This window comes from Anolis carolinensis, chromosome 1 (genome assembly GCF_035594765.1).
Source record: "Anolis carolinensis isolate JA03-04 chromosome 1, rAnoCar3.1.pri, whole genome shotgun sequence".
NCBI lineage: Eukaryota > Metazoa > Chordata > Lepidosauria > Squamata > Dactyloidae > Anolis > Anolis carolinensis.
In genome coordinates, this window is record NC_085841.1 from 157,416,722 (window position 1) to 157,488,810 (window position 72,089).

The window sequence follows — 72,089 nt, forward strand, 5'->3', positions numbered from 1 at the left end:
GGGTAAAGGTAAAGGTTTTCCCCTGACATTAAGTCTAGTCATGTCCGACTCTGGGAGTTGGTGCTCATTTCCATTTCTAAGCCAAAGAGCAGGCATTGTCCATAGACACCTCCAAGGTCATGTGGTGTTCGGCATAACTGCATGGACCGCTGTTACCTTCCCACCGAAGCAGTACCTATTGATCTTCTCCCATTTGCTAAGTTGGCAGAAGCTGGGGCTAACAGCGGGAGTTCACCCCACTCCCCGGATTTGAACTGCTGACCTTTTGGTCAGCAAGTTCAGCAGCTCAGCAATCTGCTGGACCACCGGGTGCTCCATGCTCATGTGAGAGGACAGGAATTCAAGGGAGCACCCTCCGTGCCTCGTGTGCCTCCCTGCTTCATGCTCTTATCTGCTTTGAGAGATTGCTGCCCCTGCATTCCTCTTGTTCACTTTGAGGAACTTTGGGTTAGTTGGTTTTGAGTGGTTTTTATTCCTGTTATGTTTGGCTTCATGAAAAGAGAGAGGGAGAGGGAGCAAAAGAGTGGATTGAGTACACTATGAAGGAAATGATGCTTCTGCCTCTTCACTTTGAGCTTTTTGTCTCAAATGTGGTTCCATGCCACAGCTTTGTGCTTCAACCATTTTAAAGTTGATCTTTCTTCGTTTATTGTTGCATGATAATGTGCAGGTTTTGCCTTGTTCTTACACCTGCCAACACACATTTTGTTGCCTCAAATGTGGTTCCTTGCCACAACTTGTGCTTCAACCATTTTAAAGTTGATCTTTCTTCGTTTATTGTTGCATGATAATGTGCAGGTTTTGCCTTGTTCTTACACCTGCCAACACACATTTTGTTGCCTCAAATGTGGTTCCTTGCCACAACTTGTGCTTCAACCATTTTAAAGTTGTTCTTTCTTTGTTTATTGTTTCATGTGTATGTGCCTTGCTTTTACACTGGCCAACACACATTTTGTTGCTTCAATTTGATATTTATAAAGTACATTTTTAGATTTAAAAACATGTACAAAAATTGGGGGGGGGGTCAGGGGGCTGGAATGGATTCATAACAATTCAATGGAAAAATTGCTTTTGAGATAAGAGCAATTTGAGTTAAGAGCTCAGTAACTGAACGAATTAAACTCTTAACTCAAGGTATCACTGTACTTTCAAATTCCTTGCATAATACTTACACCTTGATTTATCAGTAGGTAGCCTCCCTGCTGTAAATGATCCCCTTGCCCGCCCACCCCCACACTCACTCAGATGTCCATCAACCTACTCTCCCACATGCCCATCCACCCAACTGAGCCGCTCGCCCACACGCACGCACGCACGCGCACACACACACACACACACACACACAAAACACTCAGACACTCATCCATCTACTGCCCATCACCTTCCAGTAACCTCATCACACTAGTGCTTGGATCCACTTTAAACCCACTTTAGGGAGAAAGCTTTAAACAGCTCTGCCAGACAGGTCCTGGGTCTCACCAAACTACAAACCCCAGAATTCTACAGGAGGCAGAAACTGGATTTAAAGTGGATTCATGCTCTAGTGTGGTGAGGCAGCAAGAAAACCACTTTGAAACAAAGGGGAGGGAGGAAATGCAACTATTATGTGATAAAATACTGTATGTCTCAGGCTTGTTTAACTTATTGGTAAGTCTAAATCTGGTTCTGTGCTAATCTGATGTCATAGGGTGCTGGGATTTGTAGTTTGCATCCAGTCCAACACCTTTCTTCCTTTTTGTCATGGAGGAAGACCCCACCCAAACCCCTCAGACAGATGGCATCTTGTTTAGTTGTGTTATAGTCACAATGCATTGTTGTGAGTTTTGTGGGTCCGGATTGTGGTTTTGTGATGTGGTTGTGTTGTTACAACCGAGAGGGAAGGCTTTTGCATTGTGTTGCCAAATTTCGTATTTCTGGGACGTTTAGTTGTGTTGTTATAGTCATGATGCGTTGTTGTGAGTTTTGTGGGTCCGGATTGTGGTTTTGTGGTGTGGTTGTGTTGTTAGAACCAGGAGGCAAGACTTTTGCATTGTGTTGTCAAGTTTCGTATTTCTGGGTTATTTAGTTGTGTGCCAAGTTTTGTATTTCTGGGGCGCTTCGTTGTGTCGTTATAGTCACGATGGGTTGTTGTGAGTTTTGTGGGTCCAGTTTGTGGTTTTGTGGTGTGGTTGTGTAGTTACAACCGAGAGGAAAGGCTTTTGCGTTGTGTTGCCAAGTTTCGTATTTCTCGGGCATTTAGTTTTGTTGTTATAGTCGCTATGCATTATTGTGAGTTTTGTGGGTCCGGATTGTGGTTTTGTGATGTGGTTGTGTTGTTACAACTGGGAGGCAAGGCTTTTGCATTGTGTTGTCAAGTTTTGTATTTCTCGGGCGTTTAGCTGTGTTGTTATAGTCACGATGCGTTGTTGTGAGTTTTGTGGGTCCGGATTGTGGTTTTGTGGTGTGGTTGTGTTGTTACAACCAGAGGGAAAGCTTTTGCGTTGTGTTGCCAAGTTTCGTATTTCTGGGACGTTTAGTTTTGTTGTTATAACAACTTTATCCTTTTATATATATATAGATTTTTTTGGATCTTGACTGCACATAAAGTATGTTGTTCTGATGTGCGATTCCCAGTGCATTGTCCGTTTAATATATGGGCCAAGAAACAAATCTCTCACCTTCTGATACAATTTACAGTCAAATAATATATGTGCTAAATCCTCAAATTCAGGTGATCCACAGATACAGAATTGTTCATTATAAGGGATGTTGTTGAATCTCCCATATCTAACCATTGTATCAAACTGATCAAATCTAGCTCAAGTAAATACCTCCCTAAAGTGTTTTGGCATTTGGATTTTTAAATAGTTGGCAATTTGGAAGGTACATTTATATTGGCTCAGCCATTTTAGGTTGGCAACCCCACCGAGAGTAGCTATATCTTTTTGTGCTTCTATGTCCAAAATTCTTTGTCTGGCACTCTTTTTTACTTGATCATTTAAGGCGGAGGAGACAGGAAGGCTGCAGCTTCTTATATAATTTGTCAATTGCGTAATCCATGAGGTCTGTAGTTGGGATTTTATCTGTTCTAATAAGCACAATTTTGGGAGTCTGTTGGGCTCCATTACATTGATTTTACACCAGTAGTTATACGCCCTGTATTTAGACTGTACATGGATTGTCTAAATTTCCAGTTCAGCTCTCACTGCAGCTGCTGAGGTTCTTTTATCCACACCCAAAATGCTTCTCAAGTGCTGAGATTGAACTTGTTCTATTACTGAGATGGAGCTTAAACCCCATACTGATGTCATTAAGAGAAAAAAGGAGTAAATCATGAAATACATGAAAGCAAACAATGTTTATACTATGTTTTCCTTTCAGCTGCATTTCACAGATAATAGCTGAGATCCTCTATCAGAGGCTACTATGCATAACATATAGTTATTTCTCAGACATAATAAACAACCCTTCCACTGATTGTAGTGATGTGCAGCAGGGCATCACTATAGTGTCATGTCGCAAAACAGGATCCTTTGTGCAATGGGAACCATACTGCAATGGCCCCCCTGGTGACACAGCCATGCTGCTGGCTCTGCTTGCACATTAGCCATGATGGCTATAACCCACCCACAATGGCTTCTTCCATGAGAATGTAAGCATTGCACAAGAGTACAATTCTACTGTACATGATTGTAAGTCAGTTTACAGTGTTGTAACTTCTAGGGCTTTACAGGTCATAGCCAGCATTTTGAATCGTATCTGGAAGCAGACTGGCAGCCAGCAGAGCTGCTTCAACAGAGGGGTTGTTCACTCCCTGTAGCCAGGCACAGTTAGCAACCTGGCTGCAGCTCTTTGAACCAGCTGAAGTTTCCGAGCCCTCTTCAGAGGCAGCCTAATGTAGACTGCGTTACAGTAATCCAGACAGGATATAACTAAGGCATGTACCACTGTGGCCAAATCTGGCTTCTCAAGGAACGGGCGCAGTTGGCGCACAAGTTTTAATTGTGCAAAGGCCCTCCCGGCCACTGCCGGTCCCTGTGCCTCCAGGTTCAGCTCCGAGTCCAGGAGGACCCCCAAACTGCGAACCGGTGTCTTCAGGGGGAGTGTAACCCCATCCAGCACCGGCTGGATCCCTATTCCCTGATCTACCTTCCGACTAACCAGGAGTACGTCTGTCTTGTCTGGATTAAGTTTCAATTTGTTTGCTCTCATCCAGGCCATTACTGATGACAAACAGATCATTACTGGTTTAGGGTCAGGATAGCTTCCTTGGCATTAGGTGAAAAGGAGTAATAGAGCTGGGCAGGCATGTAGCTGGGGGGGGGGGGCGCTTGAGGGGCTTCAGCCCCCCCCCCCAAATTCTCAGGGTGGTCCATGGGAAGGCCTTACATTTATTATTTAGACTGTTTTGTTTATTCATTTCATGATCTTATCACCTTGCTCAATATATCCATCTTGATTACCATTAAGTGTCATCTGCACCGTACTCCAGAACTTTGGATGACCGTTCTCATAATAAACAACACTTCTAGTGTGTATGTTAAACAGCATGGGGGACAAAACAGAAGCCAGAAGAACCTCACAGGTCAACAGCCAGGGGTTTGAACAGGAATCCCCCAGCATAAACCTTTGGTAACAGCCCTCCAGGAAGGACCGGAGCCACTGTTGTAAACTCCCAGTCTCATCCCAGCGAGATGACCCAGAAAGATACCATGGTCAATGGTATCGAAAGCCTCTGAGAGATCCAGAACCAACTGGGACACACTCCCCCTGTCTTGCTCTATGCGTAGGTCATCCACCAAGGCGACCAACGCTGTCTCTGTTCCGTAGCCAGGCCTAAAACCAGACTGAAACACGCAGAAGCTAAATAATGATTGAATGGCGGGTATACATTCATGTCTTCCTTCTTACAAGCTGATTTTTTCCCCTCCATCATGAATAGGAACAACAAAACAAACTTTTGCTTTCTAAGGTTGTTATTTGCCAGGGGTGGGGAGGAAGGGATTTATTTTTTCCACCCCATGCCTGCCCTGTGGTCCAAGTCCATGAATTGGTGGGTTTGAGAGAGTGTTGCTGTAAGTGACCCAATTAAAATAACATCTCGATAGGCATGTAGATCATGTGAGTGTCTTGTGGGTCAAAGTCTTTGTGCTGAAAACTCTTATAAGAAAATTAAGCTTCACAAGTATCTACCATATGGCCATACTCACACTTGTTTCAGCACAAGACACAGCTGATATCTAACTCCAGGCAGTTTGGCTTAATTCTTTTCACCAAATAATGGAAGGCTCTGACCATTTATACAAAGGCAGCTTTGACATAACAACATGGTAATTTAGGAATACAACATTATGTATCAAATAAGTTTCAAAGAGACCATTTGTTAATTTTGCAGGATTCAAATTTATTTGGATCAAGGCAGAAATTCCTCAAGGCAAGGGCATGACCTCTCAAGGGGATTTCTAAAAATAATTAAGTTGTATTTGTGTCTGTGTTCTGTCTGTGCTTTTATAAGGCTATTATTAATGAAATTATTAACTAAAGAAAATTTAGTATTTTAGATTTTCCTTGGATCATTGGAGCAAAAAGGAAAATCTTATTAATGAAACAAAATTCATTAAAAATTCGCTGGCCAAGAAAAATTTAGGGACTTCAAGTGTTAGCCTTGTTTCTGGGTATATTTGACCTGCTGATTCCAAAAATGGCACCAGTTTCCCCCTATCAGCTCTAGTTTTTGAGATACAGAACACATGGCATCGACCACTCTTTACTATGCTTGCCCATAAAAAATCTGAATATTTTAAAGTAGTGTTTAATATCTTTTAAGCATGAAAGAAATATATTAAAACTTAAACGAGAAGTGCATTATATGAAAATTTACTAATTCCATACCAAAAATCCAACCATATCTAAGAAACTTGAGCTGATGTGGTCTATCCAATGCAATTTTCTGAATCAGTGTCCAAAATAATCATAGGAACAGGTCTAAAAACCAAGATATTAAGAATTTTTGTTGATGTTGTTGAGCTATACATTGCACTGCTTAGTTTGTACTGTTAAATTACACTGGCTAAAATATAACTATTAGGCTTGAGCGATCCACGAAAAAATTGATTCTAAACTCGTTTCAAAAGTAGAGGGGGGTAGCGTTTCGTTTCTGAACTCATTTCCGAATTTGGCCCCCCAAAAAATTCGAAATTAACGAAAATTCGTTATTTTCAAAATTAATTCGTTAATGGCGGACGCGCATGCGCAGTGGCCCAAAAACAGCCCAAGAGGGGGGGGAGTTAGGGGGCTCTCCTGCACTCATTTTTTCAGCTATACTGATCACATTTGGTACAGTGGGAGAACACAATCCACCCTGCTTGTTCGCTAAATTGCAGAGCGTTTGCCCTTTCCTAAGATTTATTGCGCAATTTTATAGTTCATATAAAAAAACTTTATTTACCAATTGCAAAAAATCTGTTCCTGCTTTTAAATGTTCAATAGGGGTTCCTTCACTGTGAAAGTCCTTCTTCTACTTGTGTAACATTGTTTCAGTGCCCGTAAATCTGTCAAAATGTTAGGGCATTGGGGGCCATTGGCCAAGAGACACATTGTGCTGCCTGTGCCTGCCACCCAAGGGGAAGGGCGTGTTGCCTTCGCGGCAGCTATTGAAATGGGGTCCCAAGCCCCACTGACCAGGGGGGCTGGCCACCGTTGGCCGGCCCCACGCCAACACCCCACCACCCAAGGGGAAGGGCGTGTTGCCTTCGCAGCAGCTAGTGAAATGGGGTCCCAAGCTCCACTGACCAGGGGGGCCGGCCACCGTTGGCCGGCACCACGCCACCACCCCACCACCCAAGGGGAAGGGCGTGTTGCCTTCGCGGCAGTTATTGAAATGGGGTCCCAAGCTCCACTGACCAGGGGGGCCGGCCACCGTTGGCCGGCCCCACGCCAACACCCCACCACCCAAGGGGAAGGGCGTGTTGCCTTCGCGGCAGCTAGTGAAATGGGGTCCCAAGCTCCACTGACCAGGGGGGCCGGCCACCGTTGGCCGGCCCCACGCCAACACCCCACCACCCAAGGGGAAGGGCGTGTAACAAGGTTAACTAGTTGGGCCTTCCATACGGTAAAGTCTTTTGGGCAGACGTACTTTAGCCGTGGATCACACAAGGCTGCCAGCATATGGACCTTGCTGGAAAGAAGTGGCTCTAGGCGTTTCCGTACAGCAAAGGACAACCTCCTCACCACCTCCTGGGCCGGCGGTGTCAGCGGTCCAGCCAGGGAGTCCAGTATTCATCCGGCCCCAAGCCTTTCTAGGTGCCTCCTTAGCCTCAAGACCATGGGCACTGCCTGGCTAAGAAGGGCTTTTGATTCCGAAAGGGTTTCTGTGGCATGTTTGAATGGCTTTAGGACGTCTACCAGCTGGGAGATGGTGTCCCACTCTTGCTTAGTTGGAACAAGCTTGCTAACAGGCGCAACCAATGTAAGGGAGATGCCGTGTACCGCCTTCTGCTGCTCGACCATGCGTTCGAGCATCTTATAGGTTGAATTCCACCAGGTAGAGACGTCCTGGAGCAGCTTGTGCTGCGGGAGGCCTTCAAGGCTCTGCCTGTCTCTCAGCTGCCGGGCTGCCTTGATGCTCCTGTGGAAGTAGCCCGCGATCTTTCTACAGCGCTCGATCAGCAGGGAGATGTTTGTGGTGCTGGCCGGCTGCTCTTCCGGGCTCTTTAAACCTTCCTTGACGGTATTGTGAAGCAAGTGGGCCATGCAAAAAACCCTGCACTTTCAACCGCTTTGATCATATTTTTACCAGCGTCAGTCACCATGAAGCCCCTCCTCATTTCTTCCAGACTGCACCGCATCCACTCCCCCATCATGTTTTCCAGATAGCTGCAGATTGTCTCTGTCTTGTGATCACGATCAACTACCTCCAAAGCGAGGAGTGCCCAACGATGGGATGTATCCATACTGCCTTCCTTCTCCCACCAATGTGCCGTGAGAGAGAGGTAGGAATGGCCTCCTCCCAAGCTTGACCAAATGTCAGAGGTAAAATGGATGTGTCCTCCCATGGCACTACGCAACATCTGGATAATGCGTTCCTTGCAGCCCTCGTACAATCCGGGAATAACTTTTCTGGAAAAGGTGTGACGTGAGGGGATTTTGTAGCGGGGGCACAGGCGTTTCATAAGGCGGACGAAGCCTTCTTGTTCAACCAGGCGGAAGGGATGGTGATCAAGGGCCATCATCTCTCCCACACTTTGGGTTATCTGCTGGGGTGTGGGTAATGTTTCCCCCGTTCTCTTCCTGGCTAAAGGAATGCCCCAATCCTCCAAGTTGGACTGTGTCTGCCTTTCACCATCTTCACCAGGAGAACTTTGTGTGCTAATGCTGCCACTGGAAGGGCTTGCAGCTCCCCCGCCTACCAATATCAAGGGATGGTGTCGCTTCATGTGAGAACTCAACCCCGAGGTCGCAAGATGTCTCAGGTCTCTGCCTCTGCTGATATTTGCCCCACAGTGTCTACAAACTGCCAAAGTGGCACGCTGAGTGTGGACATGGAAATGGTCCCAAATATATGACCTTGGCCTCCCCACAGCCACTGTGCCGACGCCCACGGAGATAGGAGTCGTGGGCACCCTTTCAGCAGCATGAGAAAGTCTATGATTTGATGGTACAACCTCCTCTACCTCCTCCTCACTGTCAGTAGCGGGTGGAGGGGTGGGGTTATCAAGATCCTCACTATCCACCACCTGTAGTTCCAGGACGGCAACACCTGTATGTTCCATTGATCGTCCAGTTGTCTCAGCTACAACCGACAACTGGCTCCGGGTGGAGGGCTGTGAACTTTCAGCAGTCGAACATCCAGCTTCTTCATCAAGTCCACCCACTCCCATCGTTCCGCGTTCAAGACGGATGGGACCCACCCTAATTTTTTTTGCCCCCCACAGTGTCCGGGCTGTTGCTTGACCACTAGCAGGACTTGCTCCACCAGACCCGCGTTCAGCTGAACGCTTCATGATAACGGGAGTGTTTTCAGGTAACAGAAGGGAGGAAGGTATTGTGTTACTGGGGGGAAAGATGTGTTGTTTCTTGATTGGCAATGTGTTCTGGGTCTAACTGCCGCAAACCCTTCTATTACAGTTGTTCTTATTGTTATACGTTAAAAAGGGGATACCTGTATTTTCCAGACCTTGATAGGGTTAATATAGGAGAAAGATTTGCAGCAAGCCCTACTTTGGCAAACCCTTTTGCCAAACTTTGCTTTTGATTCACTGCGGCCCTGGCACAGACAAAAAGCCCTGCTTGAGCAGCTGAGAAGGAAAGGAGGCAAAATCAGGCTACCCTTTTTTCCCAAAAAGGAGGTGTTGTTCTACAAAGGACGATGGGACGTGCAACCCTTTTGCCAAACTTTGCTTTTGATTCACTGCAGCCCTGGCACAGACAAAAAGCCCTGCTTGAGCAGCTGAGAAGGAAAGGAGGCAAAATCAGGCTCCCTTTTTTCCCAAAAAGGAGGTGTTGTTCTACAAAGGATGATGGGACGTGCAACCCTTTTGCCAAACTTTGCTTTTGATTCACTGCGGCCCTGGCACAGACAAAAAGCCCTGCTTGAGCAGCTGAGAAGGAAAGGAGGCAAAATCAGGCTACCCTTTTTTCCCAAAACCCTTTTGCCAGACTTTGCTACTACCGTTGAAAAAAGAAAAGTATCCTAATCAAAACTAAAGCCCACCCCGCCCACAACAGGCAAAATGGCGCAGCAGAAAAATTGCAGGCCGGGTGGGAAAATGGCAAACGCCAATCTTGTGGGGAAAAAAGCCCACAGGCCCTTTGGAAGAAAAGAAAAACAGAAACACTCAACAGTTTCCAACCCCACCCCACCCCACCTCACCCACCCAACCTTTTCTCCCGGTCTTCTAATCTGTAGCCTAGCTCTAGCTCAGCCAAGGAAGCTGTGACGCAGCAATCTTGCCTGCCTGTGTCTGCGGAATCTCGCTCCCAACCCACCCTCTCTCTGCAGATCCCGAAATGAGCCACGAGGCTCCCGTGCACCGTCTTTTCATTCAGGACGTACTACCAGCCCCTCCCCCGGGTTAAACGTGCTCTCTGATTGGCCACAAGGTGGAAACAACAGCTAGGTTGCCCCAGTGCACTTAAACAAGTTTGGGTGATTTGCAAAAGCTTTTTTTCCCAACAAAAAAAACGACGACATAAGAAAAACGGCCAGTCGCGGTTCGAAACCGCGATATCCAGACGTGTGGACAATCAAGGTCGTATATTGCTTCACAAGTAACGAAAGTAACGAATTAATAACGGGTAACGGGGAAATCGAATTATTTGAGCAAGCCTAATAACTATCATCCGGAAAACACAATTCACGTATGGGGAAAGACATCTCACAATTAAGTTCCAAATGATCTGTTCATAAACAGTTTTCTAATTTTTTGTATTTTAATGTATTTGAAGATAAGAAAAGAAAATGAAGAAAATGACTTTGAAAATACAAGAGATAATTCTTTGTTAACTGATAATGAGAAAATACAGAAAGCATTTCACTGATTCTATTTCTTGTTGTATAAGCAACAAAAAATCCCATGGATCTTGGAAGACAGATTTCAGGACTTTATCCATCAAGATAAATATGGATTTTTACCTAAAACATTACCAATGTATTAAACATATAGTAATACAACCAATAGATACAACCAAAAGAAGACTGTATTTATTTGGCGGGGGGGGGGGGGGGCAGATTTACAATGGACTTTTATCAAAATTTGAAAGAGAGGTCATTTGAAGATAACTTTATGATGTGTTTTATTGATTTATTATACACAAAACTACAAATAATAATTAATAGAGAGTGAGCCAATGCATGTGAGATACAAAAAGGAATAAAACAAGGATACTCATTGCCATCATTGTTATTTATTTTGGCACTTGAAGTCCTGAACAGAGATATCAAAAAAGAGAAGATTGCAGACTAATACGTAGATGATCAAGGTGACAAGATTAAAAAAAGAATCATATAAATTAAAATAATTTTGGAATTTGATAGGTTTTAAAATTTTAATAAGCAAAAGACTGCATTGCTGTGAGTTTTCCGGGCTGTATGGCCATGTTCCAGAAGCATTATCTCCTGATGTTTTGCCCACATCTATAGCAGGCATCCTCAGAGATTGTGAGATCTGTTGGAAACTAAGTAATGGGGTGTATATATCTATGGAAAGAACTCTTGCCTGTTTTCAGGCATGTAGCTGGCGGGGGGGGGGGGGGCTTGTGGAGCTTCAGCTGCGGGTGGTCCGCGAGAAGGCCTTACATTTATTATTTAATCTGTTATGTCTATTCATATCATGATCTGATCACCATGCTCAATATATCCCATATGCATGGGGGTATTGGGATAACGATACAAAAGGTTTGCTAGGGTAGATCCTCTCTCACTCAGACTCACACCCCTCCCCCCCCCCCAAATCAAAATCCTGGCTACGGGCCTGGGGCAAGTGTGAATGGTGCAATTGGCCACCTTGATTAGCATTAAATGACCTTGCAGCTTCAAAGTCTAAGAAAATTCAATGAAGGCTACGTTCAGCAAAGGACAAGAGGGACCTTCTCACGGCTGCAGGAGTCTACCGTAGACCATGCTGCTGTGGACAAGTCTACATAGGGACCACCAAACGCAGCATTGCCCAGACACGAACCCAGGAACCAGAGCCGGCCCTAGGTAATTTTCAAGTGTAGGCAAACAGAATTTTGGTGCCCCCCCCCCCCCGAAACCAATCACTGAAAAATAAAAGCGTTGGATAAGCGAAAATGTTGAATAATAAGGAGGGATTAAGGAAAAGCCTATTAAACATCAAATTACATTAAGATTTTACAAATTAAACACCAAAACATGTTTTACAACAAATCAACAGAAAAAGAAGTTTAATACATGGTAATGTTATGTAGGAATTACTATATTTGCGAATTTAGCACCAAACATTGAACAGGGATATAGGGCAGTGTGGACTTAGATAACCCAGATAGGCCCCAGGAAAAACTCTAAAATCAGGACAATAAATAAAGAACAACACTCTGAAAACAGGAAAAATCCAGACAGTAAACAATCAGGGACAGCTAACACCTCCCAAAAAAGATTTTCCCAGGCAAGAAGAAGCCAGGCCTTGAATCCACAGGGCCATTAAATGCTAATCAAGGTGATTAATTACAACATTCACACTTGCTTCAAAGAAGAGTTCTTTCTCCACCCTGGACCTTCTACAGATATATAAACCCCACTTACCTAGCTTCCAAGTTCCCACAGACCTCACAATCTCTGAAGGCCCCAAAGGTGGGCCCGCACGGCATGAAGGTGGGAGGCTCAGGACGGGCACCGGGAGGCCGAGCGCGACCGCCAGATGGCCTGAAGGAGAAGGAGGTTGGGGGTGGCGCCATCCTCCTGGGACGAAGGTGCCCCCAGGACGATGGCGCCACAGGCAAGTGCCTAGTTCGCCTTATGGTTGGACCGCCTCTGCCAGGAACATGAAAGGCGCTGCTGATTAATTCAACCAGAGAAGTCAGACAAGTGGAACAGTTGAACCAACCTGGACACAGCATATTATTTGAGAACACAGAAATGCTGGACCACTCTAACAACCATCATGTCAGACTACACAGAAAAGCCACTGAAATCCACAAGCATGTGGACAATTTCAACAGAAAGGAGGAAACCATGAAAATGAACAATATCTGGCTAACAAAATTTTAAAAACTCTAATATCAGGACACTAAATAAAGAACAACACTCTGAAAACAGAGGAATTCCAGACATAAATCAATCAGGGCCAGCTAACACCTCCCAACAAAGGTTCCCCCAGGCAGTAAATAGCCAGACTTTGAAGCTGCAAGGCCATTTAATGCTAATCAAGGTGTCCAGTTGCACCATTCACACTTGCCTCAAACAGACAAGAAATTATTTCTCCCACTCTGGACTTCCCACAGATATATACACCCCACCTGCCTAGTTTCCAATCTGCCTCACAACCTGCCATAGATGTGGGTGAAATGTCAGGAGAGAATGCTTCTGGAAAATGGCCATACAGCCTGGAAAACTCACAGCAACCTAGTGATTCCGGCCATGAAACATTCAACAGCAAACAAAAGACTGCTAACTAAAATATGAAGACAAAAATTCAAACATAATTGATACAGAAAATGTCTTTAGACCAGAAAAGAAGGTGAATGCAAGCCCACACTGCTCAAGTCTCCAGTCCTCAATGAGGACAAGTTAGTTAGCTTAGAATTGGCTTTTTTTTTCATGTCAGGAGCAACTTGAGTCGCTTCTGAAGTGAGAGAATTGGCCATCTGCAAGGACGTTGCCCAGGGGACGCCTGGATGTTTTTGATGTTTTTACCATCCTTGTGGGAGGCTTCTCTGATGTCCCCGCATGGAGCTGGAGCTGATAGAGGGAGCTCATCCGCACTCTCCCCGGGTGGGATTCAAACCTGGCAGCTTTCAGGTCAGCAACCCAACCTTCAAGTCACTTAGTCCACTACGCCATCTGGGGGCTCCTTTAGAATTGGCTGAAAGATTCCCTTCCTCCATGTCTCCTGTATGACAGTTGGAATGTATCTATTTCTTCTCTCCTCTCTGTTTCTGCTCTCATTCTGATTGGTTGTGTAGAATGGATACTTTTCGACTGCAAGCCTTTACTTCTGACTTCTAATTTTGCATCTTGGTGTGTGCTGTTTGTATTGAGATCTCTCTCTGCTTGTATTTCAGGAGAGATGTCGTCTAAGAGATTTTTCCCTCTCTTTGAAACCTTAGAAGAGATGGGTGTTCAGACCCAGTTCTTTACCATACAGAAATGTAGATATTGTTTTTGTAAATAAACCTTTTGTAATCTTAAAGATTGAACTCCGGATGTTTGCCTCCTAACAATTCTTTACAGCCACATGGCACTTCACGCTCTGCTTGCTGTGAGCCCAATACTCAACCATAATTATCCTGTTTGCTTATTTTTGGATGCTCTGCTATATTTTTGGGTAGTTTTCCCTAACAAACAAAAATTCTAACAATATCTAGGTATTGTAATGACAAATTCAGATTGTACATTATTTCAAAATAATTACAGTAGAGTTTTGCCTATCCAACATAAACAGGCCGGCAGAACATTGGATAAGCGAAAATGTAGGATAATAAGGAGGGATTAAGGAACAGCCTATTAAACATCAAATTATGTATGTGGATGTTAATTTTGTAAATTGAATGTTGCTCATCCTGCTTGTGAGAAGAATTGGTTGAATTCCTTGTGGTGATACTGACTGCACCGGATAATACAGAACGTTGGATGAGCAAAGGTTGGATAAGCGGGACTCTACTGCAGTGGTTTTCAACCTGAGGCCCCCGATGTTTTTGGCCTACAACTCCGAGAAATCCTAGCCAGTTTACCAACTGATTTCCGGGAGTTGAAGGCTAAAAACATCTGGGGGCTCCAGGTTGAGAACCACTGCCCTACTGTATGTTAAGATATGGAATGAAAACAAGAAGGAATTGAAGAGGTTATTAGAAAGAGAAGGTCTTATGGTAGGCTAAGACTGTAGTAAATGTAGATTCCCCCTCGATGGATTGTCACCTTGACGTGGTGAGTGGGCTTGCGTGTTTCAGTGAACCTGAGGGCACAACCACTGGAGTGTTGCACTCCCAGGAGTGGCCACAGGGGAGGATCCAGACCAAGCACAATCCGAAGACCCAAAGATCTCAACGGCGGAGCAGGCGGAGGATAACATGGTACATGTTACAATGGCTGTGAAGGTGGAAGAAGGCTGCAACAGACTGAGAAGCCACTCTCGTTGTGTAATCACACCACTGCTGGGACCTCACTCTGTGAAGACTGTGTGTTGACCAGCAATGCACCAACCTCCACACATTAAAAAAAAATCACGCACAGGCGTCTTCCAAGGAATGGAAGACCATCATCCTCGAACTACGAGGGATTGCCTAATAACAAATAACCATTATATGAGGTGTAGCCTACTGAGAACATGTTCTAAACTGAAAGCCAGGCTGTTATAAGTTTCATTAAAAGACACCTTTTAGAGCAGTGGTTCTCAACCTGTGGGTCCCCAGGAGCTTTGGCCTACAACTCCCAGAAATTCCAGCCAGATTACCAGTTGTTAGGAGCCCCTGGTGGTGCAGTGGTTCAAACCCTTATGCTGGCAGGACTGCTGACTTGAAGGTTGGGTTGCTGACCTGAATGTTGCCAGTTCAAATCCAACCTGGGGAGAGTGTGGATGAGCTCCCTCTATTAACTCCAGCTCCATGTGGGGACATGAGAGATGCCTCCCACAAGGATGGTAAAAACATCCAAAACACCTGGGCGTCCCCTGGGCAACGTCCTTGCAGATGGCCAATTCTCTCATAATAATAATAATATAATAATAAACTTTATTTATACCCCACCACCATCTCCCCAACGGGGACTCGGGGCAGCTTACATGGGGCCATGCCCAGAATAATACAATATAACAAAATATAATAGAACAACAAATCATAGCACATTAAACATACCAGAAGCGACCTGCAGTTTCTCAAGTCGCTCCTGACATAGAAAAACAAAACAGCTGTTCTGGGAGTTCTGGGGACCCACAGGTTGAGAACCACTGTTTTAGAGAAAAGAAACAAACCGCAAAGAAAAATGGTCAAGGCACCAAGATGCGTTGGAGAACAGGCATGGAGAAAACGATACAAAAACAAAAGAACATCTTTTGAATGAAAACTGAGGATTTCAACTATTTTGTTTGCTTGCAGTGGTCTGGAAAGATTCAAGCTAGGCTTTCAATTGAGTAGATCTAAGCTTGAAGCCCAGTTAATGTTCAAGTGACAAAGGAGGGGCTCGGGGCGGGGCTGCTGCTGCTGCTGCTCCGGGGAAGGCAGGCGGGCGGGCGGGCGAGCGCTTAGTGGATTCCACTCACAGGTAGTGGAGCCGCCGGGTGGGAGGGATCGCGGCTGCGAGCGGATGGGGCGAGGGAGAGGGCGCAGCGCCGGAGCCCGAGCCATCCCGGGAAGCGACCCTCTGCCTCCGCTGCCCCTCGGGAGGGCATGTAGGCGCCGCGGGACCTCGAGAGCCGCCGCTTCTCCTGATCTGGACCCCGAGAGCCGCGCCTGGGAGGGCATGCGCGGCGCCAGACCCCACGCCTGCAGGTACGGCCCGGTTCATGGGCAAGCTGCGCCGCTCAAGAGATGCCTTGAGTTTTCCCTTCTCTCGCCGCCGCCCAAGTCGCTTCCGCGTTAACTTTTACCACCCACCCGAAGCTGAATGCCTCTTTGTCGAAAGTCTCAACTGCATCAAATACATGTTGGCTCTGGGCATAAGGGAAAGACTCCTTTATAAAGAATCAAGACTCCAGCTGTCTTCTAGCAGGATACTGGAATATTAGAAAACCAACATTGTAGATAGAAAACCAACTCTCTCTCTATATATATACATTTTATAAAGTATATATGTGTGTGTGTATGTATAGTGGGTTGCTGTGAGTTTTCTGGGCTGTCTGGCCATGTTCTAGAAACTTTGTCTCCTGACGTTTCGCCCACATCTATGGCAGGCATCCTCAGAGGTTGTGAGGTCTGTTGGAAACTAGACCAGTGGAATAATGTCCTGGGTGGGAGAAAGAACTCTTTGTCTGTTTGAGGGAAGTGTGGATGTTGCAATTGGCCAGCTTGATTAGCATTTAATGGCTTTGCAGATACAAAGCCTGGCTGCTTCCTGCCTGGGGGGAATCCTTTTTTTGGGAGGTGTTAGCTGGCCCTGATTGTTTCCTGCTTGGAATTCCCGTTTTCTGAATGTTGCTCTTTATTTACTGTTCTGATTTTAGAGTTTTGTAATACTGGTATCCAGATTTTGTTCATTTTCATGGTTTCTTCCTTTCTGTTGAAATTGTCCCCATGCTTGTGAATTTCAGTGGCTTCTCTGTGTAGTCTGACATGGTTGTTGTTAAAGTGGTCCTGCATTTCTCAAATATGTTGTGTCCAGGTTGGTTCATCAGGTGCTCTGCTATGACTGATTTATGCAGTGTGTGTATGTGTACACACACACACACACACACTTTATAACAAATCAAGACTCCAGCTGTCTTCTAGTATACATACATACATACATATATATATATATATATATATTAGAAAAACATTATATACACACACACATTATAAAGTGTGTGTGTGTGTATAATTTATAAGGAATCAAGACTCCAGCTGTCTTCTAGCATGATACTATATATGTGCGTGTGTGTGTGTTGGTTTTCTATCTTGTTTTAGGGTCTGATGTGACTGCGCTGTGAAATTTGGGTGATTTCAGGAGGAAAAGCATCTTTTAAACAAATACAATGTGCAGGTATGTCGATACGGGCAGTCCTCAACTTACAAACAAGAGAGATCCTGTAGGTTTTGTTCTTAAGTTGAATTTAGATGGAAGTTGGAACAGTGTAAATCCTATGATCCCAAGGATGGAAAATGAGTGGACTTCTTCTGAACTATGTGATCCATATATATCTATATCTATATCTCTGTACTTCCCTATGTAATCCAAAGTGTGTGTGTGTGTGTATGCTTCCCTATGCAATCCAAAGTGCATGTGTGTGTTTGTATGTATATATATATATATATACACACACACACACACACACACACACACACAAGTTTCCCTGTGCAATCCAGAGTGTGTATGTGTACGTGTGTGTACACACACACACACATATATCAGCTTTGGATAGCATAGGGAAGTGTTAATACCCCTGTGATGTTTGTCTGTGACCCTGTTCAGGAGATTTCACCACACCTTTTGTCCCTGTGAGAATTGGATTTTGGGGAAACAAGGATTAGTGACAAAGCTTCAGCGGACACCCCTTTTCCCCATGAAAACTTTTCTGGGAGTGAATTTCCCTTCCTAGGGGGAGATTTCTCTCACTTCCTGTTGTCTCACCCCTGTTATTACCTAGAAGTCGTTTGTAAGTCAGATGTTAGTAACTCGACAACTGCCTGTATATATCTATATTGGTAGTTTTATATCTAATTTTAGAGTCAAATGAAGGTGCACAGTGAAAGTTGAGTGTACAATTGATTTCAGGAGGAAAAAGCATATTTTAAATGAATAAAATATGTATGGTGTATATATTTCTAAAATAAATTATACCTCACTATGAATAAAGACACTGTACCACATGCTAGTGAATGTATTGAGCTAGTTTCATGATCTGTGCTCCGTGGATTAAAAATCGCTCCCTTTGGTTTCCAGGGATCCCTTTTGCATCGTAATGTAGCTCACTCCCTTCAGAGAGTGTTGAATGCTCAGGTGTGGGACTACCCCATACCTGCCGTGGGTTGGAGCCAGATAGGGAATGTCCCTTCTGCCCGCTCCAGTCAGGCTTCAATCCACTGCATATGTGATATGCGTTGCATGGGAAGCCTGACTGGGATAGTGGGATCAATTAGAATTCCAGGTAAATTAGAAAACGATTGGCGCCTTAAGTACAAAACATTTGAATTATATGAACACTTATCAGAGCTCTTAAAAATAACAGTACCTTTTAGTGAAATTCTGTAGATGAAAAACATTTTTCAGATATGTTGTCGAAGACTTTCATGGCTGGAATCACAGGGCTGTCGTATGTTTTCCAGGCTGTATGGCCATGTTCCAGAAGCATTCTCTCCTGACGTTTTGCCCACGTCTATTGCAGGCATCCTCAGAGGTTGTGAGGTCTTGATGAATGATTCAGATGTGTATAGACTCCTTAAGAAGCAGAAGTTGATGCATAAAAGGAGGGGAGGGGAAATAAATCTTAGTTTGTGTACTATTTTCTAAGTATTGTATTGATCTCACAGAAACCTACATTTGTTGTTGTTATTTGTAAATGCTGAAGGCGCTTCTAGTAAGAGGTGTCCATATGTTCTATTGCACATTTGTTCAGACTGCATGGGCGAATGTTTAAATGCTTGTGTGACCCTCTGTATGCGTTTTCCTCCCTGGTTTGTACCCAGAGACAAGAATGCTTTTAGGCCCCTTCTACACTGACATATAATCCAGATTATCAATGCAGATAATCCACATTATCTGTTTTGAACTGGATTATATGAATCTACATTGCCATATGATCCAGTTCAAAGCAGATAATCTGGATTTGAGATGGCACTGTAGAAGGGGCCACATCCAGGGTCCACATCAGGTCCACAGCTGTGCCTGGGCAAGAATGAACACATGGATGTGTAAATGAATACATATACAGTAGAGTCTCACTTATCCAAGCTAAACGGGCAGGCAGAAGCTTGGATAAGCAAGTATCTTGGATAATAAGGAGGGATTAAGGAAAAGCCTATTAAACATCAAATTAGGTTATGATTTTACAAATTAAGCGCCAAAACATCATGTTATACCACAAATTTGACAGAAAAAGTAGTTCAATACTCAGTAATGTTATGTGTAATTACTGTATTTACGAATTTAGCACCAAAATATCATGATATATTGAAAACATTGACTACAAAAATGGTTTGGATAATCCAGAAGCTTGGATAAGCGAGGCTTGGATAAGTGAGACTCTACTGTATGTGTGAATTGATGACAGAGGCCCCTTCTACATAGCTGTGTAATATCCAGATTATCTGCCTAGAACTGGATTATGTGGCAGTGTGGAAGGGCCCAGAATGGCCAGGTGAAATATCTTTACCAGCTGTAAAAAAAGTCAATTCTCCTGCAAGCAACTCCATCTGAAATTCCCTTTTCTGCACAACCACAAAAAGTGCAAGAACTTTGCCCCTTATTTCACCAGGCAGCCCTAGTTGACGAACACATGTTGAAATCAACTGGACAGTGCTGCGCTAAAACTTATATGGAACACAGCCCTTTCTGTCTTGGAATATAGGAAATCCTGCCTGTAAGAGAAAGGCAGCCCTGAGGGAGAATGGAAGTTATGAGGAAGAGTCGGAGAGTTTGTGGATAAAAGGCACTAGTTGGGGAAGAGATCAGTGGATGAACTCGCCACTCAGGCCCCTTCAACACTGCTATATAAAATCCAGATTATCTGCTTTGAATTGGATTATGTGGCAGTGTAGAAGGGTCCTTAAACTGAGGCCCCTTCGAAACTGCTTTATAATCCAGATTATCAAAGCAGATAATCTGGATTTTTATGGCAGTGTAGAAGGGGCCTTAAACTGTACAGTGAGCTGAATTGCTCCTGGTGCTTCCTCATCCCTTTTCTTTGTTTAACTTTTATCATTTCCCAGCCTCAAATTAACAATGCAGTTATAAGAATATGTTAAATACAGCCATACATACCGTGTTCACTCGAACCTAATACTCACCTTTTTCGGCTAAAAGACCTTGCCAAAATTGGGGTGCACATTAGATTGACACCATACCAGTAATGTTAGTGCTGAGACAAAACAAGGGGAAGCTGCTTCAGGAGAGGCACCTTGAGCTCCTCTTGGAGGGACCTCATCTCTAATTCAGTGGCCAGGGCGCAATGCTATGGGAGCCTGGGATTTGTAGTTTGGGGATGCATCTGCATTCTTTGGAAGAGAAGTCTCAAAACCTTGTCAAACTACAGCCCCCAGTTCCATAACATTGAACCAAAGGAATTAAAGTGGATCCATTCTACAGCATAGATGTGCCCCAAGCTTGGGTGTCCTAAAACAATTGCTTATAACAATTCTAACAATTCTTTGGCCAAATTACAAAGAGTGCCGCTGCGCATTAGATTAGATTAGATGGTACATTAGACCTGAGAAAATAATAATAATAATAATAATAATAATAATAATAATAATAATAATAATAAATTTTATTTATACCCCACCCTCTCTCCCAGAGGAACTCAGGACAGTGTCTCAATACGGGTATCTGTTTATGCATCTATCAACCAATATGCAAAGTCCACACTCCTCCTTAATATCTGTGGTTACAAATTTGTGTTCATCATCCAGTCCTTGAAAATACATTACATAAACTCTTGTCAGAAAATGTTTTTACTTTCATCTGCATATTTATTCCATTAAAATTATAATAAACACTACACAATTTAATTATTTGAGCAGCTTTAATAATCTTTACAGAGAGCATAATCCTATGGAAGACTCATGAAACATACTAGGACTTACCCTATTTTGTGTAGCTGCAGTAATGTTATGAATAGGCTTTAAAAATTAATTTATATCCACTGTTTATTTCTACTGGTTGCTATTCAAGAAGATTTAAAAGTGAAGTCATTTTATGTACATGAAAACAGGTACTTCCCATAACCTGTCCTACGATACTGATCAGAGATGTGGGTTTATGTTACATGTGCTGAATGTTATGTATTGAAACACCTGTGTATAGATCAACAGTATGTTTAGACACGTAGCAGAGTGCATATGTGCTGAATGTCACAAGTGAATACTACTTATGCCTTCACTGTATGAAGTTGAACTCTTCACCAATTCTGCAGGGTCATGGTTAGCAAGCTAAGCCATTTGATGGCTTGTGGACTAGAATGTAGAGGTGCTTCAGACCCATTATTTCACTTGAGAGGGGCTTGCTCCCCAGTATATGCAGTGCTTCATTTGCCCATGCTTTGCCTATGTACTGATAGGTTACATAAAAATAAATGTATCGTACTTTTCCCATTTCTATATAAAGCTGGACAGTGAAGAAAGCCGGCAGGAAGAAATTCAACACATTTGAAGTGTGGTACTAGGGAAGTGATATATGGATCCTGTGGAGTGCTAAAAAGACAAATAAATGGGTTATAAAGCAAATCCAGCCTGACATCTCACCAGAAGTCAAAATGATTCAACTGTGGCTGTTGTGCTTTAGCCCTGTCATAAGATGATATGACTCACTAGAAAAGGCAATAATGCTTGGCAAGATAGAAGGCAGTAAGTAGGAAAAGAGGAAGAGCACACTGCAGATGGCTAGGCAGTTGGACTCTATCACGCAAGAGAGGCAAACTGGCATTGAAGCAGGAGCTTAGATGGTAATTCCTATTGCACACCGCCATGTGGATCCCATTGCCAGTCTGCCTCTTCCCTGTGATTGACCCGTTCCTTGTTGTTGAGAGGAAAATGTCCATTAGAAGCTGCAAATTGTGTCATTTTCCCATTCCCTGTTTGGTATGATGGGTCCATTGCACTTCTGTGCTGATATGCACAGCGGGTGGGATTCTTCCCTTCTCCCATTCCCCCCCCCCCCTTGTTATTCCCAAGCCAGAGTTTTGCAACAAAAAAAATCATTGGTGTTTTATTTTTTTATTCACCATACATGGAATTGTTACATTCTTTAAAAAAAATATTTTAAAAACTTAAAAATTAAAAATGAAACTTAAAACTTGTGCACCAGTTGTGCCGGTACATTGGAAAGCCAGACCTGGTCACGGTGGTTCACGCTCTTGTTATATTCCGTATAGACTACTGCAACGTGTTCTAGGTGGGGTTGCCTTTGAAGACTATTCGGAAGCTTCAAGTAGTCCAACGGGCGGCAGCCAGACTGCTCACTGTTGTGATGTACAAGGAGCATACAACCCCCTGTTATGTCAGCTCCACTGGCTGCCAGTCAGCTGCTGAGCACAATTCACAGTGCCGGCTTCAGCCTATAAAGCCCTAAATGGTTCCGGCCCAGTTTACCTGTACAAACGTATCTCCTTTTATGATCTACCTAGGAGGTTAAGATCATCTGGGAAGGCTCTGCTCTCGGTTGCACCTCCTTCGCAGGTGCAGTTGGTGGAGATGGGCAACAGGGCTTCTCAGTGGTGGCCCCTCGGCTATGGAACTCCCTCCCCAGCAAAATTAGATCAGCTCCCTCCCTCCTGACCTTCAGGAAAAAATCTTCAAACCTGGCTGTGGGACCAAGCTTTTGGTCAGTAATTCTTGATCAGTGTAATAAGTGAACACAAAATAGTGCAATGATGAATGGAACGGCTCTGGATTATGTTTTTGGACTACATGGTTTTAATGATTGGTTTTAAATGCTTGGTGTGTAATTTTTTTTGGTTTTTAATGTATTTGTTTATTTTATCTGTATATATTGTGCAGCATCAAAATTTTGCCTACTTGTAAGGCCACCCTGAGCCCCCTTCGGGGTGAGAAGGGCGGGGTATAAATATGGTAAATAAATAAAAATTAAGGAGCAGCAGAATTGTATGAGGGCAGAGTTACAAGATTATGCAGAAGTGTAAGTGCAGGACCATGGGTTGACAAATCAGTGAAGTTGCATGAATGCAGAGACATGCAGTAGCAACTGTGATCATGGCCAGTATGCTGCCTCTATCAGGATTACACAACTGTGATTACACAACTGTGTTGTGTGTATTAAAATCCTGAGTCTGTAAGACATGAGCCATTGGGTGACTTGGTGGTCTGTTAATCACAGGGTGACCAGAAGTCACAGTTGATTTGATTGCAATTAACAACACATTTACTATTAGCCTTGCCTGTCTGATCTGGTAAACTGTACCATCTGTATTTCTTTGGATGGGACTGATGGAAGCTGTTCCAAGAATTTTCACAGCCAGGCCCAACAGCAATGGGGACCTGAAAAAATTCCCTGTGTCATTGTATTGATTATTTTTCTGGATCACCATTCAGGAAATACGGTAGAATTATGTTCTCTGCTCCTGAGGTGATGGCTGATCGGTTGGGTTCACAGAAATGTTAGGGTTGTGTTTTTCTTCTTGTTGGTACTGTCATCTTCTGAGAGGTGTCAGCAGCACCAGTGTGTTCTCCACCTTTTTCTGAAGCTGTTGTGCATGAAGGGGAAGGTGGGGAAAAGGGGGTCTTTGATAGTCCAGGTAGTATGTCTTCTAGCTTTCCACAACAGCATCCTTCTCGTTTAACCCTAGTAGGTGAGCAGGGAGATAGGTATGGATGATGCCATCACATGTTTTCTCTTTTTGCTCTAAGGTTGGCAAGGAGGGTGGAGGATCACAAACTGTCCTCTTCCTTGGGATGTGGCAATAGTAATTCACTTTCCACTTCAAATACTGTAGCTGGAAAGCTTAGGTCACCCCTGCATAACTTTTAAAAATATATAAAATATAATTGCATCCTGACTTCTAATTTGGATGGGGCATTTTTCATTAAGGAGAGAGGGTCTTGTTGCTCTCCCTCATATATTTACGAAAAGCACAAACACCCCATAATTGCCTGCTTTTTAAGTTCCTTTAAAATCTCCCCCACCCGACCCCCGGACTGGTTGGCTGCATTCTTTACTTTATAAAACTATCATTAAGCTTTCTTATGAAATGTGTTGTCGAAGGCTTTCATAGCCGGAATCATTGGGTTGTTGTGAGTTTTTCGGGCTGTGTGGCCACGTTACAGTAGCATTCTCTCCTGACATTTTGCCTGCATCTGCAGTTGGCATCTTCAGAGGTGTGTTGGAGGTGAGGCAAGTGGAGTGTGTATGTATATATATCTGTGGAATGTCCGTTTCTTATGAAATGTTTGTTTTGTACAGATAAACCTTAATCTGCTGCATTAAAATTGCAACTATTAATTCGTTGTATAGTGTTTTATCTGTTTTCTAAAACATTGCAGCATGTGTTGCTGTTGTTTAAATATGTAAACAACATTTCTATGCTTCTGCTTTTTCCCTAGCACCCAATGCAACATTTTGATCACTTAGAGTTTAAAAAAAAATTGAACATATACTGGGACAATAATAACCCTCTTTCTCTTTTCCTTCCTTCTTTTTAATTCTTTTGAAGAATTATGGTGCTATCATATCTCTATTAAAATGGCACTTTTTCACCTTAAATCAAAAAGAAATTGTGTCTGGCCAGGACAATCTGTCAGGACTTTGGAAGTAGTGTTTTGGGAGTAGTATAGAAGTTGTTTTTCTCCCTTCCTGACAATCCGCTTAAAAATAAATCAGCTAAGACACACAAACACACGCAATCAAGATGAACAACTGGAAAAACCTTAATGAGGCAGATTTGGTATTTCCCAGAATTTGTTTTTATTTTTTATGCAGTTTGAAATATTGTGCCACATGTGATATATTAAGTACTATTTTGCTTCTCAGATCCTAATCTCTGTTTTACTGGAATGGAACAAGGCCAAAATATCTCATCTCAAGATGATAACCAGCAAGAGGAAGACCCCTTTGCGTCAAAACTATCAGTTGAAGCAGACATAGTAGCTGGAGTTTATTTATTAGTAATTGGTAAGATTTACATCTTCTTCAAGTGAATGCTCCTTCTGGTGTTATCTGTGGATAGCTTTGTACAAACTACATGCATGAAGTATATTTATGTAACACTGCAGAGAGTGTGATTGGAGTAGTTGATAAAATTGTATATATTCGCAGCTTTTGTAGTCTGGTAAGATTGCCTAACGGCGCTCCATGCAGTCACGCCAGCTCTTCAGCTTAGAAATGGAGATGAGCACCAGCCCCCAGAGTCGGTCACGACTGGACTTAACGTCAGGGGAAAACCTTTACCTTTACCTTAAGATTGCCTTAGTGCTCACAGAAGCTCTGCAATCACATTTAGTTAAACATGATTGCTGATCTTGCTCAAGTGCTTTGTACAGTATGTGCAAAAGTGTAACTTAACTCAAGGTGCTCAGAGATGGTGGTGGTGGTCCTTGTGCACCATCTGCCCCCATTCAGCTCTACACATGTTAAGGACTACATCTGAACAGGGCTACATATTGAGGTCAATTTAAAAATGATACTTGTTATCACAAACATTATACAGTTCACACTTAACCTTCATCAGGACTAAGAGTGTAGCCCCTCCCCTACCAAAGTGATGGGCCCTCACTGCCACCACAGTAGCCCCCAGGGGACTCATTTGCACTTCCTTTCTCTTTCTCACTCTTTCACCTGTTTCCCTGCCTTTTTCTCTACCTGTCAACTCAACTGATCCACATCTATTTCTTTGTCCGAGAGCAAGTGATGCCACCAACAGGAAAGTCAACAAATGCAAGAACTCCACACCCAGCTGCATATTAGGGAAGAGGAGGGTGGCTGAGGTGGAGGAATGGGGAAAGAGACAGACGGTGGTGGAGGCAGTCTGGAAGGAAGGCAGGAAAGAAGACGGAAATTAAGAGGAGGACGATCATCCAGCAGGAGATTTCTGCAGCAGTGTTGCTGTTGTCCTAGGTCATGAAGGGGAGAAAGCTTGTAGACCCGTGGCTGAGAAAGCTGCAACCCTGCAAATAATCAAATCCACAAGAGACTATCCCAGAAAGTTGTGGGCCTTCATGCATATACCACGGGTTCTCAACCTGTCAGTCCCCAGATGTTTTGGCCTTCAACTCCCAGAAATTCTAACAGCTGGTAAATTGGCTGGGATTTCTGGGAGTTGGAGGCCAGAACTACTGGGAACCCAGGTTGAGAATCACTGGCATATATAGACCAATGAAGACAGAAAGGATAATGGACATAGCTTAGTATGGTAAATTGGATGAACTAGACTAGAGTTTTATATAGTATTGGCTTATTTTTTTCACCACTGGAATGCCAAGGTGCAAGAAAATACTAATCTGTATATGCTTCTTAGTAGAATGTATCTTTGTTGGAAAAACTGGCTGTTCTTTATGGTCTCTGTGAATGAACACCAATGGGTTAACTACTTCTATTCAGTCCAATTGGTACCTTCTAGAATGCTAAGAGATACTTTTAGGCAGTAGCTCTGCCCACCCTCTGGAGAGTATATAGTGGGCAGCTGCCACAGTTATTTATTATTATTATTATTATTATTATTATTATTATTATTATTATTATTAAACTTTATTTGTACCCCGCTAGCATCTCCCGAAGGACTCGATGCGGCTTACAAAGTCCAAGGCCTCAACACACAATATAACAATACAAAGCAAAAGGCAAATTAAAAACAATTAAAACACCCTCACCCTCCGGGTGAGAAGGGCGGGATAGAAATATTTGAAATAAATAAATATAAACAACAAGCAATAAACAATACGCAAAACACAATAAAACTGGGCCGGGCCAGAGTAATGGGTACAAGATTAAAAGTGCTGATGTGACAGGTGATATATAGGGCTTATAGGGCAAGTGCAGAGTGCGATATACGATCTTAGTTCTAATAAAGTGCTTATGGGACTTGGTATTGGAGATTTCCTATTAATCTGGGAAGGCACATTGGAACAGCCAGGTCTTCAAGTTCTTTCTGAAGACTGCCAGTGTAGGGGCCTGTCTGAGATCCTTGGGGAGGGTGTTCCAGAGTCGGGGGGCCACCACAGAGAAGGCCCTGTCTCGTGTCCCCACCAACCGCGCTTGCGACGTAGGCGGGATCACGAGCAGGGCTTCTCCAGATGACCGAAGTGAACGCGTGGGTTCGTAGACGGAGATGCAGTCACGGAGGTAGGATGGTCCCAAACCGTTCAGGGCTTTGTAGGTAAGCACCTGCACCTTAAATTGGGCTCGGAAAATAAATGGCAGCCAGTGGAGCTCCTTGAACAGGAGGGTTGACCTCTCTCTGTAAGGGGCCCCAGTTAACATCCTGGCTGCTGCTCGTTGGACCAGTTGGAACTTCCGAGCCGTTTTCAAGGGCAGCCCCACGTAGAGCGTATTACAGTAGTCCAGTCTGGAGGTGACCAAGGCATGGACCAGCCCGGCCAGATCAGCCTTCGCGAGGTACGGTCGCAGTTGGCGCACGAGTCTCAATTGTGCGAAGGCCCTTCCAGACACCGCCGACGCCTGAGCCTCAAGCGTAAGCGATGAATCCAAGAGGACTCCCAGACTGCGGACCTGTGGCTTCAGGGGGAGTGTAACCCCGTCCAGCACAGGTTGCCACCCTATACCCCGGTCAGGATTACGATCGACCAGGAGGACCTCTGTCTTGTCGGGATTGATCTTCAGCTTGTTCCTCCTCATCCAGATAGACACAGCGGCCAGGCACTCGTCTAGTACCCGAGAGGCCTCCTTGGAATTAGGTGGAAAGGAGTAGTAGAGTTGTGCATCATCTGCATAGAGGTGACACCCAACTCCAAAACTCCGGATGACCTCTCCCAGCGGTTTCATGTAGATGTTAAAGAGCATGGGAGACAGAATAGAGCCTTGCGGGACCTCACAGCTCAAAGGCCAGGGGTCCGAGCAGGCGTCTCCCAGCTTCACCATCTGGGATCGACCCTCCAGGAAGGATCGGAGCCATGACAAAACCGTGCCCCCGAGACCCATCCCAGAGAGTCGTCCCAGAAGGATACCATGATCGATGGTATCAAAAGTCGCTGAGATGTCCAAGAGAACCAACAGGGTCACACTCCCCCTGTCCAGCTCTCTACGGAGGTCATCCACCAAAGCGACCAAGGCTGTCTCGGTGCCGTGACCAGGCCTGAAACCAGACTGTGACTGATCTAGGTAGTTGATGTCATCTAGAAAGCCCTGGAGCTGAGAGGCAACCACCCGCTCCAGCACCTTACCCAAGAAAGGGAGGTTGGAGATTGGTCTGAAATTGTTCAGCACCGTGGAGTCAAGGGAAACCTTTTTAAGGAGTGGACGAACCACAGCTTGTTTCAGGTAAGATGGAAAAAAACCCTGCTCCAACGATGCATTAATGATCAACACAAACCAATCAACCAGCCCCTCCCTGGCCGATTTAATTAGCCAAGACGGGCAAGGGTCCAGAACCGACGTGGTTGCCCTCACAGCCCCAAGGACCTCCACCACGGTCTCAGGAAGAACAAGCCTAAAAGAATCCCACAAAATCGGACAAGCAGATGCCTCAATCACCTCCCCTGACACTGTGGTGAAATTGGAGTCGAGCTCAAGGTGTATCTGAGCGACTTTGTCTGCAAAATTTTGTGTGAAATCGCGACACCGAGTTTCTGGGTCGTCAAAAGTCTCCTCCACCACAGGTGGCTGAAGGAGTTCCCCAACGACCCGAAACAACTCCGATGATCTATTTGCTGCAGACGCTATACGGGTAGTCATATAGGACTCCTTGGCTGCCCGTATAGCCACGGTATACGCCCTAAGAAAGGCTGTAGCCCGTGCTCGGTTGGACACGTCCCGAGAACTCCTCCAAGTGCGCTCTAGCCCCCTCCTCGTATGCTTCATCACAGCCAGCTCCCCGGTGAACCAGGGAGACGGCTTGTCATGACGCAACGTGATGGGGGGTTCGGGAGCGATCGTATCTATTGCCCTGGTCACTTCCCTGTTATAGAGATCGACCAAGACGTCGACAGGATCGCCAGGCTCCATGGCAGGAAGGACCCCAAGATTCCTCAGGAATCCCTCCGGATCCATCAGTCTCCTGGGGCAGACGATCTTAATTTGTCCTTCACCCCTGCGGAGGTTTAGGGTTGCCGAAAGTCTAAAACGGACCAGATAACGATCAGACCATGACACAGGAAGGGTGTTTTGTTCTTCCACTCTGATCATTCCACTGTCCGCCACAAAAACTAGGTCGAGTGTGTGTCCAGCCTGATGGGTAGGACCAGCTATAATTTGTGATAGCCCCATGGTCGTCATGGCGGCCATGAAATCCTGAGCTGCACCAGTCAAGGGGGTCTCAGCATGAATGTCAAAGTCTCCCAGCACCACCAGGCGCTGGGAGACCAAGGCCGAATTGGAGACCACCTCTGCTAGCTCAGTCAGGGAAACTACTGGGTCGCGGGGTGGGCGGTACACCAGCAGAAACCCCACGCTATCACGGTTCCCCACCCTCAGGTGGACGCACTCAAACCCAGATGCTTGCGGAACAGAGCATCTGACCATGGCGATGGATTGCCGATAGACAACTGCGACCCCTCCTCCGCGCCCCCCCAGCCTGGCCTGCTGATGCACTCCGAAGCCTGGTGGGCACAGCTGAGTGAGATTTACTCCCCCCAGCTCGTCCAGCCAGGTCTCAGTAATGCAAGCCAGATCCGCCCCCCCATCCAGGATCAAGTCCTGAATGGCAGCGGTCTTACCATTGACGGATCTGGCGTTGATCAGCAAGACCTTAAGGCTAAGGGGACTGCCATGGGGCCTACCACTTCCTACCTTTTCAAGGGTCGCAAGCACTCTGTGTTGCCTCAGTTCTTTTCTTTTTGCCACATCAGTAGCAAGACAAAGAACCTTCTCTCTGCAGTTGTCCTATTTATTTATTTACATCATTTTTACCCTGCCCTTCTCATCCGGAGGGACTCAGGGCGGCTTACAACAGTCGGCAAATTACATTGCCCAAAATACATTCAATAAAATAACGACATATTAATAAACAATAAAACAGTACCACATCAATCAAAACTCTAATTAGACTCTATAAAACCATGAATTATAAAATTTAAAATGCATGTATAGTTAAATTTGCCCACTAATACCTTCGTGTGCACCTTGATTCACGTCATATCGACCTCAGATGTTACTCCTTGAACGCTTGAGTACATAGCCATGTCTTCACGGCTTTCCTGAAACCTAGGAGCATCTGAGCTTGTCGAACACTACTGGGGAGGGCATTCCACAGCCAGGGAGCCACCACTGAGGAGGCCCTGTCCCTCGTTCCCACCAGCCGCGCCTGCGAGGCAGGTGGGACCGAGAGCAGGGTCTCTCCAGATGATCTTAAAAACCAGATCTTGGTTGGTGCTGCACGGTGTAACCTGATGGACAAAGCTGGGTGAGATTAACGCCCCCCCCCCCCAGCCTCATCCAACCAGGTCTCCGTTATGCATGCCAGGTCTGCCTGCTCATCCAGGATAAGGTCCTGGATGATAGCTGATTTTCCTTTGACAGACCTGGTGTTCAGCAGCACCACCTTCAGATCGGAGGGTCTGCCAACCTGGGCACCCAAATTTCCTATGTCAGGAGGCTGTTTTAAATATACAAGAACTCTCCTTCTTTCCCTAGGCCCAATTAAATTATGTCTCCCTTTCCCGTATCTCCCTCTTCCCTGAATTACTTCAATAGGGGGCCCCCAGCCGATACATGCCCCCCTCTCTCCATGGTCCATCACAGTGGTAATGCTAGTTGTTAAATATAAACAAGATCTTATACCGCTAAAGTGACACGTGCCAAATAAAGGGGATGCTTCCACAGCCTTTAGTAAGGTACTCAAGTGTGTTAGTTCTAAGGCCAAAATGTACTTACGAGATAAAACCAGAAGGAACCTGTTTTTCCTACCCACCTTCCCTGCCCCTTAAAATTAATGCCTTAATTAATAGCACAGTTCGAACTCATAACAGATGATAAAGACAGCAGCACATATAAACTAAAGTGCTCGCCTATAGTCTAATAATTAGTTTACAGGACAGTTTACAGGTCAGTAGGGGTTCAATGATGTATAAGATAAGATGGTTCAACTCAATTCCATCAATCAAAGTTTTTCCAGTAAGGTGCTCTAGTGCTCAAAAGTGCCAGTCCAGCAGAATATTTAATAGGCAGCAGCAGCCGCAGTTTCTGCAGTTCTTGTGGTCCAGAAGGCAGGCAGCAGGAATGCTGTTGTAGAAGCTCTTACCTTCTGGACTCTTTCTGCCACTGGAGTCAGGAGGCTCTCAAAGGGTCCAATGACCCACACCCAAAAGTAGCAGCCCCGGAGTGGAGGCCACAGCAGGTGCAGGGAGCCACGCCCAGTTTGTAAGTAGGCCTGCTCAGCAGCAGTTTCTGCAGTTCTTGTGGTCCAGAAGGCAGGCAGCAGGAATGCTGTTGGAGAAGCTCTTACCTTCTGGACTCCCAGTGAGGCTTTTAGTCTCTAGGCCTTCTGACCCAAACTTCACATTTAGCTTGTAGTTTTTCTCTGAAGTCTCAAGGATTTGTGTCTCCTCAGTCTAAGAGTGTGGAGTCCAGTCTTTGGAATAATCTACTTTTGGTAGTCTCAATCTGTTTCAGTACTCCTTCAGGATACTGATCCTTAGAAGCACACTGCAATGTCAATGAAATTGTTCTGTCAGCTGTAAGGCCAAAATGTCAAACAGTAATGGCCATTCCTGCTGTTTGGTTTGCCTCGGTGAGGTGCATGTGGCCTTGGCCCTCAAGATATGTCAGACCTTCACACCAGTAGCCAGAAGGAACAGGAATCAGCATCTCAAAGCAGCTTTGTATGAGACCATCTTTAAAGATCAACCATCTTCTTTCAGCCTCTCCCTCTACCAAAACCTCTCCTGTGTCATCCACAAATGTTGCAAGTCTTCAAAGGCCAAGTCTGACCTTCCGTCGATGGTGGGTGCCCTCTTGACTTTGTTGCCTAAATGTGCTCATTCAGATGAGTCTAATAAGTCTTAAAAAGTACAAGACAACACAACCAATGATGGAATAGTCTCTCTGCCAAAAACTCCTGCTTTGGGAGATGGCTAACAGATTGCTGCTCAAAACCTGACTTACATGGGTTCTCAGCCCTATACTCCTATAGCAGCTGAACCAGGTGCCCACCACGCTCAAGGTGATGATTATTTGGAAGAGCAGGATGACTACTATTTTGTCCAGCTTCCTCCTCTGATGCTGTGTACCTTCCTTCTTCGTTTTTTAAAAATATTTTATTTATTTTATTATAATTCAATACATTTGTTATACATTGTTTGTTTTACAGCAGATGCATAATATTCAGTACAATCTACTATACATTAACTTTTGGCATTTATTGTTATTTTTATGCTTATACATATTTTCTACCTTTCTTCTTTGAATCTGGAGGTGACTCATCTTGACCCTCCATCTCCATCAGGCAATGTCAAAACATTTGCAGACTTCCATGTCCAGATCTTATCAGTGCCAAAACTGATTCTGTAAACACAGTAGCTATGCTTCAGCATGTCCTATTTAAAAAACTTCAGTTCCTCACAATGTTCATTCAGCTTGACCATGAAATCAAGCTAGAGAGTTCCAAATCCTCTTTAAACACATGGCATTCAAGAACTTTAATCACACCGTTTGCAAGAGTTCACATGCGACCGCTGTAATCTTGGTTCTGCTTGGTCTTCAATCCTCTAAAAGATTCCCAGAACAAGTGTCTAACAGCCTCTTGGCCAGTACGTGACTGTCTGGTCTGGTGGTTCTCACACGACAATGTCTGTGCCAGCATGTCTTTCATGACTCCTGATAACAAACTCTATATAATGACAGACACCTCAATTCTGGGATGAGGCGCTTATTGCTTCCACTTAACCATCAATAGACATTGGTCTCTGAAAAGAAAAATTCCCTCATATCAATGCTCTCAAACCCTTTACAGTGCAGAAAAAGCTTGTACCTTCCGAACCCCTTCTTCAAGGTTGACACATTTGCAGGACCCTGGTGATCAGTGGTAGTGGTGGGAAGGCATAGTGGAGGGGTTCTTTCCATTTCCTGGTGAAGGCTGTGATGCCTTTTTTGTCAACTTCAAGCAGCACCGATGGAGTTGCGTGTTCTGCAAGAAGTGAATAGACTGAGGCGGGGTGTTCTCCATTGGTTGAAGATACGATGGACTTCGTCTGAGTGAAGTTTCCACTCGTGGCAGACATGAGGAGTTCTGTTGAGTTGGTCTGCCAGTGCATTGTCATCGCCTGGAAGATTCAATGCCATTGGGAAGATATTCCCTGGAACATAGTAATGCCAGAGGTAGAGATCGAGGTTAAGGAGAGTCCAGGACCTGGTGCCCCTGCTTATTGAGGTAGCGGACAATAGTGAAATTGTCAGTGACAATGCCAATGTCCACCCTCCTCCTTTGCAGTAGCTTGCTAGTTTCCCATTGGTGTTCATTCACAGAGAGCACAAACAAGAAACACACGTTGCTTACCTGTTATTTGAGTGGGCTTTTGTGAATACACACCACACCCATCCACCTTTCCCACTTGTCACACCTTGCACATTTCCACTCTTAAGTTTTTACCATGGTAAAACTTGACCTGAGGCAATGGCGGCACCTTACCTACTATATACTCTCAGGACGGTGGATGAAGTTACTGCCAAAAAGTATCTCTTAGAGTTCTAGAATATACTGAATCGCACTACACAGGTGCAGTTAACCCATTGGTGTGTAATCACAGAAGACCATTCAAAGATCTATAGCAACCTGTGTTTCCCCTGTAGTGTCAGAGAACATCCCTTTGATGATTGCTTCCTCCTGCCTTCTCTTATGTACGTGGTACTTCAACCATTCATTTTACTTTTAGCTTTCCATGACCTAGGAGGTAAACCATAAAAATGATGTCATAAATGATGTCATAAACCATAAAAATGATGATACTGAAGCGGAATATGTCTCAGCATCTGAAGTATGTGCGGAGCTAATATGGCCGCATATGTTGTTATTGTACTTTAGAATAGTTAAACCCACATCAGCTGAAGCTTTTGAAGACAACCAGGGATGTATAAAGAGCTCCCAGAGAAAAAAGATAAAAATAATAAATCTTTATTTATACCCCGTCACCATCTCCCCAAAGGGATTTGGGGTAGCTCACAGAAGTACTCCAAAGTACCACATATAAACAACAAGACATAAGCATATACACAGTGACATAAGTATAAGAACAACAACGCACATCAAATCACACTAATAAAATTGTAAGAATTATAAAATTATAAAATTTCCTAAAACTCAGTAGAACCTGAGAATAAAGGTGGCTATCTGCAGTAACAAATCAAAGTGCAGAGTGGCATAATCAGATCAGCCCTCTACTCAAGCATGTAGGCATAAAGTAGCATATCATAAAGGATACATATGAAGAAGGATTTATTAAACTCGGATAATACATAATGGAAGAAATGATTCCTGATATTCTTATAAGCCTGTGAAGGGAGGCTGGTAGTGCCAAAAAGACAGGGTTTCAGGCCCCAGTTTGGCCTCCAGAAATGAATGAAATTGGCGTTTAAAATGCCTATTTCATTAGCTTTTGGACCAGTGTGGAAGGTCCCATAGCTGACTGCACACTCAGTTGGTTCCTGGATAAGCTGCTTCTTCAGCTACCACCTCAATCTGCTTTACCAGCTAGATGTAACTACAGTTAGTATGTGAATGGATTTACACTTCCAGTAGGCCTTTATAACACTCCTTTTGTTTCTGTGGAACATTGATTATTGTTAGTGATCGCTATAGCTTGATGCATTTTTATTAGCTGCCTTGCCTTGGATTGTGAAATTTGAAACAGTTTAGGTCAATGTCTGCCAAAAAAAATTTACAGGGAAACATACATATGACCATCATTGTAAAACTATTTTTAGTTTCCAAAACTTATTCACATGACCCTTTGACCCCACAGTAATGGGGCTCTTTGGCTGCTTCTATCTTCTGGGAACCAGTTGCAGCTACTGTTTTTTCAGGACACTCTCACACAAAAAAGCCATGCACAATTTAAAATGCAGTCTGCATGGGATTTTTGCTATGATATTGAATGCTTTCTTCAGATTTGTGCTTGAGAGTCAAAGGATTAAAGGGATTAAAAATAGAGATTCTGGTTGTGCTGGATGGGGATACATTTCCCATGAAGGCATCTATTTGCAGGTTTGGTGTACTCTTGGAGTTAGCCCTGATCCAGGAAGCTAAGGTTCAACAGTGTCTAGGAGTAAATTTGAACAATGTGTCAGTTGTACCTTCAGAAAATTATCCTTTGTATGCGTGTCGCTAGGTGGGGACTCAGCCTCACAGAATTCAGCAACACATAGTTGTAACAACCTTTGTTGTAACAACCTAGCACAAAGTCTTAGGTATAACAACCTATATAGCCACTTGCTGAGTTGACTTAAAGTCATTTTTATTTTTTTCTTTCATTCTTCTAAACACACATATTTTGCTTTACCCCTTCAAAGCAGAATGGGGAGGAGAGTGGAGAGAAAAGTGAGAATAGATTAAACCAGTGGTTCTCAACCTGGGGTCCCCAGATGTTTTGGCCTTCAACTCCCAGAAATCCTAACAGCTGGTAAACTGGCTGGGATTTCTGGGAGCTGTCGACCAAAACACCTGGGGACCCTCAGGTTGAGAACCACTGGGTTAAACCAACATAAATGCAGAGAGGCAGGGCAAGAAAACATTCCATTTGAATCTTTATTTGCTTGGTACTCTGCAAATAGGAATTTGCTTCAGAGCAGATATTGAAAGAGCATGGGAAGCTAAATTGATATTTAGGTCTAAAATAATAGGACAGAACATTTATGTACTGCACTTGAACCTCCTTCTAATTTGAAGCACAGTTGTTGATAGGACTCTTTGAACATGGGTGACTGAGATGAGGTGATATGTCCACTGTTAGACAGAAAATCTGAAAAAGACATTAACCCAGAACAGGGCAAGTTACCAAAACCCTTTTAGACATATTAGACAATTGGGAATTAGTAGATGCTCAAGGAATGCCATAAATTACTATCTGGGAAACACATGTTTTTCATTTCAAAGACTTTATCAACGCAAATAAAAAGTATAATCTATCAAGAATATTCTCAGACCACAATCCAGTGATATTAAGGATAAAAGAGAAAAGGCTACAATCAAATTGTAAACAAAGTGAATCTATATTTTGAAAGAAGAAACTAAATAAACAGCTAAAACTGGAAGAATATTTTGAAGATTACTTAGGCAAAGGAACAGATATAAATACAGTTTGAAGTACAAGGAAAACATTTATAGTCATGGAACAAAATGCAGAATTACTAGTAAGCAAGACAAGAAAATAACACCCATCTGACAGTGTTTCCATCTATTTTATATACTGCTAATCAAAATACCATAGCGGATCTTATCAGGTTATTTGCTAAAGCCAGATAAATGGTATCCACAGCATTCCCACCATCTACTATATTAGTGATATGATCAAAAGATATATGATTAGTAAACCTGTGCACACGCAGACTGCTACCTATGCATGCAGTCTTTGGAATTTTTATTTGATTTTAATATGTAATTGTATAATTTATAATAATAATATAATAAATAATTTTGCAATTATGTATTTATAATAAATTAATTAAAGGTATGGTCCATGGATGGTGTTATCCAAATGGCCTTGGGCAGAAAAAAGGTTCCCCAACTATAGGCGATAGTATCATCTGCTCCAATATTTTTATGGTATTGAAATCAGGTTGGCTAGGCTGTAGTTTCTTGGATCTTCATTTTTTACTTTTTTGCTCATCTCCAGTCCTCTGCCCCCCACAACCTGTTCATCAAGATTTCTCAAAAATAATGGCAAGTGGTTCTGTGGGCATCTCAGCAGGCTCGTTCAGAAGGCTGCAGTTCATCTGTCCCCGTGGGTTTGAACTAATTTCAGTTAAATTCAGCCCCTTCTATACTGCCCTATATCCTGGGAATTTATCCCAGATTATCTGTTTTTCCCAGATTATATGGCAGTGGACACTTACATAATCCAGTTTATATAAAATAATCTGGGATCATTTCCTGGGATATAGAGCAGTGTAGATCCAGCCTAGATGATTCCCAGAAAAATCCTTTTCACTTTTTATTTGCAACTCAGGGTCCTTGCCAAGATCTCTGTGGATGAATAGAAGCACAGAAAAACTGGAACAAAATGGGTATTAAACACTTCAGCTTTTTTGTTGTGATCTGTTGGCATTTGCTTGCTTCAAACATATTGAAGAAAACTCTCTTTTGTTACTTTCTGCTTGCCTAGCCAGTCTGAGCTCATTTTGAGCCTTAGTTTTCTTTACAGTATTGCTGCAAGCATGGGCTACAAGAACATGGGAATTGGCAGCCTGTGTTAATATACTGTATGCACAGACCAAAATTTAAAACTAATTTTCCGATCATCCACCTCAATGTTCAAATCTCTCACTAACCTGAGAGAAAAAGAAAAATTATGACTTGTAATGGAGAGCTGGCATGTGAGAGAAATATTTTTTGAGAGAAATATTCCAGTTTTTATTACTTGCAGTGCATTGGAAGCAGAAGATTGTAATGGATTCACAAGAGGCAATTAATAGCTGAACAGAACAGTTTCTCATAATATGCATTTCCATTATTGGAGGCAGAGCCTCCACTATTTGTGTCCCAATAATTTCATTTGTGTAGTTAGAAGAAGTTTAAGAATGTGAAGTGAGAAAACAGAAATTGTAGACTTATGATGTGATACTTATATATTCGATCCTTTTTGAAAGATGAAGAATGAAGGTACAATACTCACATTGACCTATGGATAACTTGACTCAGGTTTTCTGGCTTGGAGTTTTGACTAATTTTTTTAGACTTATACATGGGTATATAGGGAAGTTTATTTGATTTATATTATTAATTTATTGCAGGGATTTTGTCAACTTTAGGAAATGGATACGTTATTTACATGTCCACCCAACGGAAAAAGAAGCTGAAGCCTGCTGAAATAATGACTGTCAATTTAGCGGTGTGTGACTTGGGAATTTCAGGTAATTTAATGGGATGAGAATGAAAATATGGGCATTGGTAAACAGTGAGGGATCATTATGGATGGGTACTGTGTTCATTTGTTTTTGCATGATAGCTTTGTTTAATTTCTGATGAGAAATGCCAACCAGTGTAAAAAAATATTGTGGGTCCTTATTTGCCACTCACTACAGATAGTGTTGCTGCTGATTAACGGTAAGTGACTAATCGATATGCTCAAATTAATTGAAGGAATATGATGCTAATTTTTAGGTTACACTTTGTGTTGCTTTGTTTATGGTTTTTAAAAGAACTTTTGAATAGTCTAGTAACATTTATGGAGGGTAAGGCTGTTTGTTTCTAATTGTGAAAGAAATATACTGGCTTCAGATTTTTTTTAAAAATTATATATACAGAAACGGCTTAGTTTTCTTTCTGTTTTCATTCCTCTTCTTCAGGCAATAATACTTTATTTGCAATTTTATCTTTTTCATTCTTCTGGCCTTTTAAAACTTTGCTTCTCCTTTAAAATGTTTTTCCTTCTTTCACATGATTTTAATTTCCTTTGAAAAAATTCCTGTATTTATATGCATTGATACAGAGTTATTCAACCCATCTCATTTCCTGCCTTTTTTTTTTTTTTTGGTAAGGGCCTTGTCAAGAAAAGCTGTGTAACTCTTGAAACCACAAATTAACTACTTTTTATCCATGTTCTTGGCTGTTTTTCCTGTACAAACACCATTCCTCCACCAGTGTTCATTTATAATACTATATGAATGAGTAAATATTCTATAATAGGCTACACCTCAGTTCACATATTTAACAGTCATGCCAAGAAAAGACCCTAAAATAAATAATCTCTTTTTTACAATTAAATCTGCTTACGGTTTGTATGCCATCTTTAGATGAATTTTAATGTTTTTAATAGCTAATGTTTTTACTTTGTTGTTTAATTGTATATCAGCTACTAGCTTGGCTATCTGGCATTGCCTGGGTTATTAGAAAAAGTCAGAGTTTTATTTGTACAAAATGCATAAGGTTGTGGTTGAGCTACAAATGACATCATGCCAGGTTAACCCCAAGAAATTCCATCAGTATTTCAAGTTTGTTGTGTTGGGCAAGCTTGCTCTGGCTGCATCATTGGTGGGGTTCAGTGTGCTCTCTGGCTGTAGGGTGAACTACAGCTCCCTTTATGGTGAGCCAGTCCCCTCAAACCCCTCCAGCAGGTTGAGTTAAACATGGGGGTTCTGTGTGCCAAGTTTGGACCAGATCCATCATCGGTGGAGATCACAGTTTCTTTGGTTGTGGGTGAACTACAGCTCCCAGAAAGGAAGATCAGAGCATGTGACAATAGCTTCAGTCAAGTCATAATTATGCAGGGAAGAGCATTCATGTGCTAGACATGAAGGAACATCAGTAATGAACCATCAGTAATGAATCACATGAAGGAATATCAGTAATGTTTACCACTATGCTCAGTGACTCAGATTGCACTGATAGATAGCATTTCTTATTTGAACTCTTCCTTAATACTGGTGTTGGGCTTGAGTTGATCATTAAATGTGGCTGCGCTAATTTTCCTTCTTTAAACAAGCTCTAAAGCACATCTATGCTGACTACGTAGTGTGTGTGTGATTTTTTTTTCTCCAGCCCTGCAGTGGCTAAACTCGAAACAGGGCTGATCCTGGTTAACTAACTCAGTTTAGGCACACTTGAGACAATTGTTCCTAAGTGGAACCAGGCATAGCTGTCTCAGCAACCATCCCACACTCCACTGTGTTTAATGTGACTGAGCGGCAGGGAATTCCTGCTACCATCTGAACAGACATATGGGTAAATATCATCCTGTGTACTGCTTTGTACCATTATGTAGCCCTTTATATATAGCATTGTGAATTATGCATAAAAACCTATTGGTAACCAATGACGGTGTCATAACAGGGAAATAGTGAAATCAATCTCAGGTAATAGTCTAGTTGCAGGATTTTTTTTTGACATCCAGGGAGTTTTTGGGGGTGGGGGGGTAAACAGTTTATTATAGTTATGGTACATAACAGAACAACAAGTCATAGCAGATATAGTCAGGTAACAATAATTTTGATTTATACATGCATATTTACATTAGTCAATCAATCAGTTAATTTTGACATTGGGTGCATATTATTATCAGTAACTTAATTTACAACATATAGTCTTGCTATTTTTACATGTTATCCACTATTTTCAGTCTAAACTTTCTACTCATTTAAAAAATTAAATATAAGAGTTCACCATAACATTCAAACAACACACAACGTATTACACACAGCAAACCATAGACACATCCAAAATCCTTATCCCATACAAAATAAAACCTCTTACCCTCATCTGTGCACCCTTCACCATGACTTCTGATGCTGAAGCACTATGAAGCTTTTAAGCCAATTTATCTACCCTTGTACATAGTAATCCTAAATTCCTAATGGAGCTTCTCTATGTTACTCTCTATTCAGATATGCCATGGCTAACTTCAATTTTTCTAGAAAGTCCTAATTACTTTTGTTCTATTAGTTGGCTATCCTATTATTGGTTAGCTTAGCCATTAGCATATATTCCCGCATTCTTTCCCCCCAATCCTTTTTAGTTAAACTTTTTCCCCTTTCCAGTCTTTGGCTATGGTCAATCTTGCCGCAGCAGGATTTTGGATCACTGACATTTTTAGTGCTGTTTAATGCATTCCTAACATAATGATACAGTTATATGAACAGTATGGAAGCAGGGCATGGATCAAGTGGTCAAATAAAACTTGGCATAATGGGCATAATTTACATGTGGCGGCTCTTATCTGTCCCAAGACCACATCTTTGGGCAGTAGTAGCTCTCTATTGCTACTGCCCACTAAGAGGCATCCTCAGTGCTAAATGTAGTTGACAAAGAGTTCCCCAAATGAAAAATAGATAAAGCAGGTAGTTTGGGTGGCATTCATAGACAAAAGATGCCAGAAACAGGATAACCTCTTCTGTGTGTTGTCTGTCCTTGTTAAATTGTGTGTAATCAGCATTGAATGTTTGCCGAATATGTGTTCTGTAAAGCTGCTCTGAGTCCCCTTTGGGGTGAGAAGGGTGGGGTACAAATATTGTAAATAAAAAATAAACAAACTCTTCTCCTGGCAGATATTACTTGTTCGCTCCCTCCTCTCTGGAATGCTGATCAGTATTCTGTTAAAAATCATGGTAGACTGTAACAGAACTCTTCATAAAGCCGATCCTATCTCTGCTGAAGGAATTTTGTAAACGACTCTTTGGTATCTAAATCTTGCTATTGTTTTCAGATTCAGGTGCTGCCATTCTAAAATTAAATTTTGAACAAATCCTTACATTTTATACTTTGGAAAATAAGGATCCTCGCAATGAATAATAATTAAATAATAAAACCCTTAAATCAATAAGTAATGAAGATCAAAATAGTTTAAAGGGCTACTTTGAAGGGCTATGTCTTCACTTCTTTCGTAAAAGCAGAAAGAGAACTAATCACAACCCAGTAGATAAGTGTTTGCTCCTCATTATTACATGAAAAATAGACATTTCTTAGCACTGTTTGAGGGGCCTCCGGTGGTGCAGTGTGTTAAAGTGCTGAGCTTCTGAACTTGTGGACCGAAAGGTCGCAGGTTCAAATCCGGGGAGCGGAATGAGCACCCACTGTTAGCCCCAGCTTCTGCCAACCTACCAGTTCAAAAACATACAAATGTGAGTAGATCAATAGGTACCGCATCAGCAGGAAGGTAAAGGCGTGCCATGCAGTCATGCTGGCCACATGACCTTGGAGGTGTCTATGGACAAAACCGGCTCTTTGGCTTAGAAATGGAGATGAGCACCAGCCCCCAGAGTCGGACACAACTGGACTTAACGTCAGGGGAAACCTTTACTTTTACCTAGCACTGTTTGAGGAGGTGTTCCTTTGCATTATGACTTTGATATGATACTTCAGCCACTTTACCTGACTAACTGTCTTTCCCTTTACAGTGGTGGGAAAGCCTTTTAGCATCATTGCCTTCTTCTCCCACCGCTGGATTTTTGGTTGGAGTGGTTGCCGTTGGTATGGATGGGCTGGGTTCTTCTTTGGCATTGGGAGTCTTATTACCATGACAGCAGTAAGCTTGGATCGATATTTCAAAATCTGCCATTTATCCTATGGTAAGTTAATATATATAAAAGAATAATATACCTCTTCCCCTTGAGAGCTGACTAGTCAATTTCTGAAGTCTTTCACTATCAACCCAACAATCAATGTAATTCAAAAACTTGCTAGTTTTCAAGAATTATCAGGAGTTCATTTGAAAAATTCTTTGTACAGTACTTATCTATTTAACCTTGAAAAAATGTATACCATCTGAATCATCAAGATATTTAGATAAATACATTTGTACCACTGATTGGAAATCTGTAGGCCCCTAGATTTTGTTGGACTCCACAACCTATGAATGGCAGTCAGCATATAATGATGTGAGTTGTAGGACTCTTCTACAGTGCCATATAAAATCCTGATTATCTGCTTTGAACTGGATTATATGTCAGTGTAGCCTCATATAATCCAGTTCAAAGCAGATAATGTATATCCACTTTGATAATCTGGATTATATGGCAGTGTAAAAGGGTTTGTAGTCTAGAATCATCTGCAGTTTCTTCTCTTGCCTTATTTCATAAATCACAAGATGTAGAATAATACATTTAATATCAGTACATAAGATTATACTGTGTTCCCAGCAAGAATCTTGAATTATTATAGATTGAGTAAACAGAGGGGATTACACATAATAATCAAATGCAGATCTCATTTCTTCCCAGAAAAGCAGAGTTTGGGAAGTTATTTTTTAAATGAAAAAATAGTGACATGCAGAAGCTATCAAAAACTGAGTAGTGATCGTATGATACTCAATAATGGATGTAATTAATGTCATTATATTCATTCTTCTTAAACATAACTTTGCAAACTCTGTGGAAATCATGGCTCAAGAGAGAGAAAAGCATATTCAGGAATAATTAATTATGCAATATGCTAAACATGTCTTGCTTTTAGAAAATCAGTGTTTGTGAGACATTGAAACAGAGGCAAACACATAGTATAAATCGCAATATGTGGAGATTGAGTTACTCAGAAATTCTCGAATTATTTCCTCCTATAAATTGGGGGGAATTTTGATCATCTTCTAAAAAGATAGGAGCATCTCTTCAAACCAGGGAAATGTTTCTGTTGCTTTGCTTGGGTGTAAGTTGAATGCCCTTTTTAATCAAATTGAGCTTTTATTCTGCCAGCAAAGGAACTGATGGTTTTGCTTTCTTAGAGAGGCTGCTTTGAAGATTTTTCCCTAGAAGATTTCAGGACAAGGATTGAAAGCCTAAATCCCACTAAGCCAGTGGTTCTCAACCTGTGGGTCCTCAGGTGTTTTGGCCTACAACTCCCAGAAATCCCAGCTAGTTTACCATCTGTTAGGATTTCTGGGAGTTGAGAATCACTAAACTAAGCAAAACCATTCTTTCCTCTGCAGGTCAGCTTTGCCCACTCCTCATTTTTCCTAGGCTATTTCTTCAATATAATTGCATCACTCACCATGTGGGCATTTTCTGGTCCAGGGAATAGCAGAATAATGTTTGCCGCCTTCAGTGGAGGCTATCCTAGGAGCCTGTGCGCTGTACTCTGCTCACAGTAAAAAATACAGGAATGGCCACCCAATGAATTCAAACATTTGTTTGAAATCATTGACTTGGGATGCCTGAACAGAGTGTAAAGGCTTCACTCCATTTGGGATTGGGGAAATATATTAGACTGTGCAAGCACCTGTTCAGCAGTCATCTTCAAGAGGCATCCCATCTTCTCACCCACTACCACATTTGTTTTGGCCCTATCTTTTCTGTTGTGGTCACTTGATATTAATGAATGTACTGTTTGTCACAACTAGGGGCACTTTGCATGGGTCCTGGATCTGGGGTATGGATTACCAGTACCTCCAAGTAAATGGATGTTGACTCCTACTAGGAACTAAGGCAGAGACAGACTCCTCCCCAGTTCAGGGGAGAAACCTTCCTAAAAATGAGAAGGCCTGGAAAAAATTGGAAAATTTTCCCCATTTTTTCCCCAAAGCCATTTTTCCAGAAAAATTGGGGGGGGGGGTATCAGAAATCTTTCATTAAGGTCTTCATATTATATAGTTTGAATACCATGTAATAGATATATTATTTATCATTGGAAAAGAACATATTTTACACACTTTTCTATTTTTCTGTAATTGGGGACTGTTTTTCCCCCAATTTTTCTGTTGTTTTTTTCAAGCCTTCCCATCTCTACACCTTCCTGGACTTCCTTTAGTCAGATGGCTTCTGGAAGCACCTGGAATATTGCCTCATTGATTGGTCAATGCCTGGATCCAGCACCCATGTATTTGAGTTAATCCTAGTTGACAGCTATAACCAATGAAGTTGTGTCCAACTTCTTTTCTAACAATTTTGTGTGCACTGAGGTTTTTGAAGCAGAGCAGAGTCACCACTGGGTGGGCAAAGTGTGAACCTCACCATGTGAATTTCTTTTTTTAAAGATTGCAAAGGTACCATTTGCACTTGTTAATGAGATATGTTTACTGTATCCTCCTCTAGGTACCTGGCTGAAGAGACACCATGTTTTTATCTGCTTAGGAATCATCTGGTCCTATGCTGCCTTCTGGGCAACCATCCCTTTTGCAGGCTTTGGCAATTATGCTCCTGAGCCATTTGGGACCTCGTGCACTCTGGACTGGTGGCTGGCTCAAGGTTCAGTGGCTGGGCAGGCCTTTATTCTGAATATCCTTTTCTTCTGTCTTGTGCTTCCAACTGCTGTGATTATGTTTTGCTATGTTAAAATTATTGCAAAAGTACAGTCATCCACCAAAGAAGTAGCCCACTATGACACCAGGATTCAAAACCAACATGTACTGGAAATGAAGTTAACTAAGGTGGGTATAGGAAGCTCTGTGAGGTTTTCTTTTTAAGGGGATGAATGAAAACAAAGGGCTCAATGTAACACAGGGAGGTAAAACAATACATATGATGCAGAAGCAAAGCAAAGATAATTTGGGCAACAGTCGGGGGAACCAAAATTTGTAGATGACAAAAGACTGCAATTGGTTTGTGCTTTGTATAATGATTCTGCAAGGAAAGCCCTAGTTTTGGAGAAAAACACCCTAACTTTTGAATTCTTATTAACTAATAAAATCAGTTGAATTCTGAATTCATTCATTACATATCCAATATGTTTAGTCCCAAGTTCTGGAAACCCATTGGTGCTGACACAAGACAAAGCAAACCATTAAACAGGATTTATAAGGATAGAGGAGAATCACAAGCATATTCAGTGATGCTTCTAAGGTCTTTTCTACACTGCCATATAATCCAGATTATCAGCCTTGAACTGGAGTCTATACTGCCATATAATTCAGTTCGAAGCAGTTAATCTGGATTTTATATGACAGTGTAGAAGGGGCCTAAGCCACCTTAAAAGAAGTGACACAACTATACTCCCCACCACAAGCTATTTCTGGGAAACCTCCCAGCACTTAAGACAAAAATGAAGCATTTTGTATGCTCTCACCTTGCCCTGTTTCCTTGGTTCTCTGATCAGACTGTTGAGATAATAGTACTCTACAAAACATGGTAAGAGTTTGCTACAAATTCTAGAAAATGTAGACCAGGAGAACAGCAAGCAGAAACTCTTGTAAAAATATTTGAGTCTTTTTTATTCATTTATCATTTATAATGAAATTAAATTAATAGAAAAAACTGGATTGAAATAGATTTAACAGGCTGAAACAAAATGTTATTGAGCATGAAATAAAAAGTGCTTGGCCTTGCATCAACAGGACAAGGAGGAGGGAAGGAGAACCCCCTCTATCGTGAATAAAAGAGGCCAGTGCCTTATTTTGCAACACAACCCCCTCCTTCCCATGTCATAGACCATCCCATTCAGTAGGCTGCCCTACATGTCTGAGTGTAGCCTGCAGCACAAATGGGTACAGAGCCTCATTCTACATACACAAACCTGGGTCCATTCCTACACACAGCCCAATTGCTTCTCACTGAACATCAAGAAAATCAAAGTGCTCTTTCAGCAGGTACAAGCCAGTTCCTTTGCAATGACAGAAATACAGCTTAATGATGTAACATTAGAAAATGATAACCATTTCCGTTACTTTGGCAGCCATCTCTCCTCAAAAGCCAACATTGACACTGAAATACAACACTATCAGAGTTCTGCAAGCGCAGCATTTTTCCGAATAAAACATAGAGTGTTTGAGAATCAGGACATTTGTATTTATTTCCGATATTTCTACCCCGCCCTTCTCCCCGAGGGGAGATACCAAGATGCTTGTTCTTCTATTCTAAGCTATTGTCCTCCCAACCCTGTTACATGCCTGTGAAATGTGGACCGTCTACAGATATCACACTTCTGATATGATTCCAATAGTGTTGCCTCTGAAAAATCCTGCATATCTCTTGGGAAGACAGGTGGACAAATGTCAGTGTTCTGGAAGAATCAAAGACCACAAGCATTGAAGCAATGCTCCTACACTATCAACTTCACTGGACTGGCCACGTTGTCCGAAAGCCCGATCGCTGTCTCCCAAAGTAGTACTCTCGATTCAAGAATGGAAAATGGAGTGTTGTTAGACAGGAAAAGAGATTTAAAGATGGGCTTAATTATGTTCCAGACTTTGGTCAAATACCTACATTTGATATGTATTGGGTTTTTTTTTGTTGCCCATTTGGTAATTGAAGATGGTAAGTGGTTAGAAAACAGTCTGCCTCAGAAAAGAAGTTCCAGTATTCACTGAAATTGACCCTAAACTTTACTGGACCATACCACTACTTCTTTGCCCCAGCTCATTCTTTGAACTTTAAGTTGAAGTCTTGTACAGATTTGTCTGAGAGTATGGTCTGTTGAATCAGTGGTGCTTAGCTGCTTGTACAGGGTCTTTAAAGTGCAAGTGAATGCCCCAATGCTGTACTCCCCGAAACCTCCCTAGTGACCCCAAGTCTGCCTAACCCTTAAGAGTCTACATAATGCTTTAAAATTCCACCCATATTTCTTATTTCTTTGCACAAAAACAACCAGTTTGGCTTAAACCTGGTCACAGATATAACACTCTTCAGAGTCCACTAAGGACCACTTAAATCAGTCAAAATAACAGCTAGATGTATCACAGTAAGTCACTTTTTAGCACACGGAATAGCAAAGGTTGATGAGGTGTCCAGGTAGAATGGCTCACTATCCGCAAGGTAGTTCTCTCCCCATGCGTAGGATTATAACTTTCCCCCTATATCTAGCCAAACCTCTTGCTAACTTCTTTGTTATTGAAAGTAGAAGTCAGTGCAAAGGTTAATGTCAAGAAGTTGAATGTGTGTTGGTTTGCATCATGTTAATTTGAATCAATGTATTATTTGCACTCTATTTCTCACTAACTGCCTTTCTAGTAATAAGCAGAACTGACCAAGTAATGCAAAATATGTTGACTATTCAAAGTAACAAGGTTTCCCTACTTTTTATGCTCACCAGGTGGCAATGTTGATCTGTGCAGGATTTATGTTTGCTTGGATCCCATATGCCGTGGTGTCTGTGTGGTCAGCTTTCGGAAGACCAGATTCCGTTCCCATCAAAGTTTCAGTGATACCAACTTTGCTTGCAAAATCAGCAGCCATGTACAACCCAGTTATTTACCAGGTCATTGACTGCAAATCTGCCTGTTGCCGGCCAGGTAACCTCCAGCCACTGCAGAAGAAGAACTCCAGGTATGTTTTCTAGGAGTGAGATAATACATTAATCTATCTTTGAAGGCCAAACTAAAAATTATGACAGTCCCTGTCACTCAGAAAATGGAGTTCTAATTTTACCACAGAGGAATACTAATTTCTCCAAACATGTATCTTTCTGCAGCCCCAAACATTCACCTCTTAACTGACTGTGTGTTTCATGTCACAACTTGAGTGGCAAAACAAAAATGGCAAGGAGGAGGATGTGTCTTGGGGAAAAAATGTTTAGGGAGGTGAATAGCTTCAGTATTTATTTATTTACAGTGGGGAAAGAAAGTATTTAGTCAGATACCAATTGTACAAGTTCTCCCACGTAAAAAGATGAGAGAGGCCTGTCATTGACATCATAGGTAGACCTCAACTATGAGAGACAACATGAGAAAACACATTCAGAAAATCACATTGTCTGATTTTTCATGAATTTATTTGCAAATTATGATGGAAAATAAGTATTTGGTCAATAAGAAATGTTCATCTCAATACTTTGTTATATATCCTTTATTGGCAATGACAGAAGTCAAACATTTTCTGTAAGTCCTCACAAGGTTGGCACACACTGTTCCTGGTATGTTGGCCCATTCCTCCATGCAGATGTCCTCCAGACCAGTGATGTTTTGGGGCTGTTGCTGGTCAACATGGACTTTCAACTCCTTCTAAAGGTTTTCTATAGGGTTGAGATCTGGAGACTGGCTAGGCCACTCCCGAATCTTGAAATGCTTCATACAAAGCCACTCCTTCGTTGCCCTGGCGGTGGGCTTGGGATCGTTGTCATGCTGAAAGACCCAGCCACGTTTCATCTTCAGTGCCCTTGCTGATGGAAGGAGGTTCGCACTCCAAATCTCACGATACATGGCCCCATTCATTCTTTCATGCATACGGATCAATCGCCCTGGTCCCTTTGCAGAGAAATAGCCACAAAGCACCCCCATGCTTCACAGTAGGTAGGGTGTTCTTTGGATGCAACTCAGCATTCTTTCGCCTCCAAACACGACAAGTTGTATTTCTGCCAAACAGTTCTACTTTGGTTTCATCTGACCATATGACATTCTCCCAATACTCTTCTGGATCATCCAAATGCTCTCTAGCAAACTTCAGTCGGCCCCGGACATGTACTGGCTTAAGCAGGGGGACATTTCTGGCATTGCAGGATCTGAGTCCCTGGCGGCCTAGTGTGTTACTGATGGTAGCCTTTGTGACGTTGGTCCCAGTTCTCTGTAAGTCATTCACTAGGTTTCCCCGCGTGCTTCTGGGATTTTTGCTCACTGTTCTTGTGATCATTTTGACCCCATAAGGTGAGATCTTGGGAGAGATCAAGGGAGAGTCTCAGTGGTCTAGTATCACTTCCATTTTCTAATTATTGCTCCCACTGTGGATTTCTTCACACCAAGCTGCTTGCCTTCCCAGTCTGGTGCAGGGCTACAATTCAGTCTTCCCAGTCTGGTGCAGGGCTACAATTTTGTTTCTGGTGTCCTTGGACAGCTCTTTGGTCTTCACCATAGTGAAGTTTGGATTGTGAGTGCTTGAGGTTGTGGACAGGTGTCTTTTATACTGATAACAAGTTCAAATAGGTGCCATTACTACAGGTTATGAGTGGAGGACAGAGGAGCCTCTTCAAGAAGAAGTTACAGGTCTGTGAGACCCAGAAATCTTGCTTGTTTTGTAGGTGACCAAATACTTATTTTCCACCATAATTTGCAAATAAATTCATGAGAAATCAGACAGTGTGATTTTGTGGATGTGTTTTCTCATGTTGTCTCTCATAGTTGAGGTCTTCCTATGATGTCAATTACAGGCCTCCCTCATCTTTTTAAGTGGGAGAACTTGTACAATTGGTATCTGACTAAATACTCCCCCCCCCACTGTACTTACCATATTTATATCCCACCTTTCTCAACCTCGGTGGGGACTCAAGGCGGACTTATAGCAATTTGATGCCATACACACACATATCAAATAAACAATTACAATTAAAACCAATTATTAAAACATCAATTATTAAAACATCAGTTAAAATCATGCCATCCAAAATATAATCCAGGGGCATTCCATTTGTTTATCACATTGATTCGTAGTAACACTTTGCACTGCTCCAATGACTTGTCAAAAGCTTGGTCCCAAAGCCACATCTTGAGTTTTTTTCCTGAAGGTCAGGAGAGAAGAAGCTGATCTGATCTCACTGGGGAGGGATTTCCACAGTCAAGGGGCCACCACTGAGAAGTCCCTCTTTCGTCCTCACCAGTCGCGACTGTGAAGGAGGTGGGACCGAGAGAAGGGCCCCCCAGATGATCTTAATCTCCGAGACCATTGTTGTTGTTGCTACTGATTTGAAAATGTTAGTTTACTATAGTGCTGCATGAGAAAGATCCAAATACAAATTCTGGTTTGGTCATGGAACTTACTAGCTGATCTAGAACTGCCACTGTGTCTCAGCAAATCTAACTTAATGGATTTTGTTGGTATTAATAAGCAAAGGAGTACCCTGCAAGGTGGCCAGATACATCCCTAGACCTGCAGAAATAAAGCAAGTAATAAAATATTTTATCATTCACATGTACTTCCAGTGGTATTCTCTCATTAGATCACTAATGAGCATTAGATCAATTGTGAACACTAGAGTAGCATTTATTTTATTGTTATTATTGTTGTTGCTATTAGCAGTAATATATTTATTTACTGCTTTTTCTCTCTCAGAAGAGGTTCAAAGAAGCTAACAAGATTAAAAAACAATGCAATGTACAATTTAAAATCTAAGACATATAAAAACTCAAAAAGAACTAGGAATAGGACTATTAAAAATAAATGGTTAAAGCAATTAAAATCATGAAACCACTATTAAAATACATATTCACGCTCCCCTGGCTCATTCTTAACAATGTTCTTCTTTAAAAGCTTCCTAATTAAAATGTTTTTAGTCTTCCACCAAAAAAGACAGGAGGGAGAGGGCCATTCTAGCCTCCCTGGGAAGGGAATTCCAAAGTTGAGGCTGAATTCCTATTCCCTAATCTGCCCAGGAGCACCTCCGTCTTGTCTGGAATAAGTTTTAATTTGTTTGCCTTCATCCAGCCCATTACTGCTAACAGACACTTGTTAAGGATAGGACAGCTTCCTTGGCTTTAGGTGGAAAGGAGTAGTAGAGCCGCGTGTCATCTGCATATAGATGACACCGTATTCCAAAACTCTGGATGATCTCTCCCAGTGGTTTCATGTGTGTGTGTTAAGCAGCATGGGGGTCAAAATGGGGCTCCTCAGGCCAAAGGCCAGGGGTTCAAACAGGAGTCTCCCAGCACCATCTTCTGGGTTTGCCCTCCTGGAAGGAATGGATCCACTGTCTCATCTCCAAGTCTCATTTCAGTGAGGCACCTCAGAAGGATACCATGGTTGATGGTACCAAATTCTACCAAATTCTTGGTCCAAAAGAACCAAGAGGGACACACTCCCTCGGCCCATTTATCTGAATAGGTCATCCCCCAAAGTGACCAAAGCTGACTCTGTCTTATAACCAGGTTTGAAGACAGATTGAAATGGATCTAGATAATCAGTTCCAGTCAGAAACCCCTGGAGGATACCACCACACACTCAAAAATGCTCAAACATGGACACAGGCTGAAAGTTAATACTTTTGGAGGGGTAGCTTTCTCAATATGAGTGTTTCCTTTTGGCAAGTTGGAATTCTGCCATACCAGATTTTACTAGATTTTATGTAATTTTTCTTAATTAATGACAATATTGTTTGGTATTAATTTAGACTTTAAGAATGTCAGTAATGTTGAATTCACCTACATTAGTCTGTTTCTTCCCACAGGCTGTACATAATACCTACAGGAAAAAAATCTGAGGTAGTTCAGGAAACACAACTGGACAGTGTATGAAACCCTTGAATTGTCAGTTAACCCACCTGTCCACCGTTTTCTTCTCAGCTGCTTCTTTTACTAGTACAGGCAGTCCCCAAGTTATGAACAAGATAGGTTCTGTAGGTTTGTTCTTAAGTAGACTTTGTGTGAAAGTTGGAACACGTACTTTTAAAAGTATAACTCCAGGCATATCTATCTATCTATCTATCTATCTATCTATCTATCTATCTATCTATCTATCTATCTATCTATCTTTGGACAGCATAGGGGTTAACACCCCTGTGGTGTTTTTTTTGCTTTCTGTGCCACTGTTCAGAAAAGTTCATTTCACTTTCTTTCCCTGTAATAGTTGGATTTTGAAAAATTTGGCTTGTTGTGGAAACAAGGATTGGTGATAAAGCTTCAGCACATTTTCCCATGAAAACTCTTTCAGGAGTGAATTTCCCTTCCTGAGGGTAGATTTTTCTCACTTCCTGTTGTCTCACCCCCCATTTGTAACTATGAGTCATTTGTAAGTCGGATGTCTGCAACTCGGGGACTGCCTGTACGTTTTAAATTGTAGCACCTTCATTTCGCTGTTGCTATTGTTTATTCATTCTGATGTCTTGCATAGAATGCATTTCCTGCCTTGTTAAATTGGAAATCTCACACTTTTCACTGTGTCACATGTTTACTTGTTCATATCCTAAATCTGTATGTACATACGGTACTATAATGGTTGTACTTAGGATTTATTTAAAGACCAGCTTTACAAAGTTTCTTAATATAAATAGTGCTAAATATTGTCACGGCTCATGATGTTTACACCGAACCAGCCTTTCATTTATTCAGATATCTTCAACCCACTCAACAACACCCGTGTGCACATAGGCAACAGAACACTTTGAGCATGAACTGAAGGAGAATGCGAAGAATGATGATTAATATTTACATCCATGATGAGAATTGGGTGTCATGACATTTGAGATAACCCACCAACGAAAAGGAAAATAGTTACAGGATTTTTAGCAACTTGGGAACCTGCATGGACAATTGTCTTTTCTGTATACAAAATAATGTATTTGGGGGCAGAAAATACTTTGTATAGGAATGTGCAAATTCCCCCAATTCATATGTGGAAAATGTGTATCTTACAGAAAAAAACTTTCCTCCCTTCCACTTTTTAGGTGTGTGTCCTAAAAGAAAATCATTGATATTTGTGTAGAAACATGTTTTCTGTTCAGAAGAACTATATGTTTTTGTGTGTAAATCAGCTTTCCAAAGTGCAAATAGTACTCCAAAATTGCACAGAAAGCTTTGTAATCTTGTGAAGCAAAGGGAAAAAACATCACTGAAAGTATTTGTTCTTGCCTGTGGTAAATAAGTGAACATTTTATCCATGGATCAATATGACTACTGTACCTTAACTCTTATAAAAAAAATGGAGCCACCTCCTATAAGTAGTGTAGCAAAAGGCAAGAGGTTAGCCCCATCTCAGGAGAACCTAAAAGTAGGCAGTGAAATGGTAGCATTGACCAGAGGTAGTTGATTCCTTCTGTGTGGAATTCCTCTTGACTTATCTATCGGTCATATGAAAATCCATAATTTTTGGCCCCCAAACCTGCCCTCAACTTACACACTGAGGTTGGTTTATATATGAGTATATACAGTGCATCCCTAAATCAAAGACCTAGTCAAACATGAAGCACCCACAAAGCTAACAGCATTTGCTAACACTGCTCGACAAAGTGAATGGTGACAGCCTTGGGCAACACATCCCACCTGAAATAGGGAGGGGAGGCACACACGCCCCAGTCAGTCAGCAACCCACCAATGACTAGGATAGGTAAGGAAACATTGTCATCTGGCTTAACAATGTTAAGAAGAATAGAAAACTTTTTTGAGCAAATCTTTGAGCATTTTCGTATCCTTCCAGACAGGCCCTATATCCCAGGATCTGATCCCAGGATTTCTGCTTTATATGAGTCCGCACTGCCAGATAATCTGGGATAAACAGAAAACCTAGCATCAGATTTTAGGATATAGAGCCTGTATGGAAGGGCCCTTAATTTCTCATTCAGATATTTTAAAAAGAGACTAATATTCTACAATTTTTTCAGTCGTGTAGGAACAGTGATGCAAAAGCTAATGTTCTTTCTAAAACAGTTTCCCCCAATCTTGCAGAGGAGTTTCTCCTTATGCACAAATGTGCTCTGATGTACATTGTAATTCTGATTTGCCACCTTATCATACAGGGCTTAAACTGGCAGCATACGCTGGTTAAGCCCTAAGCCATTCACAGAGCCCACCGGCTTCCATCAAACAACACAGATGAACTTCCAGCAGGACTTCGTGGATGTTCTAGGGTGGAGCTGGTGTATGCCACCGTGACAACACAGGAGACTTCCCGTGTTGCCATAGGAAGCAAAGGAGGGTTGATGCTTCCCCCCCCCACAGGAACAGCTTCCTCAGGAGCCAGGCGATGCACGTTGTGGGACTGTGGGTTACCCACGATGCCCAACAAGGGTCGCGGGATTTGCCACAATGCATTGCGATTCCAGCGGCTATGTGATGAGGTCATTAGTTTCCCATTGTACTTGTTGGACACTTGTCATGCAAGTGGGGATATACCTAACCCTTGAAGGCCCACTAGCTGCTCATAAAGTTGTTGGACAAGGTCCCGGTTACTTGTATCCATACTCTGAGAAGCAAATTTGAGCAAAATATGTCCCATTCTGCATCTCAAGCACATATATACTGCCTGTAGGTTTTGTTAATAGGATTCCTTTAAGTCCTGCTCTGATTGCAGAGATTTCCTAAATGATTCAAGAAGGTAACAGATTTATTCCTCAACTGCAGATAATGTTAAAAATACTAGACAGCACTATTAGACATGGTAAAAAATAGTTTTCTATTACAGCAGTGGTTCTCAACCTGTGGGTCCCCAGGTGTTTTGGCCTACAACTCCCAGAAATCCCAGCCAATTTACCAGCTGTTCAGATTTCTGGGAGTTAAAGGCCAAAACACCTGGGAATCCACAGGTTGAGAATCACTGTAGTACAACATCAACTGTATGATTCAATTATTCTGAGATGTGAAACAATTATAGTTTTATTCTTCTGCATCCTGAAAATTAATGTTACCTAATTATCAAATAGGAAAAAGGTAGTTAACACTTAACATTGGTGAATACCAATACTTTTAGTAGCTTAGTGGTTGATAATGCAAATATTTTAAATTTGTGGTATTCAAACAGCTGGTAATATTTTTTTATCAAATCCGGAGAACAAACCTGGCAGCTATTTTCTGTGATTCAGTAGCTTCCCGTAAGTTTTTAAGAGCATTTAAACAAAGATGTTCAAGGAAATCAAACAGAAATAATTATTTTCCTGACATAATCTCTAGATCAAATAATTGAAGGCACTGCCTCATATTGATGTACAGTTGTGTATTTTATTTTTTTATTCAAAGTTTTACATCTCTTTATTATTGTGTGTGTGTTAATATGTACATGTGCACAAAAGGCAATGCTGTGTATGTATTTACATTATTAAGGTGAATATGTCAGACAGCAAGCTAATATGACATTTCCAGTAACATGGCCAGATTTCATAGTCATGGCTGGTAGAACAAGCAAATGGACATAAGCACTGCCTAAGCCGTTCCTGCAAGTCTTCACCTTCATACAAAGTTTGTAGCATTCATCTTATATAGAAAAGTACTTATAAATTGAAATTTCTTTGGAAAATTAAGTTCCCTTTTTATCCCTTTAATATTTTTTTTAAAAAATGTATGAAAAGGTAGTAAAACCCTTTTCTGAATAGCAGCAGCCTTTAAAGCAGTGGTTCCCAACCTTTGGGCCTCCAGGTCTTTTGGACTTCAACTCCCAGAAATCCCAGCCAGCTTACCAGCTGTTAGGAACTGTGGGAGCTGAAGTCCAAAACACCTGGAGGCCCAAAGGTTGGGAACCACTGCTTTAAAGACTTTGTGCCCTGTCCTCACAAACCAAAAAGATGTAGTAAAAAAAAATCAATATTGAAAAAAATGGTGGTGAAAGTCTGAGGCATGAGGAGTGGCTCACCAACTACAAGCCCTCTTCCCAAAGAACCAGCTATAAGGCAACTGAATGATGGCAAGTCTCCACTGGAAACTCTGAAGCTGCCAAGAGACAGTCCCACAACTGCTGCTTTCAGTGGCTGAGGGAGCACAGCACACTTTGCAGGTATTGCGCAATGACAAACTGCTTCATCACACCAGAGCATGGATCTACTTTAAATCTGATTTCTGCCTCCTGCAGAATTCTGGGGTTTGTAGTTTGGTGAGGCCCAGGATCTGTCTGGCTGAGCTGTTTAAAGGCCCCTCCCTAAAGGGGATTTAAAGTGGATCTAAGTTCTAGTGTGATGAGGTCCAAAGAGATGATGTGACTGACACAGATTCAACCTTAGGAATTCAAGGGACGGCAAACTAGTATCTTACCTTTTTTGGTTGTTCATTCAGAACCTGTAGCAACTGTATTTCTTTACAGCAAATTGGAGGATCTGAACTACAGAAAGCATGATAGATTTTGAAAATTGTAATTTAGTATTCTAAAAAATTGAGAAACGAAATGAGTGAGCAGCTTCATGGTGACTTGCCTGTTAACAAAATATGAACTATGAACAACTTTCATGCTGTAGAATTTGTGACAGCAAGATTTAAGAGTATTAAAATATGAAGTATCTTGTTTGCTTCTACCAATTTGCCTTTCCAGACCCAAACTGTTTGCCTATGTGGTGAGACATACTAAGGCATCTCTTACAACTTCATCAGATGAGTCTTTGGCAGCATTGTAGGATGCTTCAAAGGCACCCTAAGTCCCTTCTGGAAGATGGTGGCAGGATATAAATAAAGTTTTGTTACTATGATGATGATGATGCTTTTGCCCCAGTTGAGCCACGGAGCCCCATGCCGCCCATCAGATGACTCCGGCTCACTTCCAGTGGGACTCTGGCTCAATTGCAGTGCAAGCATCCTATGATGATGCTGCGCCCAGAACATGGGAGGCTTCCTGTGTTCCGTTTAAAACAACTGGGCCACACGGCAACGCTTCCTCACATATGATGGAGAAGCATTGCTGTGGATTGCCCCGCTGCCTCATCGATTCACCATGGAGGTTGGTGAATCACGCCGTGAAACCTCATCAATGAGGTGAGGCCCATAGATCTTTGATAATTCCATATATTGTAGGAAATGTTAGACATTTATGTGGTTTTTAAAACATTTACAATTCAAAATATTACAGTGTACATCAAAATGCTGTCTGAAAAGATGTCACAGCCAAACCAAGTTTACCATGGTCAATTGAGAGCCAGAATGGCTAAAGGTACAAAATCTATGGTTTATGTCCATTCTAATAATGAACAAGACTCCCAATTTTCTAAAAGCATTGCATATAATTTAATAAGCTGTTCTGTAAGAGGGTACAGGTACTGTTGAATCTGACAATCAATAGTTCACTCCCATTTGTTAGCTGAACCATGGACTTTAAAGTGCTGAAATAACAAAAGAGTTGCAATCAAATAGAGACATAATAAGAAATAAGAAAAGATATTAGAAACAATACTCAGAAGTAGTATGCTGTATAGAAATATGAAAAGATGACATTAATTCCAGAAAGATCCATGTGGAGATGAACCACTCGTTTTAGAAAGTAACATGGAAGCTGTACTCAGAGCATTTGGGGAAATTACTAAGAGCACATGGTATACCAATAAGGCTGCTTCAGTCTACAGAGATAATCTAATCTAGTTCTAACTAAAATCTGACAACAAATATGGGAAACAATGGTTTACAGTCTGGAAAAACTCACCATATATTTCAAGAAAAGGGACAGCAGGGGTTACAGTAACCACAGAAACATTGCATTGATCAATTGACATGCAAACAAACTGATGTTCAGAATTTTACAAGGACTTTAACCAGATGTCCAAGCTTGAAAGCAATGGATCACATTGCAAAACCCATGTTAGATAATGGAGCACACCAAATAATTTCAAAAGAAAATTAGCCTGTATATTATAGATTATAACAAAGCCTTTCATTATGTAAACTATGCAAAACTTTGGGTTTATCTTAAAGGAATAGAAATATCACAACATTTGAGTATCCTGATTAACTTGTACTCTGGACAAGTGATTATAGTCAAGACAGAAATGGAAAAACAGAATGGAGTTATTTAAAACAAGTGCCTCCTAAAGTAGGTAGGTTGCAACCTTGCACTCCCATATGGATACTCTTTAAAACTATTTTGGCTCAAGTTAAAGAGGTTAAATTTAAATCTGTTCAAATAATACTCTGGTGAGGAGGAGGAGGAGAGGAAGAAGACAGTTTTTGTATTACCTTCCTCTCTTCCCAGCTCAACATAATCAAACACATCTATAAAATCACGTATTAAAACATACCTGTATTTAACAAAAGTTAAAACACCCTCAATAGAAAATGTGATTTAAAAATCACAGTTAAAACAGACTGAGTAGGCCAGCTGGAAGAGAAAGATCTTCAGCTGTGCTTTAAATTCTGACAGCTGGTTTAGCTGTTGCAGTTCTTCCGGCAGGTCATTCCACAGTCTTGGGGCAGCCAATAATACATCTCTATCTTTGGAGGGGATGTGTCAGGTGAGTTTTTTAAATTATATATGTTGGCAAACGTCTTTGCCCATCATTTGATATAGTCCAATTTAAAACCAGATTATCCAAATATTTTAAACATCTAGTTTTCCTTGCTCCACTGTTGATAGGTAAAGATAAAGGTTTCCCCTTGACATTAAGTCTAGGTGAGTCCAACTCTGCAAGGTGATGCTCATCTCCCATTTCTAAGCCTAAGAATCAGCATTGGTCATGCTGTCCAAGGTCATGTGGCCAGCATGACTGCATGGAGCGCTGTTACCTTCCAGCCAAAGCGGTACCTATTGATCTACTCACATTTGCATGTTTTCAAACTGCTAGGTTGGCAGAAGCTGGGGCTAACAAGAGGGAGCTCACGCCCATCCCATGGATTCGAACCACTGACCTTCTGGTTAGCAAGTTCTGCAGCTTAATGGTTTAATCTGCTGTGCCACCATGGCCCCACTGTTGATACTCTAAGTTAACTATTGCATGAACACACCATTCTGAATATATTGTTACCATTTTGTGGTGTCCTGCCTTCTATATCTGAAAAACATAACAAGCACACACCAACAATAACAACCCCAAACCCAAAGCATGTTAAAATTTAAACAGTGGTGCTAAACAGTGGGAACAGTAATGATTTCCTGGATCAGAGATTTAGGGGAAAATATAGATTTGGAACATTGGGAATACTTACGGGGAAAAAGGATTTCAATAGCTGCTTGCATTAGAAAATATATATAACATTCTACAGAAGTTATATAACTCCTGATGAAATGCAACGGGGGAAATGATGAAGATGCAAAATGTAGAAAGGCACCATCTTCCATGCTTGGTGGACTTCTAGGATGGTAAGAGTTTTTTTGGAACAAGGTGAATAAAAAAACCAACAAACTGATACCTAAAAAGATTTTTTTAAAAACTCAGAAATGAGAATTACAATCACAAAATCCTGGAAGAGGGGAAAAGAACTACAGTACTTATTAAGGATTGGAGAAGAAAATTGGTTGAGTATATTGTAATGGCCAAGATAGATTTTTGTCCAATGCTAGTTCCATACTGTGTGATATTGGAAGTTCATGGGCGGGAATGGCGGGGTGGGATTGGGGAAATAATTGTATTTTGATTGTTGAATTTCATAGATTGTAGGCTATTTTCACATAACACAATAAAATTATACCAAAAAAGAAGAGTTTGTTTCTCATCTTTGGAGATGGCTAGCTAGCTAGCTAGCTAGCTATATAAACAAATTTGATTAGATGAGAGAGAGAGTGAGTGTGTGTGTGTGTGTGTGTGTGTGTTTGACTCCAGTTGGTATCTCTTATGGCCACAGATAAGCAGTAAACAGATTGCCTTCAAAAATTCTTTAATATATAACATAAGTAATGGTACATTCCAAATCAGCTCACAAAGGAGAAGGAGGTACTATTACAATATATGCCTACCTCTTCCAAAGATAGCTCCTGCATACTACACTGGTGACACCAATTTAAGTATTACAGAAAGTTGAAGAGCTTTGGGAATAAATTATATTAAACTTTTCTAGATGGATTTAATGCAAATGGTAGGAGCAACGACAGTCTCTGAACATAGTAAAAGACTAACAGGTTAAACAAAAATTATTGATCTGGAAGAGCAATTGAGCAATAGAAGGGGAAATGCACACTTAAAATGAGATTGCACAATAATAATACATTGTGGGAATTGCCCACATGAAAAAAAACTATATTGAGTGATTTCTTATGAGAAAAAGATAAAAAAAAAATTAGAATGATTTGGAGTAAGAAATATTCCTAAGGCATCACAAGCCTAGTTCTAGTGTTCGAATGTTGGGAGGTGGCGAGGCATATCCTAGTCATGCACTCCACATTTCTGAGCTATCCCAGGAGTGTAACCATAGCTGACCAAATGAAATTACAGAATTCTGCATTTCCAGGCGTCCTGCCTTATGATTTCCAACGATTCTGTTTTTCATAATTTCCTTAGCAAGTTAGAGATATTAGGAATGGAGGAGGGGAGAACACACACAGGCCAACCTCAGAACTTTCCTAGATCTGGGGACCCAAATATCCTCTTTCAGTTGTACCTCCATCCAAATACTTTGTAGTGTTTTAAATCAGTTAAAACAATTTAATGATTAAAAAAACAAATAAGAAAAACACTACCCTTTTAGTTTTAGTGGATACCCCTACCCAATCTTCCAATCTTTGCTTTATTTGAAAAAAGACAGCTGCTGGAGCTTTCTGGTGGTTGCAATGATACAGTATGTTGCAATGATATATTAAGCCTGTGTGAGGCTTAAGCCAAAGTCACACAGATCCTTCAGGCTATGTGTTAGCCATGCATGGTTTACAATTTGGAAAGCAGAGATTAGCTGGTGATATTGGTTCCATTACTGTATCACGCCTGCCCCCAAGTGTGTCAGGTTTAGTGGTAAATACACAGATTTGCTGCAACCATCGAAAAACATGGGGCAAAAAGGTCCCCTTTTATCCCTATTCCAGCTGGAAAATGCACACATTTACATCACTGATGTATAATTCTAGATGGCTGGATGAATGGATGATTAGATAGACATTTCCTACTAGTGTATTATAAGCCTTTGGAAAGAGCTCTATGGAAACATTTCCAATTTGGGCACAGCACTATAATAATACTTCTAATCTCCACAGTGCAAATGGAAATGCTGCTTCAGCAAGTGGTGGTGTCTTTCCATTGGAAAGAATAATGATAATTTTTGCTGAGATGGCTTTCTGAATTTGAATGCTCCCAAGTAATAGTTATCTGCATCTCCTAAAGCACTTCTAAGGCTAAGAATATAGACAGTCCCCAGCTATAAACAAGATAAGTTCTGTAGGTTTGTTCATAAGTTGAATTTGTATGTAATCCAGGATAGGTACATTTTAAGTGTAACTCCAGCCAAAGTTTTGGATAGCATAGAGAAGGATTAACACCCCTGTGGTGTTGGTTTTGCTGTCTGTGCCCATTCAGATTTCATCTCACTTTCTTTATCTGTAAAAAATTGCATTTGGAAAAAAATGGCTTGTTGTGGAAACAAGGATTGGTGATAAAGCTTCAGTGGAAACACCTTTTCCCCATGATAACCCTTTCAGGAGTGAATTTCCCTTCCAAGGTGTAGATTCTCTCACTTCCTGTTGTCTCACCCCCGTTCTTAACTAGGAGTCACATCTAAGTCGGATGTTTGTAACCCAGGGACTGCCTGTACTAGAATCTGCTCTCTGGTTATGCTGCACAGGATAGGGAGGCATGGCCCTGTTTGATCCACAGTATAACCTTTCTGTTACATATCTTGTGTGATTATTAAGTGTGCTGTAAATCAATTACCGTTCTAACCAGCAGAGGAAACTAACATTTAGGATATGAGCTTATACATAATATACATAGCCATTTAAAAACTAATACCACATAATCAATTAATAATATATAGTCTTAAATGTGATTTAACGGTATTGTCTTCCATTGTATAAAAACACATGATTCTTTTCATCACTGCACTGAATTACATATTATTAGCTTTCCTCTTAGTAATTCCATAGTTGCACTAACAAATATTGACTTCCCTTCCATCATAGTATGGTTAATAATAATAATAATAATAATAATAATAATAATAATAATAATACACTTTATTTATATTCCACTCTATCTGCCGGAGAGGACTCAGAACAGATTACAACATACACAGGTAGGCAAACATTCAGTGCCTTAATACAGTGGAATAACAATGACATACAAATACACAGAACAAAGATAAAGGCTTTCCCTTTCATCTCCAGCTTCCTAGAGGCAGTGCTCAACTCTGGCCATGGGGAGGGGCTCTTGTTCCATTTCCAACCCAAGGAGCCTGTTGTCCGTAAACATCTCCTGGTTGTGCTGCCAGCATGGCTGCATGGGCGCCTTTATTACCTTCCTGCCAAAGCGGTACCTATTATTCTACTCACGCTGCATGTTTTCGAATTGCTAAGTTGGCAGGAGCTAGGGCTGGCAGTGGGAACTCACCCCAACCCGCGGCTTAGAACTGTCAACCTTTAGGTCAGCAGATTCAACAGTTCAATGGTTTAACCCGTTGCGCGATTGTGGCCTCTTATCTTTGCTGCTTTGCCTAAAAGCCAAGAAACTTGGAGAAAGGAGTTGATTTTTTTAAATAAAACATTTCCTCAGTCTGTTCCAAGCATCTGCTACAATATTCAAATGTGGATTTTCTTGGTTTTTTGTCCACAACAAAATTACCAAATCTGTAGTTCCCAGGCTTTTGTGAAAGCCTGGGAACTACAATCATTCCCTTGTCCACAATCATTCCCTTGAGGCAACGAAGGAGGGAAGTTGTGGGACAAAACAGGCAAAAAATATCAAAAAAAGAAAAAGTCCTCCCAGAGTAGAAAACAAGAGGAAAAAATGCTTCTAACTTAAAAAACCCACAGTCATATTCTTATGTCTGGTATCTATTACTTCACAGTTTAAACAGTTTTCTGTTGATAGGGTTGCATCCAGCTGGTGGCTCTTGCTGTTAACCTTCTTTGTAGCAGCTCCACACTAAAATTTAGTTCTAGCTGAGTCTGTATATTGTATGTCTAATGGCATTGAATGTTTGCCATGTATATGTACATTGTGACCCGCCCTGAGTCCCCTTTGGGGTGAGAAGAGCGGTATATATACTGTAAATAAATAAGTAAAATAAATAGCTAGTCCACCCACAATGAAGTCTCATGTTTTTCAAATGGTTTCCAATTAAAGTTCTTTTTAAATAAGTGATATTGAATTATTTGTTGGGAGAAGTAATAATTATCCAATAGAGCTTCTTTTAGTATTCCAAAATTACTGGTAGCTTTAGCAAGTTTAGAAATACAATGTCTTTGCCAACAGCTTCTTTAGCCCCTTCTACACTGTCATATAAAATCCAGATTATCTGCTTTGAACTGGATTATATGGCAGTGTAGACTCGTATAATCCAGTTCAGAGCAGATAATCTGGATTATCTGATTTGATAATCTGGATTATATGGCAGTGTAGAAGGAGTCTTTCTTTCCTCCTCCAATTTCACAGAGCTATTTTCCAATCATGATAGAAAAGAAAGCTTTATGGGATGCAGTTGACTTTATGTAAGAGGCTCCCACTTAAATGAAATATAGGTGAATACTTCCCATTAGTAGGAAGATTGTTTCTATAGAATAGTTGTTCTCAACCTTCCTAATGCCGTGACCCCTTACTACAGTTCCTCATGTTGTGGTGACCCCCAAACATAAAATTATTTTCGTTGCTACTTCATAACTGTAATTTTGCTACTATTATGAATCATAATGTAAATAGCTGATATGCAGGATGTATTTTCATTCACTGGACCAAATTTGGCACAAATATTTGATACGCCCAAATCTGAATGCAGGTGGGGTTGGGGGGACTGATTTTGCCCTTTGGGAGTTGTAGTTGCTGGAATTTATAGTTCACCTACAATCAAAGGGCATTCTGAAATCCACCAATGATGGAATTAAACAAAACACGGCACACAGAACTCCCATGACTAACAGAAAATACTGGAGGGGTTTGGTGGGCATTGACCTTGAGTTCTGGAGTTGTGGTTCACCTGCATCCAGAGAGCAGTGTGGACTCAAACAATGATAGATCTCGACCAAACTTGGCACAAATACTCAGTATGCCCAAATGTGAACACTGGTGGAGTTTGGGGAAAATAGACTTTGACATTTGGGAGTTGTAGTTGCTGAGATTTATAATTCACCTACAATCAAAGCGCCCCTTGAATCCCATCAACGATAGAATTGGGCCAAAGGACAGGTGGCGAGATCTTCAGCCTTCTCTGTCAAAGGGGTCACCTAAGACCATCAGAAATATGTGATTTCTGATGGTCTTCAGTGACCCCTCTGAAGCCCCCTTGTGACCCCCCCGGGGGTCTCGATCACCAGGTTGAGAAATGCTACTGAAGAGCCTTTTTGCGAAACATAGATAGGCAAGGTGTTTATTGTTTAACCTATTGACAATCACTAAAATCACTACCCAACATCTATTAATCTGCAGTTAAATTGAAGACATACAGTATGTATGGATAATATTTGATATTTACAAAATGAGCTAAGTTAATATGGCTTTCCCTGAACAATGTATGGGAATGCAATTTAGGGAAGTTTTCCCTAAAGAGAAAAGATACCAGCTATTAAAACAGTCTGCTAGAAATAACACAGATATGTTCAAGACATGAAAAACGAACTTTGATTAATTGATTAGTGACTGTGTCTTAGGCCCCTTCCACACAGCTGAATAAAATCCCACATCATCTGCTTTGAACTGGGGGCCCTTCCACACAGCCCTATATCCCTGAATATCAAGGCAGAAAATCCCACAATATCTGCTTTGAACTGGGTTATCTGAGTCCATACTCAGATAATGTGGGATTTTCTGCCTTGATATTCTGGGATATAGAGCTGTGTGGAAGAGCCCTGGGTTATATGGCAGTGTGGACTCAGATAACCCAGTTCAAAGCGGATATTGTGGGATATTCTGCCTTGATCTTCTGGGTTACATGGCTGTGTGGAAGGGCCCTTAATATTTCCTTGAAAAACCAGGACCTGGAATTGGGGGCATAATGTTCTATCTAAAGTAGTTTGCTTTATATTTTCTTGTTTCTATTATATCTGAATATGGGATATATACTGTTAAGGAATGTTCTACAGCTCATTAAGTTTTATTCAAGTTCTTTGAAATGTAAGACTGTTGATAAAGTGCCATAGTGCGCATAATGAATTCTGAATCACAGTCATGGTTCCCTTGAGATAGTGCAAGAACGCAGAGGTCATTGTGTTTCTTCACTACTTTAGTATCACAGGTTACATTAGAGAGGAAGAAAAGGAAATGTAGACATGAATGGTTACTTTTTAAAAGTAACAATCTATTGATAACCAGATCTAATGTGAAAGCAGACTTTTTTGATCTGGAGAAAAAGCACTTTGTTGTGAGAAAAGGCATGAGTTTTACTTGATATTCTCTTGTGGAAGTCACCTGAAAGAGTATGGCCCCACTGCTGAATAAAATCCCACATTATCTGCTTTGAACTGGAATATATGGCAGTGTGGACTCAGTTCCTGGGTTAACCATGGCTGTTTCTATTAGCCACCTGCATGACCTTGGCTCTCAGTATTTACATTCCTCTCCAGCACATCCATGTCCCAACAGCCAGTAGAAAGTTTTTGCCACTTACTAAACCGTATCATGTTGTCAGCATACACCCAATGAGGAACCAACATGTATAACCCGGCAACATCATCCTGTTGTTCTCTGGCACAAGTACACCACAAAACCTGTCTGCACAGATAGCCATACAACAAGGTCTAAGTAATTCTAGTAATTATGGCATGTTCCTGGTTTGAAAGTGTCTGTTCCTGTTTCATTGTATTCTACTTAGTGTGGAAATACTTGTTGCACCCCAGGAACTTCATTTTTCTGCCACAAACTTCATTAAACAGGTCAAGGATGAAGTTCCTCTTCCCAGGACAAAGTTTTTGGCTTCTACTCAAATGTCACCTTCTTTTAGGAATGGATGAATCAAGAACAAACATCTAAAACCAGGGAACAAACCTAGATTAAAAATTCTGTGATTGCCAATTGCAGGGACATACAGACATGTGAAGATCCGGATATTTGGCTAAAAAACCGCAATATTCCAGCACCTGGAAATCTCATGTTTTTTGCCTTTTGTAGCAATTGCTTCCTGGTTTACAAGGAACGGCATCTGGCCACCCTCCTGATTGCTGCGGGAGCTCCTGGGATAAAGGTACTGTCTGGACGGGCCCTGGATTATCTGAGTTCACATTGCCATATATTCCAGTTCAAAGCAGATAATGTGGGATTTTATTCAGCTGTTTGGAAGGGGCCTGGGAGAAAGAAAATCTTATTGAGGATGCAGGGACTCTGTGGAGAGAAGGAAACTGCCCAATATTTTCCAACTTAGTTCGATACTTGGCAACCTCTCTTAAGGTTAGCTTGCCAGGGAAAATACAGCAGTAGCTTCACAACAGTGATATGGATTCTATGTGGGAAGATGAGAAGAGACCCAAACCAATTCAATTTTTTGCTGGATATTCTATAAAGAAGCGGGCAAAAAGATGATCAAATTAGATGGAATTCTACTGGTCCAATTTCCATCCTGTCTATACACAAAATGACAATGTTGAACACACTCCTGGCCCCAAAGGAAACCACTTGAAGAGGTATAAACTCTCTTCAATTTGCCATGTGGCTCACTGATGCTTGCAAGATTTTGGATGTCATGGATGTAATAGAAAGCCTGTGGTAGAAAGAGTCAGGATTTGTAAGTTACACAGCATTTCTTTAAGTGATAACAGGATCAGTGTCTCAGGCTTAACTATAGGTGTGATTGTAATTGTGGTGGGGTGGCTAGTGCTGAGATTATAATATATAGTTGATGTGGATGTTGTGTTGGACTATTGTAGAGAGATAATTTGTACATATTGTGTATACTATGTTTATACTCCTGCTGCAACTAAAGAGAAAAACCTTCCTTTTGGAAAGAACAATTTTGTGTGTTCTTATTCCTGGAGAAGACCACTACAACTATTTGAAGGTATCTGGCTCCTTAACTGGAGCAAATAGAGTCCCTTCCGCTCTAAAAGGGAATTTTATGACTCCAAAGAACCCTTGACAGAAAGAATACTGGGGGGAAAACCCAGACGCCTTGGAGCCCCCTTTTTTGTCCCATGAGTAAAATCTCTTTCTCTCTCTTTTTCTCTATCTATGACTAGAGACACCTAATATGTTTCAACAGTAACAATAATAATGCATCAGTTGCATTTCATGCCCAGCATCTTCAACTCAAAAGTTCTGCCTCAGTATGACTACACAGAATTTAATTTTTTGTGCAAAAGACAGTCTATAGAAAAGTTGTTTTCAACCTGTGGGGTACCCAAGTGTTTTGGCCTACAACTCCCAGAAATCCCATCCAGTTTGACAGCTGTTAGGATTTCTGTGGTTGAAGGCCAAAACATCAGGGGACCCACAGGTTGAGAACCACTGCTATAGAAGGACAGGCTGCTTACCTGTAACCATGTTTCTTCAAATAGTCATCTGTGAATTCACACAACTGGAGTTATAGTGTACCTGCACAGGGTCCTAAGGGATCTTTTCAAAGCTTTAGCAGTTTAACATTTGGTGATAACTTCCCCTCCCCTCCCCTCCCCTCCCCTTGGCATAAAGATGCTTGCTCCTCAGTTCCTAGTCCACCAGCTGCAGCCTGTGAGGAATAGTGGCATGGCCCAGAGAGGAGAAAGGTTGGGTTTCTGTGAATTCACAAACCCAGTTACAGATAAGCAACGTATCCATTTTCTTCATGGTCTTTGCAAATCAGAGGAGGTAAGCTTGATGTGGAAAGTGGTAGAGATGGCCGTGGAAGATGATGAGGAGTGTCCTATATCATGGCTGTCTGGACCATCGGGGGTCACCAGGATGCAAGAGGTAGACTGGAAATAAATCTTTTCAACCACTCTGATGATGAGAAGGAATCAGAAAAAAGGCATAGAAAACGGTCCCTATCTAGTCCAGGAGCAAGGCATCCCCTTGACATCTGAGGCGTCAGTTTTGGGGTAATCCCACACAGCAAAGGTTGAGCTGTGTGTTCGAGCTGGACTTGAAGAGATTGATTGACAGGTGTCCCAGCGATGGTAGAGCTTCAGAACTGAGCTGCCAATCATGGCAAGAACGTGACATCCAGCTGTGAGTAGGAAGTCACCTATAATAACTGTTCTAAGGACATGACCACTAGATAACCTTTGTGGGCACAGGTTGAGGAAAGGCAACCACAAAACATATTGAGTAGACATAAGGAGAAAATAAAATGAAGCCAAGAAGTGACTCTGCTCAGACTGCCTAGTGGCGAATCTTCAATGCAGAAGATTCTGACTGTTCCTGATAGCTCTGGCTGACCTAAAATGCTGATTATGTTGGTAAGGTTATAGATGTAATAATGTAGTAATTAACACTGTTAAGATTTAATAAGGAGATTAGCCCTTGAATACTTATGTTTCACAAAAGCCTGTTAGAGCTGTGTAAGTCCTTAAACAGATGAAACTATTTCTTAATGGATTACAGGATAAGCTATATTATTAAAACGGTTACAGATGATATAAGGTACAGAACACTGTATATATACATTTAAAAGCATTTATAAAATGTCAGCATAATACTTTCGTAGACCCAATGGGAAGCTATGAACTATGAGCTTGATGTTGATTTATTATGTTTACGGTGGATAAAATAGTATGTTAAATGGTTTAGAGGCATGATGTTTTACATATGTTAAATATTACCAAACCGATAAAGAGATGTAGAGAGATCACAGTTCAGTTCTTATGAAAGTTCCTAGAAAAATGTAACATTCTAATAGGTCAAGGTAAAGGTTTTCTCCTGACATTAAGTCTAGTTGTGTCTGACTCTGGGGGTTGGTGCTCATCTTCATTTCTAAACCGAAAAGCCAGTGTTGTCTGTAGACATCTCCAAGGTCATGTGGCTGGCATGACTGCACGGAGCACCATTACCTTCCCGCCAGAGTGGTACCTATTGATCTACTCACATTGGCATGTTTTCGAACTGCTAGATTAGCAGAAGCTGGGGCTAATAGTGGGAGTTCACCCCACTCTCTGGATTTGAACCCCTGACCTTTCGGTCAGCAAGTTCAGCAGCTCAGCGTTTTAATCCACTGCGCCACCGAGGGCTCCCAACTGACATTCTAATAGTTGTATCCTATAATGTAACTACATAGTGATACCTTAAATGCAAAATATAATGTTGTGTAATGAAACTAAGTATGCAAACACTGCTGTGTCTGTATTTCTTGCTATGGGTGATAGATAGATAGATATGAATGTTTATCATAAATAGTCTAAAAAGAAAATGAGCATGAACAAAATCTAGCTACCAGTATTAACAATACTGTAGGGTTTATGCATCTGTATTATTATTATATATGGAAATTTCAACAGAAAGGAGGAAACTATGAAATGAACAAAATCTAACTACCAGTATTAAAAAAAATCTAAAATGAGAACAGTAAATAAAGAACAACACTCAGAAAACAGGAATTCCAGACAGGAAACACTCAGGGCCTACTAACACCTTCCAACAAAGGATTCCCTCAGGTAGTAAGCAGTCAGGCTTTGAAGCTGCAAGGCTATTAAATATTAAGCAAGGTGGCCAATTGCAACATCCACACTTGCCTCCAACAGGCAAAAGTTCTTTCTCCCACCCTGGACTTTCCACAGATATATAAACTCCACTTGCCTAATTTCCAACAGACCTCACAACCTCTGAGGATGCCTGCCATAGATGTGGCCGAAATGTCAGGAAATAATGCTTCCGGGACATAGCCATACAGCCTGGAACTCACAGCAACCCAGCCTAAAAAGAGTTGCTCAATTTCAATATAAATATTGCAAAGCTGAAGAACGCTTAAGTGTTGATGTTGACTCTGCCACCATCATGAGTTGGACACTAAAGTGATCAGAGGTTGATAAGAGGTTCACAGACAAAATATATATACTTGTAAACCGCCCTGAGTCCCCTTCGGGGTGAGAAGGGCGGTATATAAATGTCGCAAATAAATAAATAAAAATGCAGAATTGGTTGACAAACGGCAAGAACAGTATAGAAGATGAGATGAGAAACCATAGCCATTTCACTGATTATGCCCAGTACGTGTTTGTTGGTGCCACAATAATGCACTAATGGGGTTTCTTACCACCTGCTACTTATAACACTTTATTTATATTCCGCCCTATCTCCCCAAGGAGACCCAGGACGGATCACATTACATATACATGGCAAACATTCAATGCTGTTTGGACAGACAGGACAGAACAGACAGAAAGGAGGTATGTTGTGTTGACGTCCAGCTTCGGTGCCTTGGAAGTTGTGCTTGGAGGTTGTGTTCGAATCCAGCCACAGGGGGTGCTGCCACTCCATTGTCTATGACGAAGAACTATCAGGACTTCCTCTTTCCTTTTGGTAGGTGGGCATTTTCTGGTCTTTTTCTTTCATGGTGTCGTAAAATACCTCCCCTGCTATTTAGCGGTACCTAATTTCTCTACTTACAGCTCTAAGCTGTTTTCAAACTGCTTAGGTAAACAGTGAGCTGGGCTGACAGTCGGGTGCTCACTCCGACCCAGGATTCAAACTGGCAACCTTTCAGTTGGTAGATCCTATTGCTGCTAGTGATTTACCAGCTGTGTTAAAGCCCAGCCCATTTACTTGGCTAAGTATACATGGTGATTATAGGATTTTGGTGACTGTATTTAACTTGGGTGTTGATATGAATGATCAGAAGTATATCTGACTTATGACCTCATCAGGTGGGGGGAATTTAGTGTCCTAGTTACTGGCATGAACTTGAAGGAACTGGGGGCGGCAACGGATGACAGGGAGCTCTGGCGCAGACTGGTCCATGAGGTCACAAAGAGTCAGAAACGACTGACCGAATAAAGAAGAAGAAGAAAGAACACTTTAACCCCATCTAATGGATGGAGCTCCATGCCAACCATCACATGTCGTGTGATTTCCGACAGAGGCCCCGTCCACAACCGGGATGAAAGTATGAGGTCATAAATTAGAGGCATGTAGGTCATCTCCATTATCTGGTTTCCATCTTTAGTGCATCCATAATTTGTAAGTTTGTAACTTCACTACATGGCAGTGTACACTCATATAATGCGGCTCAATGTCTTTGAACTTCATTATATGAGTCCACATTGACCATATAATGCAGCTTCAAGCATAGACGAGGCCTGAGAGTGCTTTTCGGAGACAAAAATATTTTTCAGCCCCTTCCATGGGAATTGGGGAGGAGGGTCCTGTGTTGTGCCAAAGCTTCCTTGGCAGTTTTCCATTGCTGCTGTACAGGTCTTTTAAGAAAAATAATAATAGAAAGGCATGCTGACCTGAAAGAAAAATTTAGCATGTATAGGATTGCAGTCTAAAAGGCTTGATCATGCAGTAACCAAATAGTCAGTAGGAGCCGTTGAATACTAAACACATCTAAAAACCAGGCCACATTTTAAGGTCTAAATAATTCAGTCTGAAATGAATTTTTTAAAAGGCTAAATTTAGTTGTTCTCCTACAGTCTTTGGCTCTGATGTAATGCCGCATACCTTGTGGGGTTTTTTTTTCTTTGTTATTTCTAAATGTACAAGACTGATCAACTTGGATGCAATGAACTTTGGAGAAAGTGGCCCCATTGCTATTCTGGGACGCTATGCAAATTCCCAGTCTTACCACATCCTGGAAATGGCCCCGAGAAGTAATTGTTTTTTAAACCTACAGATCCATGTAGACATGTGATAGACCTAGGAGTACATACATGTCAAAACGATGTGTTCCAGAAACAACCCATCCATCTTTAATAAAAACCCTCCTTATGTTCCAAAGCTTCTATTAGCAACGGCATATATAAATATATGGAACCTTATCAAAAGGCACTATTTTTCTACTGTACTTCTACATTTATTTTTATTTCGATAGGCACAAATTGCCTAGGTGAACAAGATGTGCAGAAATGTGAGTTTAACAATTGGCTCATCTTCTTGATGACACAGTATTATAGTTTA

The 72,089-nt window shown here is 41.7% G+C and overlaps 1 protein-coding gene across 1 annotated transcript; it reads left to right on the plus strand.

Moving 5' to 3' along the window:
* The first annotated feature begins 15,898 nt into the window (after positions 1 to 15,898).
* On the plus strand, positions 15,899 to 55,552 carry LOC100554017 (opsin-5). Its single transcript, XM_008116579.3, has 7 exons — positions 15,899 to 16,140; positions 24,986 to 25,126; positions 38,066 to 38,185; positions 42,164 to 42,334; positions 44,789 to 45,123; positions 47,721 to 47,953; positions 51,777 to 55,552. The coding sequence occupies exons 2-7, from the start codon at positions 25,009 to 25,011 to the stop codon at positions 51,841 to 51,843; spliced, it is 1,044 nt and encodes a 347-aa protein (XP_008114786.1). The 5' UTR covers positions 15,899 to 16,140; positions 24,986 to 25,008; the 3' UTR covers positions 51,844 to 55,552.
* Positions 55,553 to 72,089: the final 16,537 nt, after the last annotated feature.

Excerpts from the sequence above, each read along its gene's own strand:
- LOC100554017 (XM_008116579.3), top strand. The coding sequence starts at position 25,009 with ATGGAACAAGGCCAAAATATCTCATCTCAAGATGATAACCAGCAAGAG. Across the intron at positions 25,127-38,065 it reads AGTTTATTTATTAGTAATTG|GGATTTTGTCAACTTTAGGA; the intron begins GTAAGATTTACA and ends AATTTATTGCAG. Across the intron at positions 42,335-44,788 it reads AATCTGCCATTTATCCTATG|GTACCTGGCTGAAGAGACAC; the intron begins GTAAGTTAATAT and ends ATCCTCCTCTAG.